At 33.3% G+C, this 72,089-nt stretch overlaps 4 protein-coding genes across 6 annotated transcripts; 1 reads left to right on the top strand and 3 right to left on the bottom strand.

Annotated features, from left to right (window-relative positions):
* Positions 1–5,151: 5,151 nt before the first annotated feature.
* On the bottom strand, positions 5,152–5,788 carry LOC125820069 (peptidyl-prolyl cis-trans isomerase CYP59-like). The gene has a single exon (XM_049499485.1). The coding sequence runs from the start codon at positions 5,710–5,712 to the stop codon at positions 5,326–5,328; it is 387 nt and encodes a 128-aa protein (XP_049355442.1). The 5' UTR covers positions 5,713–5,788; the 3' UTR covers positions 5,152–5,325.
* A 10,739-nt stretch (positions 5,789–16,527) lies between these two features.
* Positions 16,528–24,729, top strand: LOC125820159 (25.3 kDa vesicle transport protein-like). Of its 2 annotated transcripts, none has more exons than XM_049499582.1 (6): positions 16,528–16,638; positions 18,360–18,568; positions 19,795–19,955; positions 20,061–20,207; positions 22,832–22,908; positions 24,449–24,729. In XM_049499582.1, the coding sequence occupies exons 2-6, from the start codon at positions 18,381–18,383 to the stop codon at positions 24,530–24,532; spliced, it is 657 nt and encodes a 218-aa protein (XP_049355539.1). In that variant the 5' UTR covers positions 16,528–16,638; positions 18,360–18,380; the 3' UTR covers positions 24,533–24,729. The 2 variants fall into 2 exon arrangements, with proteins under 2 accessions (XP_049355539.1, XP_049355540.1); XM_049499583.1 differs by lacking the exon at positions 16,528–16,638 and adding an exon at positions 18,265–18,288.
* Positions 24,730–25,532: 803 nt separating this feature from the next.
* Positions 25,533–59,388, bottom strand: LOC125819945 (nuclear pore complex protein NUP107). Its single transcript, XM_049499349.1, is given in 25 exon segments — positions 25,533–25,778; positions 26,320–26,436; positions 26,624–26,784; positions 28,503–28,644; positions 29,353–29,555; positions 29,776–29,932; positions 30,039–30,213; positions 30,737–30,925; positions 31,023–31,121; positions 31,485–31,607; positions 37,332–37,463; positions 38,424–38,512; positions 39,568–39,625; positions 39,708–39,937; positions 42,604–42,702; positions 42,894–43,061; positions 43,129–43,221; positions 43,727–43,789; positions 43,791–43,886; positions 46,934–47,059; positions 47,161–47,192; positions 48,047–48,162; positions 52,039–52,108; positions 53,307–53,638; positions 59,181–59,388. Coding segments are annotated over 25 exon segments (3,219 nt in total). The 5' UTR covers positions 59,261–59,388; the 3' UTR covers positions 25,533–25,709.
* A 3,651-nt stretch (positions 59,389–63,039) lies between these two features.
* On the bottom strand, positions 63,040–67,376 carry LOC125819986 (jasmonate ZIM domain-containing protein 1-like). Of its 2 annotated transcripts, none has more exons than XM_049499397.1 (5): positions 67,154–67,376; positions 66,126–66,243; positions 64,288–64,484; positions 63,443–63,500; positions 63,040–63,346 (listed from the first exon to the last, which is right to left on the bottom strand). In XM_049499397.1, the coding sequence occupies exons 1-5, from the start codon at positions 67,293–67,295 to the stop codon at positions 63,259–63,261; spliced, it is 603 nt and encodes a 200-aa protein (XP_049355354.1). In that variant the 5' UTR covers positions 67,296–67,376; the 3' UTR covers positions 63,040–63,258. The 2 variants fall into 2 exon arrangements, with proteins under 2 accessions (XP_049355354.1, XP_049355355.1); XM_049499398.1 differs by having other exon boundaries at positions 63,259–63,346; positions 66,126–66,237.
* Positions 67,377–72,089: the final 4,713 nt, after the last annotated feature.

Below are 72,089 nucleotides of genomic sequence, written 5' to 3'. Positions count from 1 at the left end.
TTCTAGCATTTGATTAACTCCTTTAACTTAATTTTGTCGTATTATTTAAACTCTTAAACTATTTTGGTCCAGTTTTTCTTATCGTCTATGAGCAATTTTTGGCTAGTTTTGACTGTTATTTTGGTGCAATTTTGGTTTAGTTTTGATCTAATGGCATGAGCAAGGACAACAATTAGCAAGTTTTATGACCAAATAAATAAAGGGAGTATGTATAAAATATCAACTTTACAAGTATGACAACTTCAAAAAACATGTGTAAAATGTCAAGAAGAATTTTATAAATATCAAAACGAGTGATGCAACTACATAGATACAAAAATCATTGCAAAAATGCATTTACTCGTGCAATAACATCATCTTAATTAAAAAAAAAGCAGTGCAATCTTGACAATTAAATTTAGGGTTTAATAAGATCCTCACATAGTTAAGAATGTAAATAATACGAAAAAAATTAAGTTTAGAGAGTAATAAAATCCTCATATAATTTAGATGCATATATAACTGACAATTTCACCATAGTCCGAGTTTTTTCTATGCCTTACCTCTAGAATTACTTTCACTTGTGTAGTAACTCTAAAATTAGCATAGTTAAACCTCCGTATCTAAAATAATATTTGATTTCTTTATATACTATCTTTAAATTATAGTTTTATTAAATATGGAGTAACAACATACAACTAACATAACATACAACTAATTAATAGTAAAATAATTAATAGTTATGAAAAATTGTGAAGATTCACAAGCAAGAGAACATGTTTAATATATTTACTTGATATCGCAAGAAATAAAAATTACCGACAATTGGAACCAAAATGCTATCAAGCCTTTTTAAAAATACGATCCTTTAGTTGATAAAGAATATTCTTTTTTCAATAAATTTTTATCTTGCCTAAAAAAATTAATACAAATGATTGAATTTATATTCAAGAAATTCTTATGATTTAGAGCATGTTTGACATTATTGTTTGGGGGCTAGAAACACTTAATTTGAGAAAAAAACAATCTTGTTGAAAAATCAAGTATTTGACAAATCAGTAAAAATGCTTTTAAATAGAAGCAGAAACATCTTTTAAATGGAAGAAGCTAAAAATTTATGTTTTTTTTAAAAAACAGAAGCAGAAACAAAGAATTATTTTCCACAAGACTAAAATATAATTTTCATAAATACATATTTACCAATATATTTCTTATTAATTAATTAGCATATTTCATAAGTTTGGTTAAATTTCATTTAAGAATTTTTTTTATATAATAAATTTTATAATTTATTTTACGTTTATATATTATATATTATTTTGTAGAATTAGAAAAAGAAAGAAAAAACAATTAAAGATTTCATGCCACACCTTTTGCATACCAAAAGAACTAGTGCAAATAATAATAAGTTAAATGTCTAGTTCGATTTTCCATATATAGAGACATGCAAATCGTTGCATAATGAAATTTGAATTTATTGCTTTAACAATGGTAGGAGGAGAGACAAAATAGCTCTTGTTAAACATAGCATTGTGCCAACAATGCGCGGATGCCTATTATCCTCATGCATTGTAATCTGATAGTAAATCCGAACATATTTCTTTGCGATATGAACATTTAAAACAAAGAATTTCATGACTTTATTGACATGATTGGAAAGAAAAAAAAGTTTTTCTATTTTTAAAAATTGATTTCTAATGAAATTATTAGGCCAAAATGGAATGTCCTCTAATAAATTTCGGAGCTACTCAACTTCTTCACCGGCCTTATTTAAGATAATAAATTCAAATTTCATTGTAGAGCGAGCGATACATGTCTGTTTGGACAATTTCCAAGAGACTGCTCCTCCACCAAGTGTATACACACCCACTTGTGATTTTTACTTCATTTGACCCGGTGATTCAATTTGCATCACTATACCCTTCAATCACGGCAAAATATTTATTATAAGGGAAAATGCATAAGTACCCCCCAGCCTATGCCCGAAATCCCAGAGACACACCTAACCTTTACTAAGGTCCTATTACCCCCAGACTTATTTTATATGTAATATTCTACCCCTTTTTGGCCTACGTGGCACTATCTAGTGGGCCTAGCGCATCTTGACAAAATTTTCAAGGATAGTGCCACGTAGGCCGAAAAGGGGTAGAATATTATAGATAAATTAAGTTCGGAGGGGTAATAGGACCTTAGTAAAGGTTAGGTGTGTCTCTGGGATTTCGGGTATAGGCTAGGGGGGTACTTATGCATTTTCCCTTATTATAATGCAAGACATAGTGTTGTGTATGTTTCAAATATGCCAACACACATTTCATTGTCATCCAGTGAGTTTGATTAGGATTACTAGTGAATCGACTCATTTTGATTTGTATCCTGAATTTTAATTATTATGGGTCCAATTCAGGCCATTAGAGAAGAAGAAAGAATACAAGGTATAAAAAAGAAACAACATTAGTAGTGATCAATTTAAAGTAATTTTCTTATAATTTGCTGATGTCATGATCTAATTATTCTAAGTCACGAAGATACCTAACCCCAACTCGTTTGGCAAACCCTAAAATTATTTCAAACCAAAACATAAAATTTAAGAGATGTGAATAAGTCTAATAGTAACTTTCAAAAGATAAATTAAAGAGTTTTAGAATTAAAACAGTGTGAACAGACCAAAACAGCCCTAAAAATGGTAATACAAGTGAGATTCTAAAACACTTTAGTACAAATATCTCAACAAAATGATAAGAACATGACAGTCTCGATCAACTTCTCATCACTCACTCCCGAACTCGACTAGTACTATTTAGGATCAGGATCTGCACAAAAAAATGCAGCAAATACTATAGTATAAGTAGGGGTGTTCACGGGTCGGTTTTGATCGGTTATTGGTCAAAACCAAAACCAAACCAACTTAATCGATTTTAAAATTATCAAAACCAAACCAAACCAAACCAAATATAATATACATTTATCGGTTTTGTGGTTATCAGTTTCGATTTGGTTTGGTTCGGTTATTAACCATAAAAAAAATAAAAGAAAAAATTCATTCAAAATGTGAAAAAAGTGACAACAATCCATTCAAAACAAAAAAAAAATAGTTAGAATGACTGAAATTATTGAACTTTCGATCACTGAATTTATTAAGATTAAAGCTTTAAAATTCACTATATTGGCTTAGAAGGAAGAGACATTAACATTTTCAGTCTGACAAAGAATTGTCATAGACACTCTTATACATGAAATCAATAAAATAAATATTTTCACCTTGGGCATTTTTGCTTTCAATAAGTAAATTATAATGAAAACATATATAAGATTTTTAAAATTGTTTATAAAAATAATATATTAAGTATGTATATTAATAAAATATATGTATATAATTCATTGATTTGGCTCGGTTTTTTCGAATAAAACCATAACCAAACCAAATACTATCGATTTTCAAAAATCTAAAACCAAATCAAACCAAACCAAACCCAAATAAAATCGGTTTTATTTTATCAGTTTGGTTCGATTTTTTGGTTTGGATCGGTTTTTATCCAAACCATGAACATCCCTAAGTATAAGTATATCAATAAGTATCATTATTTGCCCACAACAAGATTCTAGTGATGCTCATCACCTCATATGTATGCTTAATATACATAAAGCGATATCGACTTAGCCTAACTCTCATCTTCTTTGTTGATCGTTAACAACGATAACATACTCAGTGTTACCCCACAAATGTGGTATGGAGAGGATGATGTGTACCCAGACCTTATCCCTACCTTGTGCAGGCAGAGAGGTTGTTTCCGATACTGTTGTGGATGCATATCAAAATTTACCATTCGTATAGTAGAAGAAAAGCTTGCTAAGTTAAATTCCCCACCCCCAAACCAACCAACAAAATCTCTGTCAAAATTTTGTACTTTGATTCATGTATTACAGGTCGCCAACGCTTCAGGAGCTTGGAAAGCAACTAGTAAGATCATCACCAAGAATTTGTTCAACTAACTAACAAACCTGTTAAGGGTTCAGAAGAGTTTCTCAAGATGAGCTACTTTGTTTTACATGAATATTAAGGTAAATGTTGATTATTATTTTTTACTGTATTAAATAGAAAATGGTCCAAACGTTGAGATAGTGACTTCATGAAAATTTTGAACTGTATACCATAGAGTGGATTGATTTGTTGTACAAGAGTCCTCCCAAAACATGCTCCTTATCTCTACGGGGAGGGATAAGGTTTGCGTACATTCTACCATCCCAAACCCCACTTCTGGGATTTGACTGTTGTATCCGAAAAGAATGGATAGCATGGTGATTCTTTTAGTTGTAGAATATTGAGAAAACATTTACCAAAGTTGTTGAATGTGGGAAGAAATCATCTTGATCTGGAAATTGAGTCTTGGATGCTTTCATAATGCTTCAATGAGCATTTTAGCTTAATGGGAAGTAATGCGAAAATTATTTTCAGAATGACTTTTTCACTATTGTATTTCCTTTCCATACTTGATTCTGATATGCTTTACTTGAACCGAGGGTCTAACGGAAACAATCTATCTACCTTCACAAAATAGGGTAAGGCTGCATACACATCATCCTCCTCAGATCCCACTTTTGTGATACACTAGGTACGTTGTTGTTGTAAATAATGCAGAACGCATGTCATTTGAAAGACAGAAAGTGGTCACAGGTCACAAATTGATAAAAGTCCAGAATAGCATTCTGGGAATTTTATCACTTCCTATTTGATCTTACAGAGTTGTAGTGCCTCTATCCTGACTAACATTAGAGTATTAAGATTTTCATGGTCTTACTGGTTCAGCTGCAGCCGTTAGCTCCCAAATTTTCAGCTTTTTTTCCCCATAATGTATAGAACAACTTTATTGTTCTTACTAGCTATAAAAAGGGGTAAATAAATTGTCTTAAGCATGTGAAATTACTAATGAATGAGCCTAGGACATAATGCTTTGAGGATCTTTCTTTAAACTAAGTGCATGGATTTCTTTTTATGTTACTTTATTCAAGAAGAAGAAGCTGCATTACTAACAAAGCATTTACTTTTGTAGATTCTTGGGGTGCAAAGAAGAAGGCAACCAATTAACGAGATTACATTGGGTATATTATTGTTGTTGAGTATTGGAACTAACTATGCAAGTTATTTTTTAATTAGTTGTTAGTTGAAGCAACAGAAAGCAATAAAAACATTACTAATCTTTGTGGGGTTAAAGGTTTGTTAATGCCAAAGTAAGCATAACTGAATCTGGAAAAAAGAGGCTTAACATATAGTTATAGCTAAAACTGTAACTCAAAATCTTTAAACTAATATCTATCAGCCTTACCATCTCATGCTGCTTGCTGTCTTGTTCAATATTGGTTCCATGACTTTGCGACACTCTGACTGAAACCAACGTGTATCCTTCGATCATCAATTACAGCATTAATCATCTTAAAATATGCTAACTCACAGGCCTCATTGTCCTCAAACTCAATGAAACCATAACAGTGGCTATCCCCAGTCTCGCGATCTCTAATAATTTCAGCAGATGCCACGGTTCCAAAGCGTGAGAAGATTGTATATAGGTCTTCGTCTTCAGTTACTGAATTCAAATTACAAACCCAGAGCACACGGGGTTTTATCTCAGCATAAGGAAGGTTCCGCTCTCCAGAAACAGTATGTTTCCCATCAAGGTTGTCCAGATCTGTATCACGTAACTTAGTAGCATTTAGATTATTCTCTCCAGCGCTAGCCATAGCTCGTTTCAAATCCGAATGCCGAGCCTGATCACCATATAGAAATTTGTATGAATCATCTCCCGTCTGCACAATGGAATCACAACCATCGTAATAATTAATTTTGCACAACTTCGAAAAAATCTTGCACGTTAACAAGTCTATTCCCATGTCTCCCAAACTTGTTCTTATCATCACCGACGAACAGAATGACAACGGATTTTCCGGCAAGCACGAAAGAAGTCGGAGGCGGAAGGCCTATTTTGGGATTTCGGAAGAGGGTTTCGTGAGAGATAGGGGAAGGGCTATTTTAATTTTTAATTTATTTCTAAAAAAAATATCATTTGGTGAAAAGGAAAATCATGGTCCTAAGCCCAAACACCAAATTTAGTATCAGTACAATTTTTGGTGTAATCAACGCCAACCCACTACATCAAAATTTTATATTTTTCTATCTCTTGATTATTATATTATTATTATTATTTCTTATTTCATTTATATTTTCTTATTTCATAAAACAAATTCTTTCTAAAAAATTCACCATATATAATTTATATTATTTCCTTTTATAATCGTTTAATATAAAATTATTTTGTAACATAATTTTTTAAATAATATAAATTGCTAGCAAATATTATACATTATACATAATAATGGATAATACAAATAAAAGTGAAATCATTAATGAAATACAATTAAATAAACATTACATAATTAAAAAAAATATTTGAAATTCTACATAAATATTCAATTTTCAAGATCACTACGGTACTCTCATAAATGTTGTATTAATGCATTACGTAGTTCAAAATGAGCTTCTTTGTTCTTTATTTTTTATATCGAGCTCGAAATTGTTGAAATTGATAATTTTCATCTAATGTCATTTCTACGGTCGGAGTTGGACCTTCCGACGCATCTTGAATTGGTGCATTAAGATCACGTTCATCCTTAATTATCATGTTGTGCATTATAATACATGAAGTTAATATATCATATAGCACTTCTTAAGTATGTCAATTACTATTTTGTTGAATGTTTATTATTTTCGGTTATTTTTAAGTATATTGTATTATTTGTTTAAAAATTTATATGTTTGCATTTTTAATTTTTGTGAAGGTTAATTGTAGTTATATCCAATTATAATTTATAGTAGAATTAACATAAATTTAATTTTTTTTAAAAGGCATATACAAAAAAATTAATTTATAAAAAAGCTAAATTTTATATCTAAAATTAATATTATAAAAATATTACATAAAAAATAATTAAATATACAAGAGATTTAATTAAAACATACAATTTATATAATGTTTAATTAAAAGTTTGTATAACGAAATGTATAAGAAGCTAAGATGGGAGTATATAAAGGTTCCGTGGAGGAGAATGAATTGCAATAACGAGGGAAATCCTAAATGGATATTTGCATTGTACCTGGCTATTCAAAGAAGATTATACACCAGAGATAGATTGGAAAAATGGGGGATCACAAGTAAAGTAATATGTCCACTTTGCAAGGAAGAAAATGAATCGCACCAGCATCTATTCTTCACATGTTGACTCTCAAAAGGGCTATGGCAAAAGCTTCTGCACTGGTTAGCAATAAATAGAGTCAGTAATGAATGGAGTGAAGAACTGACATGGGCTGTAGAGCATGCTTAAAACAAAACCACACAAGCAGAAGTATACAAAATGACTCTTGCAGTAACAATATACTACTTTTGGCAAGAGAGGAACTACAGGATCTTTCAAGACAAGGAGAGGAACATGGAGTTGATCACTAGAACAATCATACAAGACATACATTGTAGAGCTAGTATGATACCTAGATTTATATGTTTTATGCAAAAGCTTAACTTCTATCCTTAGAATAAAACTAGCAGGAAAGTTTTCTTTGAATTAGTTGGGCTCTGAGAGTGGAAGATGTCCACATCCAGAGTATCCAAACTTTGTACATATTGAAAATCTGGTAATAAAACATTACAGTTACCAAAAAAAAAAAGTTTGTATAATGAAATAATATTAAAATATTCAAAAAGTGAATTGGTGTGATGAATAGTGTTACACCAAATTTGGTGTAACAATATTCACACACCAAATTTGGTGTAAGAATTGGTGTGGGTTGGAGCTCAAAACACCAAATTTAGAATTTGGTGTTGGGTTGGAGATGGTCTAATATAATTTGGATTGCAAAATTAAGTACGCGCGGAAAAAGTACTACTCCACTATTGTATATATATAATTGATATACATATGTATTGGAAAAACAAATATATAGTTTGAATACATATATACAATTACAATACATATGTATATCAATTATACATATATACAATTACAATAATTTGGATTGCAAAATTAAGTACGCGCGGAAAAACAAAAATATAATAGTTAATTCGCCAATATAGCTATAGTTTGAATTAAATTACATCTCGCAACTTAATTTTGTTTTAATTACGTCACTTGTCTTCTTTTATACATATACAAATACAAATTATACAATATATATATATATATATATATATATATATATATATATATATATACACAATTACATGACATATATACAAATACAATTAGCCTCTTTCCACTCTCTAACCTTTCTCGCTCGCCTCTCTCCCTATCTCGCTCACCTCTCTCCTTCATTTCTCAATCTCTCTCGTCAGATATACAAATACATATGTATATCAATTATATATATATATATATATATACAATTATCTAATAGATATACATATACAGTTTGCCTCTCTCCAATCTTTGCCCTCTCTCGTTTGCCTCTCTTCTCTCTCTCCCAATCTCGCTCTCCCTCTCATGACTCTCCCAATCTCGCTCACCAGGTATACAAATACATATGTATATAAGTCATATATATACAATTATTATATACATATACAATTCAACATATATACATATATACATATACAATTTGTCTCTCTCCACTCTCTACCCTCTCTTGCTTGCTCTCTCCTCCCTTTCCCAATCTCGCTCGTTACTTCACTCTCCTCGCTATAACATGTAGCTACGAATCGTAATTAGCAAACTATAACTATAGAGTGTACGTAATTAAGTTATTTTTGAGTAATTATATGCGAAAGTTCCCCTTTAATTAAGGGAAAATTACCTATATACACACACCTTTATTTTCCATAATTCCTATTATTCCGTCCCATTTCTAAAAATCTTCAAAATCACATTACTTTAAGTTCAACACAAAACTCCTTTTTTCACAACTTTATTGTATGAGATACATCATTATCAACTACAACAGATACATTATATAAAATTGCATCTAAAACATATTGAGTGGTACCATATTCACAAACATAATCTCTGGTACATTATTATCAACTACAGAATGATACAGTATATAAAAAAGGTATATGAAACATAATATGTGGCTGAAATGAACACAATATTGAAAATATTAACATGTCAATTTATTATATTAGAATTTCATCAGCTAATAGCAAATTGTAATGTTTATCAAGGTAATAGTGAAAAAATCCAAAAATTGAAAATTTCTACTATCAAAATAATGATCTGAAACATAACAATGTTCGCAAAAAAGAGTTTGTCAATCTTCTTCGGAAAGAAAGTACACGTTTTTCGGTTGTAACATTCTTGTCCACAACAGTTTATGTTTGTGCTTATCTTTTCATCTGGATTTTTTCCCCTTCTTTTCCTTGGTCGTCCAGACATCCATTTATACCTAGGTGACAAGATAATTTCTTCCAAACAAATTTCGATATTGACCAATCGTCGTTATCCAGCATTGAAACCATTGGAACTTCATAAGTGTTTGCTAATGCAGCTAGTTTGTAGTAATTCGAGAAGTAGGGATGTATCTCTGTAATATTTTTGCTCTTCAAAGCAGTAATTGTGTGCACACAAGGTATTCGTCATGCAGAAATCTCCCACAATTATAAATTTTATTTTCAAGGCAAATAGTGTATCTTCGCCCACCTTCACACGCTGAATAAATAGATGTATCATTCAAAAAAAAAATTAATATACATGCTAAAGTGGATAATAGATACATTAAAACAATATATTCTCTTGAACACCGATACATTACAAAAAAGAAATTCAATATTGATACATAAACATAAAAAAGAAATTCACATGTATCTGGTACATTATAGTAATAACACATTTACTCAAAGCTATAAAAAAAATCATTAAATATACATCAAACTAGAATTGTATCAAGTTGAAATCAGTAATGTATCATGATTTATGTATGCATATACAAATTCAAAAATCAAAAAAGAAATTCACATGTATCTGATACTTTATATTAACATTACACTAACTCACAATGTGAAAACCTATAACATGTACGTTAAATTTTTAATGTATCAAACTCTAACCATCAATGTATCATAACATATAGATCAGTATACAAATTCATGAATGAAAAAATAATGATTAAAGGACAAGAATATGTGTTGCGTGCCTTTTTTAATCAAATCTTTTAACTCGAAAATTGAAGTTATGTATTTTATATTTTGCCATTACAGCCACTAGAGTAGCTTTATCCTTGTACAACTGCTTCACCTTCACTTCCGTACTATTTGTATCATCTATTCCTTCACTTTTGTATCATTCATATCTAACTTCACTTTCCCAGATTCCTGAATGCCTCAGCAAAATCAAAATATTCATTATGTATTTTATGAAACTTCTTACTATGGATGAAACAGAGAGAACGATGAACAAGAAGAAGAAATTTGAATTTTGAATTTTGAATTTTTTTTTGGTTCCTTTACGCTATATGACTGAATTGTTGACAGTAATTTGGAATGGAATAGCACAATTTATAGAATTTTAATTTGATTTTAAGTCCTCCCCCCCCCCCCCCCCCGCCCCCCTCCTTAATTAGCGCAACAGATGGATATTATGTGATCTTAATTTAATTTTTAGTTCCCCCCCCCCCCCCCTTAATAAGCTCAACAGATGGATACATAATGATATAATGTATCAATAATAATGTATCCAGATCCTGAGTTATGTATCCGCAATGCCTAAAAATATGAGATTTGTGTAATTAAAAAAAGAGTAGGGATAGAAGATAATTTCACTCTTACACTATGGAATTCTTAAAAATTATACTTTAATTAATGCTTTTTTTTTAATTTAATAAATATGAGATAACTATTCTTAGTAAAATAGTCAACTAATATGAAATGGAGGGTGTATCTTTTAAATTAGGGAAAAGGGTCTGAAAAATATTTCAACTTTGGCCGAAATTGTTGTTATGATACCAAACTTTGGAAAGGACCTTTTACCCCCATGTACTATTTAATAGTGTATTTTAAAGGTACATATGTGCCTACGTGGACATCATAAATATTGCATCATTTTAAATAGTAATGTGTCCACGTGGGCACATATATACCTTTAAAATACACTATTAAATAGTGCAGGGGGTAAAAGGTCCTCCATAAAGTTTGATATCGTAACAATAATTTCGACCAAAGTTGAAGTATTTTTCAGACCCTTTTCCCTTTAAATTATGATTTCATTAAATATGGAGTAATAATATGTGGTTAATACAATGTACGACTAACTAAATAGTAAAGTCATAGTAATTATGAAAAATTGTAATGATTCAATTGCAAAAGAATTAAACGTGCATGTATTTATACTTGGTCAATATTACAAGAGATGAAATCAAATTTTACCAAGAATTGGAACCAAAAATGCTATTAAGCCTTTTTAAAAAATATGATCCTTTAGTTAATAAATAATATTCTTTTTGGCAATTGATATACTAATCACAAAATTAATTCATCATGCCTAAGAAATTGTTACAGATGATAGAATTCACATGCAGAAATTCTTATGATTTAGAAGACTTGATTTATTTAAAGATCGAAATGATTTAGAAGACTTTTTACTTGCTTCGACGGTACTCAGTGAAATTTTAAATAAATACTTAAATTTAATCAAATACATACTTTAAACACCTCTAACCTTTGAATAAACTTTTGTGATGATAGTTACATTGTGTTAGACAAAGTAAGTGAATCTCACACATCTTCTTCGTCGCCATGGATCTTCAGTCAGAAGTGTATAAAATATGTATTTTAATCAAATTAAAGTATATACTTAAAATATAGTGAAATAGAAAAGTCTGAGCGACAAATCGAATTAAGGTCTTATTTCACTCGATCTAAAAAAGTACTATTGTCATGATAACCTGTATTTATTTAACAAATTCAAACTCTACTCGTTGTTGTGGGTGATGAAGGTGTCCTCTAATCTCTTCAATAACAACTTATATTCATTTAGCACTCTTTTTTTCTGATATTAGAATTGTATTGTAACAACATGTCTGTTTTGATTTAATTTAATAGACCTTATTTTAAAATATTTTTACGATAACTAATTGAAATAATTTTTTTTTGTTTAAGAAAATTTAAGAGTTATTTTCTCGTATATTTTGTTTCAAATTTTAGTTTCATAATCTATTGACCACAATCCAAAATGTACTTACGTTGCATGTATAATAACAAAAGCTAACATAGAAATCACAAAAATATATCGTATAAATTAAAAGACGCCAATTATTACTTCGTGCTTGCACAATTTATTTTAATTCAGTTTAATATTTATTGAATATATAAATTATATTTTAGTTAGAGTAACCACACGCTTAATTGACTAGTGAGAAAGAATTATCTTTTAAGCAATATAACACTAATTACCTCAGTATTATGTTAATTTTTATTTTACAATTATACGAACCACACAAATATACGTCACATATTTAATGAATAATCAATTTAGTTGAGTAGGGCATAACAACATATGATTTCTTTAATTAAATAATAAGGAATTTTAAGTGTGCACGAAATAAATCATGTCAAGTTCTTTAAGTACTTTGCCGTAAGACTATTATATCATATTAAAATTTAATTAATTAAAATTAGTAATATAATATTAACATTTCAAAGTAAACAAGACTAGAATATAAATTGGGGAGAAAAATTATTGCTCTCACCGAAGTTTTGGTTAATAGTCAAAGTGAAGGTGTAATATTTTGAATAATTTTAATATGTTAGACTTTTAAGACTATAAATTCTAAAATACTTTACACACTACAATAGAAAAATAAAAGATTTTTTCTGTCATATAATCTTCTGCCACCTAATTGGATTCTAGTGTAATTGGTTGATCTATTCTATTATTAAAAGTCAAATGTTCTTCATGTAAAATTTGTATTTTCTAAGACGCCAGAAAGTGGGGGGTTCTCAACTGCCGTAAACAACAAATAATTAAAATTTATGACTCAAGCATATGATAAAAATAGTTTGATGATGGTAATTAAAATATATTCATAACCAATTACAGGTTTGACGACACATTTATACACTTTTTTTCTATACCGGCTCTCTCCAAGAGGGGATATCATAGCCAAAACAAAAGTAGGGAAATCACTCTTGAGAATCAAACAAAGAAAAAAAGTGAAATTGAGGTTAAATTATATTGGTAATGTCTTATCATTTTAAATGAAGTAACAAATAATTAATAATAATATATTTAATGTAATTTTATATAGAAGAATCCATATATTTACATATTCCATCACAATTACTTGCTAATCCGGACATACAAGCACATCCCAGGCCAAAACGATGGTTTTGTACCAACTATCATCAGCTGCTACTTCAGCATCCTGCAAACTCATACTCAAGTAGAGCAGCCAACTTTTTGCATTTCTGCCAGGTAAGGCTTATACATATGACCAATATGTGGCCCCGAATTCCGCATTGTTTTATCTTCTGAGATCCATAAGTTTGTATTGCAGATGCTTTGCTATGTCGCCCTAGATTATGAAGCTGAGCTATCATCCGAAAATAGCAAAATTTTTGTTGAGTCATCTGAAGGTAATTGGGTAACACTTTCCGTAGAGCGCTTCAGAACAGAAGATGTTTTGTTCCAATTTGTTACGCCGCTGGCTTCAAGATTTAACACGTGTCAAACATAGTTAATGACAAAGCTGACAGGACAACGACCAACTATAGAGAGAACAAATTAGGTTTTATGACAAAGCTTGCAGTTGTTACTGTCATGATTACAGAAATTGGGTTTTAGGAGTTAATTTTTTTTCAAATCTTTTAGATTATGCAATTTTTGCCTTAGATGTTTACTTTTCTATATTGAATATGCTAATTTCATCGACATAAATTAATTGTTCTGATTTTTGTTGGATAAATTCTTTGTGTTGCAAATTCTTTTCTGATTTGCCTATCACTCCATCGACAACTTTTTCTCCTCCGAGTTTGTTCCTTTCTACAAGAACTTTAATTTTTTGAGAGGCTTACTACTGTGAGACCTTAACAGAAAATAGGAGTAGCAATTTTTGTATACATTATATAGTGACATATCCTAATTAATGTGTTCAGTAATAGTTTTCTTTGTGATTTACATTTGTAACAATATAGTGACAAGTTTGTACTCTATAGGTAAGATATATAGTTCACTGGATAGTCGTAGTTTTACCAAGTGAAAGTTCATAACACATATTAGGCTGAATCAATAATATTTTGTTCATCCCGGACCTATCCTTACTAGTATAATAACATATGGCTAACAATAACGTACGACTATAAAATAGTATAATCATTAATAATTGTGAAAAATTGTAATAATTCACGAGCAAACGAACTAATGCTGCATGTTCAAAATACTTGGTCATGAGTATTGCAAGTAATGAAATCAATATTTATCGGCAATTGGAACCAAAAATGTTACTAAGCCTTTTTTAAAATATGATTCTTTAGCTAATAAATAATATTCTTTTTTGCAATTTATATAGTATGAAATTCCTATGGTTTAGATGGATTGATTTATTTAAGAAGATCCTTTACTTCTTTTGTTGACTTCAGAGGGTTGCAACTTGCAAGTAGACCCTTAAATTTGATCAAAACACATATTTTAAACGCCCTTTGATCATTAATCAAGCCTAATTGTACTTAATTGGAAAAAATACATGAACCACACGTGGAGCATGAATATGAATAATTTTGATTTTAAAAGGACCAAAATTAGAATAAAATAAAAATAACAAATATTGAGTCTATCCGACATTATGATTTGAGATTGTTTTGCATAGATTATATTGATATTATTTCTCTCTTCGAAACCTATTTAACAGCCAAAAACAAGCAATTAATACTCCCTAAACATGTCTTAATTTTATTGCTTAATGGTTAATACTTTCTGATTACCGAATTCGGAGATTCGAGATTAACACTAAGCAAATGAGCTTAATCATCTTTTTGTATCTGCTCTCTTTTTCGTCCCTGGTCATAAATTTATCAATCTTTTTACCTCTTTGTTCTCTGCACAATCGTTTTTTTTAAGAGTGAAACTAAAGTATCTCAATTTACGTGAACTATCACCAATTATTTATTAAAATTCACCTCAATTATCAATTATTCACCTTTTCTACTTCAAATATATCACTATTATTTTGGTAGAAAAGTGAAAACTTATCGTTGAGACATGTTTTGTTGAAAAATAGTTGACGTAGGAAAATAACATAACTAGATATATTTTGACCACGCACATTTTTTTTTTATATAGAAAAAGACAAATATATGTGGATTTTATCCCAATGTTCCTTTTTCTTTTTATTTATTTTTAGGAATATTTAGCTTAAATTTGTGAATTTCACATGGTTCAGTAAGGGTGACAAAAGTTTCAATCTTTTTGTTAAACATGGAATTGCTTTTTCTCAAAACATGTTGTATGGTCTTGAAAATTTGGTTTTGAAAATTGTAGTTCAATATAAGTTCTAATTCTGATAAAAATAATTATTTTTGTGATTTTATTAATTTATATTGTTAATTTTATGTCTACACATCTAAAAATATCTCCTAAATTTATAAAAACACATTTTTAAAAATTTACCATACTTTTCACACCATGCGAAATGTAGATAGTTTTTAATTTTATTTGAATTCAAAGTTCGTTTGTCTGGCTTTTTAATATCTCTAACAAATCTATTTAAAAAGTTCATCATCCCCACCGGATCCGACTCCTCTCCATTTCCCCCAAGTTCTAGCTTGGATTGGAGACACATGTCATAATTTAAAATTAATGGTTAAAATCTAATTGATTAAAGCAAAGGTCTAACCATAGTTATTTACTTCCATATATTTGCTTCTTAAATATTTTTGCAATACATTATATTTTTCCTAAATATATTAAAATCTTTTCATTACTACCTGCATACATATTTAAAACTTTTATTAAGTATTTTACTTTTTTGACAAAAATTATAATACAGTTAAACGTTTTTGACATTCTAATAGAATATTAAGAGCTACAATGTCTATTGAGCAATATGAACTCCATTTAGGGAGTAAGAAAGAATTTAAAGTTGAGTGACAAAATTTATTTTACTCCTAAAATTAATAAAAAAAAGTCAAGTCACAAATTTTAATTTTTTATTTGGCAAATATTATTTGAGAAATGACAAACGTTTGAAAAAAAGAGAGTAAAAAATCAGCAAAAAAATTACTCAAGTAATTAAGAAAAGAAATTATTTTAAATATATTTAGAAAAAATATAATATAAATCTAAAATTGTTGGATTGCAAAAATATTTAAGAAGCAAACATATAAAAGTAAATAACTATGATTATGAATTTTATTTTAATTCATTAAATTTCAACCATCAATTCAAAACTATGACATGTGGCTTGGTGCGGATGGGAGAGAATCCAAATCCTTATTTTTCTTTTCTTAATATTTTTTTCCGGTCTAAATAATTGTGTAAACTGTTTTTTCACTTTGAAAAGAAAAAACAAAAAAATAAAAAACTTTTTTTTTTTCGTTTTCTCCCAAATCTCTGGAAAAAATCTTGTAATATTAATTAAAAAAAGAAGAAGCGAAGATCATCGATCCAGAAGCAAAGTCAATACGCTTGTGATTGGTAATTTCATCAATCCCCAGATTTAACTTCAATTTCAATTTTTTTTATTTATGTGAATCTTCGTTAGAAATTGAAATTGATATATTTATGTTGATTGAGTGAGAATGTGCTTTCTTGTTTATCCGAATTTTTATCCTTCCACTTGTATTCCAAATTGTTTTTTTAGGTAATGGATGCACTTTGTCAATTTAGTAATATTTGAGGAATTTTGAGTTCATAGTGTTGGGCGGAGCTAGAATTTTGAGTTTATGAGTTCTGAATTTTAAAAAAGAGAAGTTTAATGGGTTTTGGCTCAATAAGTTATACATATTAAGTGAATTTTCTTCATTTTTTTTCTTATGTGTTTTGCTTGGGTTTGATGCACTTGAACCAATTGTCCACGAGATAGTAGTAAGGTCTGCGGAAATAGCCTCTTACTTCCATGAGGTTGTGGTAAGGTCTATGTACACTCTACCCTCACCAGACCCCACTTAGTGGGATTTCACGGGGTATGTTGTTGTTGTTGTTACATATTAAGTGAATTTCTTAATATAAATATAGGGTTTTGACCAAAGCTATTGAGCATGTAGCTTAGCAATTTTGTTAAGGGTGTTTAAAGCTTAGTATATATTTTTAAAAAAGTTGTTTTGACCCTGTATATGCAGTATTATTTTCTGTATGTACAATGTAATTTTTCAACGAAGGTTCTTTGAGTGACCACCCTTGAGTCAATGTAGCTATGCCACTGGCTAACACACCCTTGTCAGGTGTTCTTTCATGATGGTCTTTGATAAGTTTGATGTGGAAACTGTTGTGGGGTGAATCCCTTTTAAGAATCTTTTTAAGTAGCTTAAACATGCCATGAGTCAAGGAGACCTCCTAAATTATTTATTGAATTTGCTTTCTTGAAACTCTTGAATTGAGCATACCTTGTTGTTTTCTATGGTTAAGGGACACAAAGTACAATGTAGGGGCAGGGAAAGCTACTTCATTTGGGGCAGGTGCCAAACATGATCATAAATTAATGGAAATTTGCAGTTAGCATGGCATACTGCATAAGTTAGTATCACTTGCGGGAAGAAGAAATGGGGAGGACATTAGAAACTTGTTAGGCTGCATCAGTGTAAAATCCTAATGAGTGAGTGCTAAATATATCTAAGAGTCCATCATCTGAACAATATAATATTTCAATTTACTCTGCACATTTGAATCGTTATATCAAATTTGATGTCGATCTATTTCTCTACTCCCCTTATGAATATCATTTACTCTTTTTACAGTCTCTACACTTCAGGCGTGTCTTTCTTGCGTTGAATAGTTTCAGAAATTTTAAAAGAACGTCTTCAAAATCACACATCTTTGCAAACTTTGAATGATTTGTTTTAAGTAACATAGAAGTTGCGGGTCTACAATTTATTACTCAGAGAAGACTTGAGCGTAAATTCAGTTATTTCTTCTATTTGTCATATGTTTTGAATTGGTCAATTAGATATTTGAGAGCAGAAGTCATACGATTTCAAGATAATCTAAAAGATTAAAGTGCATTTTAGAAATGGTACTCACTATCTCTCTTTCTTGAACAAGTAAAGGAAAGCCCCGAGTTATTGGAGCCGAAAGCAGGAAAGTCCCATAAAAAGGCCTTGTTGGAATACACTGTCCAAATAACAGAAAGTACGAACATTTGTAATATTTCCCACTTCAGATCTGCAAATTGAACTCTTACCATATTGTGTTTGTTGTAGTTGTATGCTTGTGAAAGCAAGATGGTGAAGTTGACTATGATTGCTCGTGTGACTGATGGTCTTCCTTTAGCGGAGGGGCTGGATGATGGCCGTGATATTCAAGATGCAGATTTCTACAAACAGCAAGCCAAGTCCTTGTTTAAGAACCTTTCTATGGGCCAGATTGAGGCATCAAGGATGTCTGTAGAAACTGGGCCTTATATTTTCCAGTATCCTTTTATTTTGTTTCATTTAACATCTGTTCAATGTTCTTTGTGTGATCAAATCTCTCATATTAATGCTTACCCAAGTTTCTAAAAGTGCGGAGTTATCTTTTTGAACTTTATTTTGTGAGATGGGTACAAGCTAAGTAACAAGATGGTCACTCCAAATAGCTTCTCTGAATTACTCATAGTCAAGATAATGATGTGTAGCAATTTCAATCTCAGAGAATACTGCAGAATTTTGTCACTTTGCTTGTGCACTTGTTAGTGAAACTGCATTTTTTTAATTTTTGGGTGAAAGCAGGTCCATTAGAGAGTCCTGAACAGGTTTCCCCCCCTTCTAAAAATAATTTAATAAAACTATTTGCCAACTATTGCCAGTGTCTTTGCTGCAGTTATAATCAGCACAGCTTGTGGGAGAACTGTAATTTGGTATACACATGAGTGGATTGTATAACATCTGCAGTTAGTGTTGCAAAATTTAGGGACAACTAGGATTTTGTATTAGCATAAGTAATGAGGGTTCCTCGGGTTGCCTTTGATAAATTTACAAACCTGTTAATGTGTTGAGATAGTTCTTGGTAGATAATTTTGCACAAGATATGGTTCTCTACAAATAATATTCAATCAATTTTACCAATAGTCGCATCATGGGCAGATTAAAAATGAACAAAAAACCTGCCTTGATCCTTTTCTTCCAAAGTACCCACAAAATAGGCAAAGGGATGAAGGATGGATCCGGCTAAGTGCTTCCGATGAACCAGGAGGGATCTTTTTTGTTTTCGTATTGGCAGACTTATTTCTCTTATCACGTATCCCTCTTCTTTTTCTCTTTCAACCCAATTTCTTTCTCAATCTAAAATAGTAATTTGAATGACATCTACTCTTGGATACACAGGAACTGATAAATTCGTTTTGGAAAAGCAGAAGCTAATAAATAAGCACACTACAATATGTTCTTATTATTAGTGGTCTGTTTTCTGGCCTTTTTCATGGTATGTGTGTTACCTGTGTGAGGACTATGTATTCATTTTCTTGATTAATAGTAATATCAATCTTGTAGATAGCAGTGTGATTTATTGAACAAAATCTCATGGGTGGTTTGCATTCCAATTTACACTTTTCTTCCAGCACCCTTTCCTTTCTAAAATAGATGTACTTAACTACTGCTTTTTGACACTAAAAGAAGGTGTTCTCTGGGGATTTAGTGTTCTCTTAACTGGTTCACTCAGTTATAACATTGAAGGCCGTGTTTGTTATTTGACAATGTGTGACCGTTCTTATCCCAAGAAACTTGCTTTTCAATACCTAGAAGACCTCAAGAATGAGTTTGAGCGTGTCAATGGGAGTCAAATCGAAACTGCTGCTAGGCCTTATGCTTTTATTAAATTTGGTATGGTCTTGTCATTACTGTGCACTGTTATAATTTCTAATTGATCTTCTGTTGAATACTAATCTTTTTTCTTTCTGCAATTTGTATTTTTCTCGTTTCAAAAAGATACATTCATACAGAAGACAAAGAAACTGTACCAGGACACCAGAACTCAGCGCAATATTACAAAGTTGAATGATGAACTCTACGAAGTTCATCAGATAATGACTCGAAATGTACAAGAAGTTTTAGGTGTTGGTGAAAAGTTGGATCGTAAGTTTCTCATTCCAATGTTTGCCTGACCTCATTACCTTCTTATAGTAGCTGGAAAGTTTCTTGTGCCATTGTTAGCACTACTTTATTGATCTTTTAAATATCTGTGATGTTATTAATCCTCAATGTCCTGTTCTGTCAGTTTGGCCTTGAAAAGCTACCAAATGCTGTCTGACAGCTTCTTTATGCTTTTATTTTCTGTCATTTTTAAGTTTATTGTTATCCTGATAGTTAGTGGTAGTGCTTATTTGTTATGTCCAAGGAGTGTCTTGCAAATATGAAACTTCATAGTATACTTCCTAGTTCAGTTATAAAGAAATTTTGAGCTCCAAGTTTTTCACTAATGGTGCACCAGAAACAAGTTGAAAAGAGTGTGAAAGACATGTCCATTATGGTTTATTCATCCTCCTTAGACTTCATTAACTTTTTTTAACAACTGACTTTGGTGTGAGGTTCCTCTACATTGTGATATAGTGTATATTGGTATATATGCCCTTTGTCAATAACCAAAACAAAACTGACTTTTGTGTAACTTAATTTGATGACTTGTAAATATTGATTCCTCTTTTTTTCTCTTTGTTATGTGCTCCTGGAAAGGAAATCTCTGTACTCATTCATCTTTGATCATAAGGCTACCAAGCTAAAGCCTTCATGTATTTCTTTATTACATATGTTCTTTCTTCTCACGACATGATTAGGCCATACAAAGGACAACTATTATCAGATGAGCTATAATCTTAGAAATCCTTATATTCTCAAAAAAGTAGGTTGTTGCTCTGCTACTCACTTGTGGTGCAAAGAGTGGAGCAAAATCAACTTGTATTAAAATAAAGTTAAGAGTTGTGTCAGCTGTGACATTTTATTGCATCATAGAAATAAAAAACACAGAACTAAGAACAGAAAACAACAAAAGAAAATAATTTATATGACTGATACAAACTAATTCGGGTTAAGGCTTCTTAATTGTTATTACAATAGTTCATGTGTTTGTCAGGAGTCTTTTTATTCTAGTCAGAGACTCGTATGTCTGTTTAGGGGTAAAGTGAGATATAAAGAACCTCCAGTTTTAGAGAACTCTTATTTTTCTTGAAAGACATCATTTATTTATTTAATTTTTATGATTCATATTTATTTATTTTTTTGAGAAATCTGAGGGTTAGTTGGAATGAAATGCATCTGAATAAAGAGGAACTTTACAAAGATTCTTTTAGTTTACCCAACTCATTTTTTTTTTTGATGAAGTAAATGTTCCATTGAAGGCATCAAGAAGATGCAAATTAGTTACAAAAGTAGAAGCAAAAACAGTTGGTCTGATGGCTCAAGTACAATTATGCTAAAACTAAGGAGCCAACAAAATTTGAAAAACTATCCAGGGAATCTACATAGGACAAATTAACCCAACTGTACAGACACATAAGGCATTCCGCTTTGAGAGAATGTAAAGGAGTTGATAGACCTTCAAAACATCTTCTGTTCCTTTCCCTCCAAATACTCCAAAAAATTGCTGCAGGTATCATCTTCCAAGTCTGTTTGATGGTGCTGTCAACTTTCCAGCAACACCAACTCTCATAAGCTTCTTTGATACTATGTGGCATGACCCAACTGAGTCCAAAATGAGAGTAAAACATGTTCCACAATTTTGCTGTAACAGTACAATGCAGAAAAAGGTGCCTATTGCTCTCTGCTGCTTTCTGACATAAGTAGCATCCATTCACAATGATGCGTTTCCTTTTATAGAGGTTGTCTTGAGTTAGGCATGCTTCATATAGTGCAGTCCAGCAAAAACAGACGATCTTGGGCGGTAGCTTGATTTTCCAAATTAATTTCCATGGCCAGTGGTCAGTGACTGCATTAAATGCTCTTGACTGCTTGTAGGCTGCACTCACTGTGTAATTCCCGTCTCCTGTAGTACCCCATTTGAACTGATCTGTTGCCTGAGTGTTGAGAGAGAAACTCTGTAGAGTCTGTAGTAGTTTGATCAGGTCATTAAACTCCCAATCCTGCAAATTCCTTCTAAACATAATGCTCCAGGTTGTTCCATCTCTATTTTGAGAAATTGTTGAGTCTGGATCCCTGGCTAAGTTGAAAAGACTTGGATAATCATCCATCAGAACTGTGTTGCGAAGCCATTTGTCTTTCCAAAATCTGATATGAAGTCCATTCCCCACTGTGAAGTGCTTATGCTGAGAAAATTTCTCCCATAGCTTGCATATGTGTTTCCAGACTCCGACTCCATAAGGTGCTTTTGAAAGACTGGTGCACCAATGACTCTGTATCCCATGCTTTGCACTGACCACATCCTTCCATAAAACATGTTCCTCCTGTGTGTATCTCCATAACCATTTCATAAGTAGACACTTATTATGCCCCAACTCATTTGGAACTGATATTGTTGATTGATTGAATATAAAACCAAAAGCACATGTATGCTTTTCTGTCAGTCATAACTCATAAGACTAGTAGCTTTAATATAGATCAACAATCATACTCTTCTATGATATACATTTGTTATGTAGTTGGTTGAGTTCTCCCTCTTTTTTCATCCTTCTTATGTTCATCAAACATTCTCCCATTGTTTATGTTTGATATTAGAGATTTGATTGTTCAAATATGAAATTGTGCAGAGGTCAGTCAGATGTCCAGTCGCTTGACATCAGAATCCCGCATTTATGCTGATAAAGCAAGAGATTTAAACCGTCAGGTTAGTGTCATGGAAATTTTGAGATGATACGATCATATTCTTAGCCAAAATGTACTTTTATCCTTAAAAAAAGGTGTACTTTCTACTTTGCATTAGTTGGAATGAAAAATGGTGATGTAGGAGGATTTAAAGGAACATGAAACTTGGGATTTGTTCTTTACTTTCTGATGTGCACACAGATGCATATGATGTAGGATGTCACTGTAGAAGATTATAGGGCTCGATATGTCCAAGTTTATTGTGGATGAAAATAAACTAATGTTCAACGGAGTATTTGGAGGCCTGTTGATAGCATGTGCTTTGATTCTTATCACATGCTATTAAGAAACAGAATGGAGAAATGTTTAACCATGATTATCACCAGCAAGGACTTCTGTTTCCTGCCATTGCTCTTTGAATCTTGCACTTAGTTTGGTCCTCAGTTGTGCTTTGACTAGGACATACAACAGAAAATGGCAATGAAACTTTGACCATGTCTAGTTCTAGTTTTAGGTCCCATTTCATTTTCTTAAGATTCAATTTGAATCCTAAACAATTATGACGGTTTTTTTTCTCAACATTTGAATATGTAAAACATGTAAAAGGGCAAGTCAGTGCACAAAGCATCCCGCGTTCAAACAGTGTCCAGGGAAGGGCTGCACCCCATGGGGTGTGATGTAGAGTGTAGACTGTCTACCCTAATGCAAACATTAGTGACCGCTTTCATGGCTTGAACATGTCTTTATTTAATAAATTAATAATATAAAATTCAAATAAAATATTAACGAGTTATACTATATCAATAAATATTTTTAAAAAATCATATGGTGATTGGTGGTGGTGCTTGTGGGTGCTGACTGGGGTGGTAGTTGGTGGTGGTGATTCTGGGTGGTAGCTAGTGAATTGTAATAATGGTGGCTGATAGTATTAGTAATGGTGGTGGTAGTTGTTGGTGGTCATTGATAATTGTGGTGTAGGATAGTGATAGCTAATGGTAGTGGTGGTTGATAGTGGTGATTGTCGGTAGTAATTGGTGATTGTGGTAACAGTGGTTGATGGTGAGATTATAAATGGTGACAAGTGGTGGTGACGGTTGACTATGGTGATTAGTGGTTGTGGTAGTTGATAATGAATAGCATCATAATGATATTAAGACTTCGTTATATATTTTACTCATTTAGATCTATTCAGACATGTAACTAGTGAAAACAAGAATAACACACTTATTGATTGAGATTTGAAGTATTATGACTCGGGTCTAAAAAATAAATGCCCTTAATGACTAAAATTTGAATATTAAATCCTACTATCAACGGCTATGGTGTAGTGGATGGGGCTGCTCCTTCCTTAACTAGAGGTCTCGGGTTTGAGCCCTAGGTATGAAAAAATCCATGGTAGGGGGAAGTGCAAAAATTTGAATATTAAATCCTTGCACTAGCGTAGACAAGCAGTCATGTATCACATGTTGATGGTCTTGCCTCCTGTCTTGATCAATATGCTTCTTTTATTTTCTTATTTGCAATCACTTTAATATATTGGCTCATTTGTTTATTAACTTTAGGCTCTGATTCGGAAATGGGCACCCGTGGCTATTGTCATTGGAGTTGTTATTCTCCTCTTCTGGGCGAAAAATAAGATATGGTGATGCAACTATACCATATGCAGCTTAGAGAAGTGTTGTTACTCTTTGATACTTACTGATTTTGCAACATCAAACTGTTTGGCAACCGATAGACCACTTAACATTTCAAGGTGGCTACCGTGTTGTGCGCGCAATGAAGAGAGTTTTTTGGCAGATGAGACACTCAAGCTATGAGTTTGATAATGTAAGACAGATAAACCATGATGAGCCATGTTGGTAAACATTGACAAAATGATATTAATCTTAATCCTCACAGCATATTTTGCCTTGCTTAACTTCAAAATTCGAAGTGCAACATATATTGTAGTGCTGAGTTGATCAGTTGCAACTTTTGATATATTAAAATACAGCTATAAGATTGCAGTGTTGATGTTTAGTTTTTTATTTCTTCTCCTCCACTTATGCATGTTGATGAAGTTCTGGTGTTTATACACAAGGCTCGATTGTAATTGAGTCGAAGCAAGAAATACTGAATGATGAGCAACATTTTCCAGAAAAATGCCAGAGTGTGTGCAACGAATGATTCAATAATTACCAAAAGCTTACCACAACAGGACTTGTATTTGCAGCAATCATTTCGACATAACACCATTAGGCTTGTCAAAGTTACAAAAATGGTTCCCCTCATGAGTATGGAATTTTCATTCTAAAAGGGATTTACTTGTGCTTTTAAGCTTAACTTTACTAGCTTCTTGAAAAGGAAAGAAATATGAGGAAATAGACATTCTCTTTTATTGAGAAGAATTTGATCCAAATAGATGAAATACTTGAGGAGAGTGAATTCTGACTTAGGTAATTCTTATGAGCAAGAGTTCTCATGAGAAGGAAATAAGTAGAGGACATTTTGGAAAATTTAGTACTTGCATATGAAAGAGTGAATAAAAAATTAAATATTTAGTGATTAATCCATTATATTCGGAAAAAAAAAAACAGAATAAAAGGGAAATAAGTTTTACTTAAATCAAAGCAGAGGAAGTACTGCTTATCTTGCAGATGACTCAGATTATCTAAAAAAGATCTTAATATGCAACTATAAGCTAATAGCTTTTCTGACTTAATAAAGCAAAATTTCCCTTAACTCGAATTTCAATAGACTACAAAAATAAATACACACATCCACTTAAATTTACACAAGCCTGACAAGTAATTAAGCCTCTTCTGGTCTTCCATCTTAAACAAATCAAGAAGTTGGTTCCTCCTCCATCTCCATTTTGTGTATTGTATATTCCCTCTCAAACAACAAAAATTCCTGCATGAAATGTGAGTCTCAACTTTAGTAGCAGTATCTAATTACTGTATAGCAGAAATTAACCGAATAACAAGATAACAATATTAAGCCATGATTTCATTATTGTGGTTCCAGAGAATCCAATCGTCCTCTACAAATGGTTGCACACTCTAATCTACACTAGCAAATCATGGTGTTGTTATCTCAAAACATCCTGCTCATGACAAACAGCGGAGATATCGGCTGTAACAGAAGCTAGATATTACTGTCATTAAGCACTAAGGATGTGACCAAATGAAGTCGGAGCTGTGGGGAGGATGAAGGGAATCAATCACGGTCACACAACTAGGTCAACAGCATCAAAGGTTAGGAATAATAACTACTTGGGCTTGAATAAACATTGGAGAACCGATAGAAAATCTAAGTAGTTATGGAAGAGTTTGTGAGTGATGCATGAGAGCTGATGCAACTTTGGCAAACACAACAGTCATCTTAGTTGATAGGAAAGCTCTATTATCTCTTTTCCACTGCATAAAGGGTAGAAGCCTGAAAGTTAGCTTACCTGCAACTGATTCTGACTGAAGAGATGAAGAAATCCAATTTCAGGATCTGTGACAAGGTTGATCAACTCATCATGGTTATTAGGTGGATTACCAGACTTCACGAGTGAGACAGAAACCTACAAAAGAGCTCAACAGATCAGAACTGGGAGAACAAACAGATACGTCCTTGTAGTTTTTGCTCTATTCAAACGTTCAGAATTGTCAAATAAGATAATGAAAAGTTGTGGTTAGCATTTGATTTAAATGATAGCGCACACAATATTATCAATAGTTAGAAATTATTAGTTCCAATAGAAAGCTCACCTGCATACACCGCAGAATGACTTCAGAGATGCAACACCTACGACAAAGACCATGCACTATGTAGGTTGCAGGGCCTCCAATAGAACCATCACCGTCAGAATACCAAGCATCTAATCGAGATATCTCCATTGTAACTCCAGCTTGAAAGCGAACAAGCTCCCCTTTAACAAGAAACAACATAATTTAACAAGATGAAGGGATAATATATAAAAGAGAAAGGGAAAGGGAAAAAAAAGCAATGAGCTTCATCAGAATTCCCGTTTACAAATCAAGCCAACTAGCGCATTCTCATGCAAATGAGCTGTAGAAGAAGTTAGTACTAGCTTAGTAAAAAGAACTGCCTCCCAGTGATTCTATGGTCCATAAGGTCAAGAACGGATTAAGATCTGCATAATGAGATTGACTTCAAATGGTAAAAGATCTGATGATGTGTTTTGGACTTATGGTGAACTTAGAACTATAGAACAGGGGTAAAAATTACAAAAATCAAACGATCAAAGGTTTTGACAGTAGCAGATACTAATACAACACCATGTCAATCAAGAGATTTGATATCACTTGAGTTTCAACAAACCTCATTGGATTCATTGGTAATAATATACAGGTAAGATTCTTTCCCAAAAGTCGCGGTCATTGTCTTGATCCATATATGCTATGAGGAAAAAACACTAAGAGGATACTAATTAATGATAGTACAGTTCATAAAGCAACTATACATAGGGAATTGAGAAGCATGTTCAACCAAATGAAATACAGACGTTATAACTTTCTTTATGTGCAATATATGAGCACAAACTATATACTGAAAATAAAATAGTACCTAGACACTAGCAGAATAACTATTTGAATCCATTCATTGAGCACAATCTATATACTGAAAATAAAGTAGTACCTAGACACTAGCAGAATAACTATTTGAATCAATTCATAAACTCATTCTCAAGAAGTCGGCAGTACCATACTATGACCTTACTTTCTTTCCACAGAGAGCAAGAGAATCAATATTGACTGATCATACTTGAGCTTAGCAGAGTTTTGCCAACATAATAGTCAGATGGTGTGACAAGATTTAAAGAGGTTGATTCGAATTCAAAATGACACTGGGTTCATTAAAAATGTTTTTCTAGAAAATTATATTTTCCTTTACAAAATCATTCTCCAGTATTTGGTTACCATAAACTGTGGAAATATATCTCTTGAAAAATACTTTTTTACAAGGTAAATATATTTTCCACCAAGTGGGAAACTGATAGAATCACACATGGACAAAAGTCATTTGTTATACAATATCCCAACTCTTAATCCATAACAGCAGTTCTAATCAACACGACATTGTAGTCAACTGGAATTTGCACTCTGGTCTTCCAGGTTTGCACCCACTCCAATGTGGTGGAGTTTGTTGTTCAAGTAAATATGTCAATTTTTTGAGAGGTGCTAAAACAGTGAGTAAATCAAACAAAATGTGGTCTAGGAAGCATTAAGTAAGCAGAGGTGAAATGAGAAAGTAAACACAGATAAAAAAGGATAGAAAAGAAAACACATAAAATTGGAGGAAAGAAAGAACAAAGAAGATGGAACACCAGAAAACTAATTGAAAACTACAAATGAAGATAAGGCTAAAGCAATTTAATATCAAGGCCTAAAATACACAACCCGAAACTAATTGAAACTAACTAGTGGCAAAAAGGGAGAAAAAGATGAAATGAAAAAGAATGACATATAACTAGTGATATTTGAAAGCGCACAGCAATTTGCAGCTTAAGATGAATGTGGTCCTAAAAAAAGCTCCAAGAAGACAATCGTATCAACGGGAGGGCCAAACTGGGAGAAGGTTATTCTTAAAAGTTAAAACAAGTTCATCAACCAGAGAATCTCATACCTTTAAAACCAGCAGCAAGCATTGCAGCAAGAATACCACCATCATGGAACTTATGTGACCCAAGCCCATCGTTTTCTGTTGCTAAGCAGCGCAATACAACCTCGACACAATAGTTGTCTCTGGACGATATAGAGACACTCACCTGCACAAACATTAACACAATGCCAATCACCAACATTATTATGTTTATGTTGAAGGTCAAGTCTTCCTAAAGCATAACCTTTTGCTTGAATCAGGGTTTAATTAACTGTTGATTTAAATATTTTGTTTTAACCGAAAAGCCTAATAGGTTGCTTGGATTGGCTTATTTTGAGTGCTTTTAAGCCATAATAGCTCTTAAGCACTTTTGGAGTGTTTGGGTAAATAAAGTGCTTATAAGCACTTGGTTTAAGCTAAAATGATAAAAATAAGCCAAAAGCCATAACAAGGCTAGAAACCCACTACAAAGGGTATGAGCCTTATAGCTGGATGAGTATGTGTACTATCTATTACTCTTATTTTAGTTAACCTGCCTAAATATCAGTGTATGGACTATCATATTCTATATAAATCATTACACCAATAGGCCATAACCAAGACAGATGTATTCATGTTTAAGTACATTTGCTAGCTAGCATGTCCATTCCGACATCCCCAACACCCCTTTTCTGGCACTGATATCTTGGCAGAGAGATTCCATTTTACCATTTCTAAAGCTCACTAAAACTTGTCTACTTTTGATAGGTACCTTGATTAATGGAAAATTAGACCAACATGGTCCAAGACTCCAATTATAAATAAAAGTTAGACACAAAAAGAAAGAGAGGACACTCATGTATTGGACATGTCCTCACTGGAAAAATTAGCATACCATTATTTGGCGATTTAATACTTCTTCCTCACTGACAGAAGAGTAAAGGGCGCTCATTAACGTTGTACATAAGGTGGCATCGGGAGCCATAAAATCACCAGCTGATGAACAAAGCATCGCAGTTGCATGCAACTCCAGGAAAACAGGTTCATCACTTTCCAATACGTGATCTTCAGTTGGAACTAACCATGGATTTTCTTGCCCTAAGATACACATTCAGCACATTAATTTTGTGGAAGCCCAACAATTCAACTGTAAAAGGCATACACTTGAGAAGAAATTGAGAGCCAATGTGTGGGGTAGACGAAGAAAAAATGAGAGACTTTGCAAGGGATAGGCATATCATTTATGAGAAAGCAATACATCTTCTAAGACTAGATATCTTCTGAACAATTCTTTCTCACAGAGGTTACGTTCACTCACGTTGTAGAAGCGAGAGTGATGTATCAAGAGTTTCTCTAGCTGCTATAACTTCCTTCTGCTTTTCCTCATCGGAGAGTTCAACTGGTGAAATTTCTGCATTCTCTAGCTCAACCTTCAGCCAGTTGCGATAAGTTGCATCACATGAATAGAACTCACTCTGATTCAGAAAAAAATAATATTACGATTAAATTATACAAGATCGAAGAAATAGCAAGCAAATTAAAGGCATCTCGAGATCTTCTGTAAAATTCTCAAAAGCATACCCAGTCCTGGAACTCCTTTAGATTCTCCGAGAACTCATGACTCTCAATGGAAACAAGCTCATCTGATAGTTGTTTCAATGGCTCAGCCAGTAAACTGAGCAAAGTATGAGCACCAATGGGCATTGCTGGAACCCTCCACATTGAAATAAGAGCAAATTCCCTGAACAGCACATTGCTGTGGAAGTAGTTGAAAGTGAATCCCAATTATATGTTAGGGACAAACAGTGAGCAAAAGTACTTAAGCATCCAAAAGATTAACAAACATTGGTGGAAGGGGGACGCAACAGCACACAAACTATTGAGGTGGGGCATGTTGGCAAAGAATGAAAGCTGAAAAGAAGAGTATAATGGAGAATTTAAAATAAGAACTCCTGCTAGTTTACTGATTTTAAAAAAAAGGTACTCCTGATGATACATATGTATACACAAACTCAATACAGTTTAGGATCAGAACACATTCAACCAAACGAGTTGCTTCCTATTTGTAGATGGGAACCTACTGTTGGGGTTTCTCTCCCTTTATTCTTTTTTTTTCTGGGGGGGTTCTACAAAATTACCTTACCCATCAACTGCATGTATGAATCAACATTCATGATTTTATCGTTCATGAGATAACCAAATACAGAGTGGAGGGCATGATCATTTGAGTCACCTCGAGGAATAATAAATTAAGAAAAAAAATAGGGAAGAAAACTGACCTGTGCATCAATGCCCGGAAAAGAAGTTTCATACTGACAGACGTAGAATTATTGATTGTTGAAGGAGGTGTAAAACAAAGCCACTGAATTACCATAGCTTTCTGAAGGCTCTGCAATCGATGCTGCTCTGCAACACCAGTTTTGCTATCATATTTCCCAACTCTAATTTCACGAGACCTTGAAAGAACCCTGTTTAAAATAATTATAATTTAACGCCAAGTCCTTTGAAGGAATTCTATTTTGCATGATTTCAAAGTCACAAAATATGTGTGAAGAATAAAGGAACCTTTCAATGATCTCCTCAAAACTGCCCTTTGAATCATCTTCTGGAGCAAATGGCAAGTATTCAATTGCAGAAAGGAATATTTTGTATCTAACATGAGCACTGTCAACAATGGAAAAGCGACAATGGAATCAGACAGCAACTTAAGCCATTACAAACAGTTTAAATAAAAATCTCTGCAAAAGTTCCCTAGTAATGATCAAGCAGAATGAACTGTTCCTGAGTCATAAAAAAAAAAGAACTTCTCCCACAGTATAAGGGTTTGGAGTTTGGACAACAAAAAATCATTATGGTTTGTTGCTGCCATGAGATTTATTTATAACTTTTTACCCTATTGTTTTTGGACAAGTTCTTATTTATGATGTCCAACAAAAAGTCATTATTGTTTGTTATTGCCATAATGCTTGCTTTTCCAAAAAGAAAAAATTAAAGAGAAAAAAGGTCAGGCATTATATAGGTAAATACCTGCTATTCAGTCTCAACTCCATCATATGCACAAACAGATCAATACAACGATGACGAGCTAACTGAGAAGCATAAATCCCAACCAACTCTTCATGTTGCTTTGTAAATAGAAACATAGCATACCTGCAATTGCAGTTCAGGCTTCAGAAGCAGATAACATAGTGCTAAAAAAAACCACAAACACTGGATATTGGACTATAACATTTGAAAATAACACTGAAAATAGTGCAGTACTACTTTGAGTTCTTACAAAAATGGAGCAGATATACTTGACACAATGAAAAAAAAAATGACAGATGAAGACATCAACTCTTCATGAAACGTGTCACAAAAGGCAAATCCAATCAATCAGGAACCAACATAAACAATATATTGATGAATAACCAATATATGGTATCAAGTCTAGTTTATTTGTTTGAGTTTGGAGTTTAATGATTGCAAACCCACCTCAGTCAGAACTCCATTGGATTTCTTAGTCGATTTGGTATATCATAGCATAAAGATCTTAAATGTTTTATCGTCTTTACCTAGTGTTATGCACATGAAAGGACCTTGGAACAAATAGCTTTGTATCTTATTACGATAAATTTCTCAATAAATTGTTTGTCTACAAATTCTATTTAGACTATTGTCATGAGAAGGAAACGTGAAGATTACATATCAAACAAGAAACTTCTGTTAGGACAGGTTTATATATTTCATCACATGTATATTTTGTAATTGGGTAACTACTTGATAGTCTAATAGAATTGTTATTTTAGGCTGCCACCTAATGTAAGGTGCGTAATATAATCAGCACAAGGAATTTTACCATGGAAAACTTGTTGAGGGAGTAAAAAACCACGATCTACCCTTGTAGGATTTACCTCAAATTTCCACTAAAAACTAGAGCAATCTTAGGTTACAACTCTATAACCAAAAAGATAACTCCTTAGTACCTTACCCTTCCTAGTTGCAACTGCCCCTTTCAAGATTCTACCCAAAACTTGAAAGCCTTTACAACTCAAGAAACAAAAACCTATTACAAATCTTCTATGAAAGTAAATAGGTTACAATTTAAGAACAATCAACTGAGCAACTCAAGAACAAAAGCAGAAGCTTCTTAGGAACAAGTTCTCTTTGTTGTCAGACTGATTCTCACAAAGCACTCCTCACAGTGAATACTATTGCTAAGAGCACATCTTGATCTGTGCGAATAGCGTCCTCTTCAATGGCATCAATGTGGTTTTTATATAGGAGAGGTGATGGTTGAAATCCTATTATCTTCTTGTTCCAAAACCCATTGGAACTTAGTCAAGAAATTCAATCCCAATTGCACTTGCGACCTTCACCTGTGATTTCTCCTAATCCAAAGCTCTCTCCTTTTGTGCAAATATGATAATGCTTCCATGTTGAGTTCTTGTTCCTTGATCCACACGTTTGTGTCATAAACCAAATTCCTCAAGGAATACTTCTTGGACTTGGAATATGCTTCGCGTCAGCTGGTCATCGGCCGTCTCCCGTCTTCACATCTCCAGAAGACGAGTCATAGAATATGTCTATAGAATATAAAATGATAAGCCTCAATACGAGTAGTACAAACTTCTAAATAATCGTTGCTCCATTTATACTTCATCCTCGAGATCACCATGGATTAAAAGCGCTTTTAATGTTCAACTGATAAAAAGGCCAATGGCAAACAACAACCATGGATAGAAAAAGACGGACAGATGCTACTTTATCAACGGGGACAGATATCATTGTAATCAAGCCCAAAAAAATTAGATAACCTTTGGCAACAAGGCAGGACTTAATCGATCAATTTGGGATTATGTTGGGAGACACAAGTCATACAATATGTCTGAACAATCGAAGCTATCTTAGAAGATGTGTGTTATGTTTGTCAAAAAAAAAAAAAGATGTGTGTTATGTGCTTATGCTGAAGGAACTCAATATAATTGGACAAAGAAATGATCCAACTTCCTGCAGCACCTGTATCATCTTCAACCTTCCGTCAAGTGTCACAACAAGGCAATAGGAGCAAGATCTCACTAGAAAAGTAAAGTAATTGGCTTAGAAAAAATAATGCTTGTTGGTAAAACACTAAATTTAGTTGGAAAAGTCAAGCATCCCATATAAGGAAGTTACAGAAGTTCTATGAAGGTCCTTGATACCAGAAAAAAAAAGGGGATGAACAATAAATTGAAATTTCCACCAAAAACTGGGACTAATAGAATCGGGCCAGAGTTCCAATGATCGAAAATGAATGGAAATACGGTGGATAGAGTCAGATTATGTAGATGAGCAACACAGAAAAAGATTCTCACCGAAATATGGTTGTAAATCACCACACATGTTGATTTTCTGCAGACATGTGGGAGCGCATCTAGCATCTGTTTCAGGTGGACTTCGTTTTGTTTTACTCACCAAAGAAATCCTAGTCTAACGGTAGCGTTATTTTATCACAACACTACCAAAATTTGAAGTTGAGACTAATAGCTTTTCTCGTCACCGGAAAATGCACAGTGACTACACTTTCTTCATTCTTGATGTTGTTGATATTACACAGAGAATTTACCACAAGTGCTCTGATACCATAAGAAATAATGGAATGGGGTGGAGAAAACTCTGCTCGATCATTCTCTCAAGCCATTAGGGATTAAATAGCTAAGTCTACATACTCTAACGAAAAAAAGAGAATCAAATACACAATTACAAGGAGTATATCATTTACAAGATACCTAGATTGTCCTAGAATATCTACACGATACTAACCTCGATTCTTTTATGCGTTTTTTTTCTTTGATAACACAATGGATGATTTAACAGTGAACAACCCATCCCTCCTCAACCCCCACTAACCTACATGAATCCTGCATAGAAGGTACTATGATCTGTTTGTAGAGTGCTTCGACCAAATTCTGGCACTCCCCGTCTCCCACTTTTGTATATTCCTTCTAATCCTGAGGTCTTAAAGTAAAAGTACCCACACATCCATATACCTTCCACATATGTTGGGAATTGGAGAATGGTGGTCCTTTCTCAAGAAAACCTCATTATGCCAAGCAGGGGCGGAGCTACGTGGAACCGAGGGGGGTCACCCGACCCCCCTCGTGGAAAAATTACATTGTATATGTAAGGTCAAATTCTGGTTTTATGGGTATATTAATTAAAATGAACCCCCTCAACACTAAAGAGAAGGATAGCGGAATGGTCAAGGGGTTCAAGTTCCGCCTGAAAGGGCTGATTTCGAATCTCATCAGGCGCAATAGTTTTTTTCATCTTTTTTTATGCTATAAAAGGGCTGAGAAGTTTTGGGCCCAGATTCCCAAACAAATGAAAAGGCCTCATTGGTTCAATGTGAAGCTTTATCCTTTTTATTTTTCATTATTTTCTTTTTATGCTATTTCTTTTCTTTTTTTTCAATTTGTCTTTGTTTAAATTTATTAGCCACATTCTTTGTAAATTTTTCTTTTAGATTCTTCTTATTTATATTTTTCATTTTGTTTCTACATAGTTCTCTTTATGTGTACTAAGTTGAAGAAACGATAAATTTTTATTAAATTTTAAATTGAGTTAGAAAAAATATTTATATATAATAAAGTAAATTAAATTTAACCAAACGAAGAAATATTAAAATTGTGAATAGTTTTTTAAACAAAATCTATTTAATTTAAATTTTTTTCTTTAATTTCATTGTATTTTTTTTCAATTTTATTCTAAGGAGATGAAAATTAAACTAATCTTATTTGATTTATTGATCATTTGTTTTTTTACAAATGACTAACCTAGTAAATTGAATTAATTGAACTAAAAAAAAAGATGATGTCATTTATTTATTTTCGAAATATGTCGATTTTTACCCCTTTAAAAAATCTTGGTGATTTTTATAGTAACATAGATTGAAAGGGCACTAATTCAGAATTTTTTTAATAAAAAAAATCAAAATAAAATAAAACATGACAAAACTTAAAGAAAAAAAGAGCACAAGAATTTGAAAAAAAAAACTCGATGGAGCAGGGTAAAAAGTAAGAAGAACCTACACGCGGCATAACAAGACAAGTTAAATTTAGCGAGTTAAGATTAATATTTTTCTTTCCCATCTCACGTATTTATTACTTTATACTTCGAACCCCCTTAGCGAACATCCTAGCTCCGCCACTGATGCCAAGATGCTCACAAGAGATGAGACGGTTTTCCTGCATGATGCAGTTTGGAATCCCAGGGCACCAAGAAAGGTACGTTTCTTCGTATGGCTGGCAACCAGAGGAGCGATTATGACAGCTGAGAATCTGAGGAAAAGGAGGATCACCTATGTTAGTTGGTTATTTAAGTACAGAAACTCGGGAGAGGATATGGCAACTATCCTGTCAGGTTGCTTCAAGGTTATGATGGGCCTTTTGACATTGTTTGGACTACTGTGGTCTGTGGACTATGCCAGGGACGATAAAGATGCGTTGTTTAGTTGGGCTTGTAGAAGACAGAAGAGAAGGTGCAAGACATGGAACATTGCTCCATTAGCCCTTATGTGGTTAGTGAGGAGAGAGAAATAGAAGACCTTATGAAGGAATTAAACATGATTTTGTACATTTGAAGAATAGCCTTTTTTATCCCTAGTTATTTTTGGTGCACCCATGAGATTCTGTTAGTGCGGAACTGTGGATGCATGGGTGTCCATTGTAGAGAACCATTTATTTTTGTAGATTCTCTTTTTTGGTATACTGCTTGTATAAGGGAGCATTTTACCTTTTTCTGATGAAATGATTCCTTACTAGATCAAGACATATGTTGGATTGTCAGTTCTCTGAGGTTCGATAATCTCACTACATAAGGAAGGGAGGCCCTTAACGTATCCTTACCAGACTCATGGTTCAAAAGCTTATTTCATTGCCAACCCCGCCCCCATAAAAGCGATCTGACCACTAAAGTCTTCCCATCCCTTCATGATACTCCTTCACAAGCCACAACCAAACAACACTACGAAAAAAATTCTAGTCGCCCACCCTCTTCCGTTGTGTTAATACTCTTCTGCAACCACTTCCCTCTATAAAAGTGTGCACCTCCACTCCAAATCTACATAACTACTTCCCAGGCAAAACTTTTTCTAAAACTCTGAGGACTTCCACTCCTAGCCTTCCCACTTCCCCAACTCACCAAGTGTAACTTTTTGATATTATGTCAAAAAAGATTAAGAATGATGATAAAAAAGAGCATTGAAGTTGACTCTATTTTGCCTTATCAGTATTAAAGTTGATTCTCTTAGTTCTTGAAAATCCAGATGAATCTCTAATTTTGTTTTTTCTGTGATCTGTTGGAATCAGTTGAAAAATACATTTCAAGGCACTAGGGGAACAAAGATGAAGTATAATTCAAGAGACCTTGTTGTGTATGGTCTATGAAGTCTAACTTGATTGAAAGTGTAAGAATGCTTCTAAGTTCATCGCATACAAATCGGTCGAATAATACTTTTGCAATTAGTACTAACTAAAGTAAGGCAAACTAGGTAGCTACATAATTTAAAAAGACATCTCAGAATCAATTGAATTACAGACATCGTAAACAAAGCAGTATAGAGCATTAATACAAAATGGTTGATAGGCGTTACCACACATTTCCAAGCTTTTAGTTTTCTCTTAAACTCATAATTTGCGTACCACGAATCAAATAAAATAGCTACAGCAAACTTTAACTGATTTTCCACCAAAACTACATAAGATGCTATAAGCAGTGAATTATGGACATGTTCTCCAAAATGTCATTTTAAAGAAACACATGAGATAAGATGAAAAGAACATGAATATTGATTCCCTATATACCTTCTACATTTATCAATACCACCAAAAAAAGAATATGCTACATAGTACTTACATGTGAAGAATGAGGTCACCAACCGTCAGTAATTTCTCTCTAAAATCATCCTTCATTTGATCTTCGAGTAAGTATCGGAGCACAAGCACTAAGTGTGCACCAAGGCGCATCATTTGTGGGTCACCATGAGGTCTAAGCGTAAAAAAATGCAGAGTCAGCATAAATCACATCAAACATAAACTTTGTTTCCAAGAATACAAGTACACATGCATATTGTGATAGTCTATTACTAAACACATGTATAGATAAATCACCCATGTAATTCTAAGTTCTAACTATCAAGGAAACAGATTATTTTGTAAGATCCAGGAGCCAAAAACAACAAAAGCACTTCTGGAAGCCTAACCCCTTGGACAATTGACATCAGGAAATATAACATGCTTAATATAGAGGGGAGGCATAGTATGTGAAGTGTCTGCTAAAAGATTTTATGAGGTGGTCACACAAAATTCAATACAGTGCCAGAATAGGTAGACATCCTGGTTTATATCTCACTACTATTCCCTCCGCCCCATATTAGATGGGCATCTTACTAAAAATATTTGTCTCATATTACTTGATCACTTACTAAATCAAGATAGAATTAATTAATTTTTTCCCATTTTACCCCAACAATTAATATGGCCTTTGAAAGTTTAAACAAATTTTGAAGACCCAAGAATTTTTTTTTTTCACGAGGCAAATTAATATGAACGAAGGGAAAAATAGTAAAGTTGATCAATCTATTAATGATTTCTTAATCACCGTGTAAAATAGAAAGTGTCCATATAATACGGGATAGAGGGAGTACCATTTTAGAAAAGGAACTTTACGTGTTGGACAAGAAAAAGAACGAGACTGAAACGTGAAGAGATGTGTTAGGAAGTAATTAAACAAAAAAAAGTATTTTGTTTCTAGCAACTTCAACTTTTTGATGAGGTGGTCTTACAATTCAATAGTGTTAAAATACTGTCAAGATTCTCAAAGATACTCTCAAGAAGCTTTACAAAGACAATAAGAATCAAAAACAACTGCAGCATAACTAAATCTTGGTGTGTATAAGCAACAGCGAAACTCAGCTCATGTACAATGAAATGTGAAAGGTTCACTTACTTGAAGAAGGTTTCATCATCTTCAGAAGGTGATATCCAAGACCATATGATGTCCAGCAAACTTGGTATGTCTCCTAACATAAGGTTCATCTGTTCAAAACTTTTGGTTAAAGCTGCAGAACAGATCAGTTCAACTAGAATACTTGGGAAATGATACCGTACTTAGCTAATATACACTAATTTCTTCTTCGTGGGGAAGATGTAATACTCCCTCTGTTTCAAAAAGAATGACCTACTTTTCTTTTTAGTATGTTTCAAAAAGAATGACCCTTTTCCTTTTTTGACAACACTTTGATTTCAGCTTTTCATGTTGGCATGTTTAAGGCCACAAGATTAAAGGGCATTTGGGTACATGTGACATAACTTTAATTTTGGACCACAAGATTAGAAAAGTCTTCTTTATTTTCTTAAACTCCGTGCCAAGTCAAACTAGGTCATTCTTTTTGAAATGGAGGGAGTAACTTAGAATGACACCAAGGAAAAAGACAGGATACACTGTACCCAAAGTTATTACCCGCCCAAACTACTATATACACAGAACTGCTAAGGCAAAGAAAATGGAAGGAACTGGGCTTTTCTAAGACTGACACAAGACCAAGTGAGGAAGTCCTAAAATACCAGATTTTGTGGTGCACAGAGATATGGGTTTAGCTGCCACAACAATACATTCAATGCGTACACGTTGTGAATTTGTGACAGGATAACATCAAAGAAATATGCCATCAGAAATTACTTAGATCATAAGACAAGACAGACTAACTTTCACAGGCAGTGTTTCTTTGACATTCAACTCAGTAGACTGTATAACAGCTTAACACCACATAGTATTTACAATTTGTAGCACACTGAAGATAAATCTTTTTAATGTGCTACACTGCCTTTCTCATCAAGTGTACATAGTGAAGACTTGCATTTAACATAACCTACGCTTCTGGAATTAAGTTGTTTGATGCAAATGATCGTGATTCGTGTGTATAGACTCACACAAGTACATTCGCTGGTAAGAGGCATCTTGTCATCAAAAAGGGGGGATACTAAATTTTCCAATTTCCAATAGATCAAAGGGACAAAATAGAGGCTAAAACAGATTAGTCCTCTAAAGAAAAAGTAAAATGGTTAATATACTATATGAAACGACTCTATACCTCAATTTGTCTCTGCTGCTCCTTGCACGATCGAGCAACAACTTCATGCACCGTGTCGCTAGATTACAAAGAATTTTTACAGATTCCAGATAGGAAGTAGCAAAGAAAAATATGGAGCAAAATCTGGACAGCATAGTTACCTTGAGTGGAGTTTCTGAAGAAGAGCAGAAAGGTGCCTAGGTTGCTGATTCACAACTTGAAGTGGCCAACTATCAGGACCAACAGCTGGCTGAGAAGCGCCATCTGCAAAATCTGGACTAATTGCTTCTTCAAAATTCTTGAAGTGGTCACTTCCACCGGGTTGCAGGCGGGCCAATTCCACATCAACCTGAAAATCAAGCCATGATTTTGCCATGGCCCAGCAAGCAGACTGGAACAAGAAAATATTGATTTCAGTATCAAGAGCAACACTAAAATCAAAGAAGCAGCAGAAGGAAAAACAAAAGAGAAGTGGAAACCAAAGCTCCATATGAAAAATGCAAGCAAATGGTTGAAAATAAGTTCATCCTCCAAACAAAAGGATGAACCTAAATGCAGTAAGGCAATTTGTGATGAAAGAACAAAAACAGTTTATGCTGAAATAGTGCTGTCAACACAATCAAACCAGGTTATGAAAATGTGCATTCAGATGCAAAAAAACACAGTTCATATTTTTAATTCAAATCTGAAATAGTGCTGTCAACACAATCAAACCAGGTTAAGAAAATGTGCATTCAGTTGCAAAAAAACACAGTTCATATTTTTAATTCAAATTCAGTGAGTAGTTCTCTTACACTAAATATCTAATTTCTTAGTTCTAAACAAATAGCATATTCATCCGTAATATTTTATCAACAAATGTTTTGTCCATTAGTTACTGTTGTTGCTCCCTAAAGACAGAAATCATGAGCACTGAAACGCAAACCTTAATGCCTTGGTCTTGCACCAAAACGTTGTATAACTATGGTAAAGTACACTCTACTGCACCTAACATGAGGGCTCAAGTACACATCAAGAGTGTTGTTGTATAACTACAGTGAAGTGCACTGTACCGTACCTAACTTGAGGACTCAAGTGCGCATCAAGAGTGCCTTTAACAATAGTTGATAGAGGAGTATAATGCAAAGTTGACCATAGGACTATGGAATGGCAATGTGTATCATGTGGTTGAAGCAACTGTTTAAAGAATTGAAACTCAGAAAGTTGATAAAGATCAAGTTAATTTGTGAAACCAACTAGTCAACTACCATTGCATGTTGCTTCTAACTCAAACGCCTGATAGGATCAAGCACGTTGAGACTGATTATGATCTTTTTTTTTATCAAGTAGAAGATATCATTGATAATATAACAAGGCATTATGGCAGCATACAAGAGGTATACCAAAAAAAGGAGACATACAAAATATGGTTCTCCCCAAAAGACACCCAATCCTCTATACAAGCAAGAACTACATGAGTGCACCAAAAGTAAATAAGGGATCAGAGACTATTTCTCAATTGAGCAAAAGCTCATCTCCACCCTTCAAAAGCTCTACTATTCTCTCTTTCCAAATGACCGACAAAAACCAACAGTAACATTCCAAGTCTTGTGCCTTTTTTCTCCTAGCTCCACTCTTCCAGCTGAACATCAACTCCTTCACGGATTTTGGCATAACCCAAGGAACACCAAACCATCTAATAATATAACACCATAACCTCATGGCTAGTTTGTAATGCACGTCCTCGCCTATCTCCTTACATAGGAAACACCAGCTTATGCAAACAACCTTTCTTTTCCTAAGATTGTCCGTCGTCACTATCACCCCCTAGTCGCCAACCACGTGAAGAAGCACACCTTAATCAGCACCTTAGGTATTCAGACCGAACTAAGGGAAACTATCATCCGCCCTAACCAGAAGCTTCTCATAGAAAGACTCGACAGAGAACACTCTGTTATTTCCCAACTCCCAACTCAAAGCATCGGGTCTGATTATGACCTTATTCATAAGAAGATACATTCTAAACACATTTCCAATAACAATTCATTACCTAGCAGATACATCAACTAAAGCTTGCAGATTTCTTCTAAATCAACTCTATAAGAGTATCAATTGATTACCACTTTATTTATAAAAAGATACATTCTAGACGTATCTATACTAGTTTTGTGGTTCAATTCATTAGCTAGTAGATATGTTCACAACAGCACTCCAAGGATTAAGTACATGTGAAGCAATAATCTTTAATCTACAATTTAGAAGTGTAAGTATGTGCTCAGGTTTCTTAAGGACATATGTAGTCCATTTTACACTTTCGCATCTTTGTTTGTCAAATAATTATTTTATAGATTCCAGAAAACAGCCTAGTGTGCAATTCGTATAGAAATACAGCTTTACATTCACAATTTCTTTGTCACTTTTATTTTTTTTAAATCTACTTCACAGTGAATAAAATTTCGAGGAACAAAACGAACAAGGTTATTTGAGGAGTAAATTCATTTAATAAAAAATTAAAAAGAAAAGTGAGGGCCATCCATCTAGATAACCCGTGATTAGGCCCTCCCTAGGGTTAGGGTCTAGTTTCCGGATGAAACCTCCTCATTTTAAAGTATTAACTGGGACCTGGACAGTGGGCCAGTTTTTTAGGGGGGTCTAGACCCATCCCATTTTCATTTCATGTATATCTAGAGTCTTTTCTTTCTCTTTTTTTTTTTTTTTTTGCTCATTTGTATATCTAGAGTCATTATATGTATTTAGGTTCATTGTATAGAACATTCAAATGAACAGGCAATAATTAGGAGTCCTAATAATTAGAGAATTGTATTAAAGAAATTGAATAATCTGATGACATATTGGAGTCCCTCCTGTCCCAATCTCAATGTTCCCTTCTAGAAGTAAAGTTTTAAGTTATGACAGTAATGATCAGAATCTGTACAATATCTATAAGACTAGTGAAGTTTCTAGAAGAGATCTAATCAACATTCAGCAAAATTTTCAATCCCACGGCTACCAAACCTGTAGTATCATGGATATTAAAACACAAAAAACACCGCATTTAGGAATGCAGGAAACTTATACCTCCCAATCCATACATGTTGGAAGAATGCGTTTCAGATTACTGCACTGGGCTGCATATACTGCTGCTTCATACTTCCCACCATCTTGGTCAGCAATTCTCTTCAATATAGAGAAAACAAGTTCCATCAGTTCAACTGAAACCAACCCCGTCAACACAATCATAGATGGAGAACTATCCAGAATAAATCCAACATATCTTGCATATAATATGAATAAACAATTATTTTTGGACGAAACAAAAGCTAGAAATGGTATAGGAAAATCTCATCACTTGAATTACTATTTCCTACCTCGGAAGCACAATAGCAAGCCCATTTCCAGAGACGCCATTGATGACCAATTCCACTTTCCAGCTCAATGGCCTGTAAGGTTCTGTTCTTGCCATTTCTCACTAGGGCTTCCATGGAAGGAAACTGATCAAACCCTCCGAATGGAGATAGTGTTGCAGCTCTCCATGACTGTCAAGTTAATGCTTTTATCAGATAAAGGATATAGTGTCATACTTACCCAAAAAGATTGGCATACCTGTCCAGCTGACCGGCAGAGGCTGCATGCTTCTTCCAGTCTCCCGGCCCTTGACAGAGTCCAGACATCCTCCAGAAGAGATTCATCTTGTTTCTAAAGGTACAAGTAACATACACCATCAGTTGATGAGATATCTAGGCATCATGAAATCCACCAATATAGACTATAAACTCCCTCTAACAGTGGCTACAAAGATCTTGGTTTTTCCATTTCTTGTCTACTATCCCCCCCCCCCCCCCCTTCTTCATATGATTAATTAATAAAGCAAGCAGGGAAACATGAGATGCATAATAAATGATACATAAATTGAAAAGGACTACCATGAATGTAGATAGGCATAAAGAGGGTGGAAGAAGACATGAGATTCCCAGGAGAAAGCTGAAGCATGGTGGCTTATGCCATATCTAAGCCTACGCCTACAGTTCAAAGGATGATACAAGGTCTTCTAATAATTCTACATCTAGAGATAGTTTTTTCTATCAAAAAGAAAAATCCAACAAATTCTGACAATCCACAAAAATCATCAATCATCCAGAAAGAGATCAGATACGGAAACACATATGCAGATAATGAGGTCAATCTATTTGCAAGAGAATACCTTGTCATCAGGTAACTGCTGAGCATGTTCACGCGTAGGTGCATCAAAGTCCAAGTGTTTTAATTGTCTTTGGATTTGAAACACCTTTCTTCAGGAACCGTTGAGTGTGATGCCAAATTCCGGAGCTGGGGAGATAGGTGCCAACGTGAGAGCCTCGCACCTGCAAATGTAATTAAGTACAGCAAAATCAGAAATAAACACCACTACAAGATTTCATGAAAAAGAGAAATATGTCTACTATAGCAAATAGAAACGGCACTGAAGATATGAGCAGTCTTTCCCCATTCATTTTTGGTATTTATGCTAGAGAATTAAAGGGGAGCCTTGGAATTCGAGCCGTGGAAGCTGCCACTAATGCTTGCATCAGGGTAGATTGTCTACATCACACCCCTTGGGGTGTGGCCTTTCCCCCGACCCTGTTAACACGGGATGCTTTGTGCACTGGGTTGCCTTTTGTGCTAGATAATTAAACAAACAAATAAACCATCAAAGTCATCTCTCTTACACACTACGATTTTCGTGCAAACAAGTGAGGGAAGAAAAGGAGAAAAAGATGACATCCCTTAGTTCCAGAAGAGAATGCAGCAAGAGAAAAAATAAGAACTTGAAACTTATGCTGCAATTAGAAATACCCCAACAGATAAATCTAAGTAGAAAATCTGATGTAACATCAAAGATCTTATCCCAATTTAAAAAATCTAGGAACAAAGGCCTTTTTTTATCCATCCGACTGTCAGATTTTTTTCTTTTTTTTTTTACTTTTTTATTTCATGGATCCCTCAGACTGTCTTACCATACCTTTCTGAAATGCTTTCATGCTCCATTCATCCAAAAAAAACTGATTTCATGACCCAATAATCAAATCCAAAATGGGAATGCCATAAGAACAAAAGTATAATCAGTGTGTACAAACAGAGCAAAATAATGAGTATCAGAAAGAGAACAAACAGAGCATATACCAATGCAGCCACAAAAGTATAATCAGTGTGTACAAACTGAGCAAAATAATGAGTATCAGAAAGAGAACAAACAGAGAAAATAGTACAGTAATCATTGAAGACAGTACCAATCATCTTCCTTAGACAAAGTAACTTAGTATATATTTTGTTTACTCTTCACATTCCTTGATCACAGTGATAAACCTTAGGCTTGAGCTTTTTAAATTGTTTCCTTTGTGAAGTTCACTACGAAGTAAATCCCCATTTCTCACCATAATTCAACAATAATGCAGGTTAACAACCAAGCCACCTTGGATTGACTCAATTAAAGCTTTACTTAAAAAGAATTTCACCAGATCAGGGACAAAGTTGAGCCAAGTACAAGCCAAGGACCGAGACAAAGAAGCATAATTCTGTAGATTTTATTCGGTTTTCTGCGAATTTAGTGAAGGTCTTTACTACTAAACTATTGTCAAATAAATTTGAGCTGAAACAATCACTCTAGAAACTCTCTCTTCCCTCAAGAACAGTTTTCAATACTTTAATACATCCTAGACATTCCATTAATTTGAGATTAAGAAGTAGATGATTGATTGATTTATTACATCCCAAACAAAGCTCAAACAGAATATCTGTAAGAAAAAAAATTACACAAAGTTTATAAACTTATTTTTTTGAAAAAAATCACACAAAATTCATAAACTATGTAAGATGAAACTTATGTTAGCCTGTTTAGTCCCACATCGATCAAGTCTATGAGCCATTATCTCCCTAAATGATCTTCGACTATATGATCTCAAATAATCCTTGCCTGATGAGCTATAATTTTTGGGGTTGCATTAAGTACAGGTCTATATTTTTTATTTTATTTTATTTTTTGATAACCGAGAAATCCATCTGTGATCCGCCCTTTGGGCCCGCCCCTCTACCCTTCTCCACTTAAATACCGGGCTTCGCTTTGCATGGTGTGGGGCTTGAACCTGCGACCTAAGCCACAAATCCTCCACCTTTTGCCACTTGAGCTAGGCCTTGGGGGCAGTACAGTCTATATTCTTAATATGGTATTACTGATGTTTCGTTACCCAATGTTGGGCCCCATATTATATTACTCCATGCTCCAGATATTTTTCAGGGAGTGTAGTCAAGTCCGTTTTTTAGGTCAAGTTCGGTTCAAGGTACATTTCTTCACAAAGTCAGTTAGAGTGCTTGCACATTTACATATAAAGATCAAAACCTATAACCAATACGGTTTCTAAGGATCTGCCTAAGTCTGTACTTCTCTAATATACATATAGCTTGTACTTATGTACATTGCATGTAAAGCTTGCAGTGACACATTTTTCGAAAAAGTGGAATATGTTCCAAATTATTCAGCAAAAATGCCTTAAAATTCTGAAGAAACACTGAAAATATTGGTACTATTTTCTGAAACTTTACACCCTAACTATAAAAACCAACCAGGAAATATGATTAACGAAAATGGCAATCATTGGTTTAATGAGAAACTGAGATTGTTTTGTTATAAGGTGTTGAATGATACCATTTGTTCCAGGGGACGTCCAATAAAATTGTGATACTATCTCTTTTTTCTGTTTTGATAAGGTACTGTGATACCATTTCATCACAGTAGTAGTCATCAAAGTTCACCTCAATCATCCACATTCAACTATCCAGGGAGCAGGATAGTTGGAGCCTATAGAAAGTTGACAAAGCCATCAAGAAGATCTGGATCTTGATACCTACTTGTACTTTTTGGTGTATTTGGTTAGAGAGGAATAGGAGATGTTGAGAGTCAACTGCTTTAGGCATTTTGAAGGCTAGATGTACTGCAAAATGCAAATTTGTTTAGTCAGTCCAACTTGTATCCTGCTGTTAATGCAGAACAACTTCAGGACTTTATTAACTCAGTAACTCACTAGTTCTCGCTTAGATAGTTAGTATAGTTAGCCAGAGATCTTTTGTAAGCTCAAATGCCATATCTTGTAATTCTTGCATCTTCTTGATGCTGTTATTCATACCACTTTATCAAAAAACTATTCAAGGAGCAGGTATGAGATGCACAAAAACAATGTCATAAATATTTCTAATTAAGTAATTAACTCAGACATGTAAGACTGCAAAAGGGAATGGAAACATCCCGGTTAAATTATGAGTTTGACTGATTTGAAGGAATAGAAACGGACGGATAGGGAAGACCACCAAAAATGAGAGAACTGCAGAAAAAATGTGCTAAAACCAAGTTAAAATTTGTCATTTACTAACTCATTACCTTTCTATCCAAATCAAGGGCTTTGGAAGCTAATCCTTCAAGCCACTGCACAATGCGGAGGCACAGTTGTGCAGTATGATTCTTCACTACAAACTGGCAAGCTTCTAAGTGTGAAGTAGTTGGTAACTGTATAGAACATCATATGATACAGAAATGTTAAACATAAAAGAAAAAATCACACTAAAACAGCAATATTACTGGCTTGTTAACAACTAAAGATACATCACCATGATTAGGTCTTCGGGAAGTTCTTCATTTCCTACAAGAGGATGAAATGTTCAATTTAAATAACAAGTTACCATATAAAACAAGAGAGCTAACATCAAACCGTGAATTTGAGCAGGAAACTATTTTCTGCTATGAAAACTTCTGCAGTAAAATGACTGAAACACAACAAAAACATATCCAATTTATAATGACATTAGTGAATTATTTCCCACAAGAAGATCGAAGATTTACTACACAGTTAAAGTGACTCATGTCCACAAATCCTTTTTCAAGTGCCAAATGCAGACTACATATTTGGCAATCACTTAGGAGAAAGAACATGAAACGCTTTTTGACAACATACAAGGGAAATGGCAAGATCTACATTTTTCAACCTTTTCTGCATCTAACATGAATTCTAATATTACATAAAAAGGTTATCTCCAAGTGTCAACTGCGTGCACATAGTTTCATATTTATAGTTAGATGGAAGAAAAATATTCACTCCATCCTACCTATGAGAAATGACTTTTTGTCATCAAAATTATTAAGTTTCAAGTTGACCATGATGTCCACTAATTCAAATTTCCAAATTGAATCTTGGACACTTTAAAACTACATTGAGAATACCATCTACAATAATGATTAGATTTTCACGATATTTATTAGTATGACAATTTTAAAAAGAAAATAATCAAACTTAATTAAACATCAAGAGTTCATTTGAGTCGTATGAATTAAGATGAATGGAGTAACAACTAAGCTTTTCCCAAAGACATAAAAAAAATTAGAATGGTAACATGTCCAATACATGCACAATTCTCTCACTACCAAAAGTAAGATGTGGCAAAACTTGTCTAGTGATAACTCAAGAACATAAGTATTAAAAGGCTGACGACTTATTACCTTTTCCATAAAGATGCCACAAGAGAGACCATGAAGCTGCCTCGTCAAGCAAAATCCGAGCCTTCTGTCTCATCAATTTGTCCTCCATAACTCTGTGCATTTCATTAGAACCGTACCTACAGGAAAAAATTATAAAATATTGCAGTCTCACATGAAAACACAACAGATATATCCTCTATTTGGGACTAGATTACAATGTTCACAGTAACATTGGAGGATGTACCATCAATTTCACAAATTTGGCATGTTAGTTTCTTTTGTTTTACTATTTTAGTCACTACAACCAATTTTTTTATTGAAAATGGTATTTGTTTCTATTTCTGTAGAACAGTAACATATGTACTGAAACCCGTATTTACATAAGGAACTCTAAATACCGACCTATCCCTATAATGAGTCTAAGACATCAATGATAATGATAGAGACAGTATCATTAGAGTAAATTTGATCACACCAAAAACAGAGAGTCAATGCAATTCAGCTTAACTTGTTGCATACTACTCTCCCTATTCTCAAAAACTCTAGGTCCTTATCTTTATTATAAAAATAACTTTCTCTAGAGAACGGAGAGAATGAACCATTATTTTACTAAAGGAGGAAAATCCTCTTCACAACAGCAGTTGCAGGTGATACTGTATAGTGAGTTAGACAATTGTGTGGGAAAGGAGGAAAGGAAAACTTGAAAGGGACTTACTGTCAATTGAGGTCTTTGTATGATATTTACTACGGAGAGAAGTTTCTCTGCTGCTAGTCGGAGAACATATTTCCATTACCCTTGCTTGCCAACAAGGGCAGATTGATACACTGAGATGCAAAGGATTTACTGGAACCAAATAAAACAAAGGAAGACTAATTGCTAATTCAGAAACAGTTTGGGGACCTCCAACTCAATTGGCCAGAGACACATTCAGGAACAAGCAAATCAGGAGTATCTACAGTCTGGGTTTTAACGAAATGTCCTTTTTTTCTCCTTTTTTTAGACTACAGGAGAAGTGCAAGAGTTGAAAAATCATCTTGAAAGAGTAACAATGTGACTCCAAACCACAGCAGATTTAAATGATTGCAAAAAGGATGCATCAAGAGAAGAAAAACAAGAAGGTTGACAAAGAGCCCTTTGGACCAAAATGGAAAAACTAGTCTAAGATTTTGGGGACTCTCTTAGGCCTCATTTGTTTTCATTAAGATTTAAGACGTCTGGATTTGAATGCATATCTGAATGATTAAGATAGTCTCTAGATCTAAACACTGAATGATTAAGATTGTATGTTTCCAATCCAACATCTAAATGTCCATAATTTATTTATTTGTAAACATAATAAATATACAATTCAAATTTTAAATTTTTTTTATAAAAACATAAATTTAATAAAATAAAATTATTATTTGATTAAAAAAATGAAACATTCATGGTCGCTAATGATGGGGATAGTTTATAGCAGCGGTAATGGTTGATGTTAATGGCTAGTAATTGTGGCGGTGATAGTTGTGATTGTGGAGACGGTTGGTGTTGTAATGACTGTGTGATGGTGGCAATTGATAGTGGTGATGATGGTTGTGATGGAGAAGCTATGTTAGTAGCTGGCAATGTTGATGGTGATGGCGGAAGAATGTGTGGTGGTTGACAATGCATTAGTGCTAATTGTGATGGTGGAGGTGGTTAGTAGTTGAGATTGGTTGTAGTGATGGTAGTGGTTGATAGCGGCGGTAGCGGTGACAATGAATATAATTATAATGATGGAGATGGTAGGTGTGGTAGAGACTGACAGTAATAACGTGGTTGGCAGGAGTGGGGGTTGTGATGGTAGAGGTGGTTGGCGACATGGTTGACAATGGTGGTGGTAGTGGTTGTCATGACATAGGTAGTTAGTGGTGGTGGCTAGTGATTGTACATTGTAGATAGATAGTGGTGAAAAATTATCCACACAAAAATAATTCTTAATGATATTAAGACTTGTTCAAACTCTTAATGGTCAAGACTTATACAGACAAAATAAGTGCTTAAATCTTAATGTAAATAAATGCACTTAATGGCCTAAGGTCTGAACATTAGATTCAGACGTCAATTGAGTGCAAACAAATGAGGCCTTATTCTGATCTTCTGGGAGGAATGTCAACCTAATTTTGAGATCTGAGTTTTTTTTTTTTGATAAAGAACAAATTCAGTATAGGTGATAATTTTGAAATCTGAGTTTGTGAATCTGGATAAAGTCGGAGAGAAGTTTATCCAGTTTTTCCAAGTTAAAGAAGATTCAAAATATTTCTGCAACAAGATTTGAGATTGTCAATCACTTCAAAGAACCCAAGCATGTAATTATTGATACTTGAGTATTTTTGGATAAATTTTTGGATAAAAAACACACTTATGTGTAGGGGTGGAAAATCGTCAAAACGCACCAAACCGATAAACCAAATCAAACCCATTATTGGTTTGGTTTGACTTGGCTTGGTGTTTTAAGCAAAAACCCGACCATAACTGGTTTGGTTTGGTTCTATTTTTACTTTAAAAAATCAAACCGAACCAAACCGAACCAAACCAAACCAACATTATATTATTTTTTTTGACATAGGTAATTGTCTCTATTTCTGTAACACAGTACAACCCTTGTACTGAAACCATATTTACAAAAGAACTCAAAATCTACTATCTTACCCTTATAATGAGTCTAAGACATCAATGATAGAGACAGTATCATTAGAGTATATCTGGTTACACCAAAAACATAAAGTCAAAATACAATTCATTTTGACTTGTTCTATAGTATTCTCCATATTCTCAAAGACACTAAGGTTCCTCTCCTTCCATATTGTCAAACCGACATTATATTTATACAAATTTCATAAACATTTTATACTTTGAAATATTTATAATATGTAATTTTTAAGTATTTGTTGAACTTTTTCATAATTCATATTCTTAGCATATTATTTCAAGTTTGAACTTAAAAGTTTGATGGTACAAGAAACAAGTTTGATGGTACAAGAAGGATTTATAGAATTATAGTCCATAAACATCTAGTAACTCAAATAAAGCCCAAATAAAACCTTGTTCATTTTCAGTATCTCTTATTAATAATACTTGTCTTATGGGTTTTCATTATCTTTATTGTTGGTAACACTATATTTTAGTATAACGACGTGACTTATTTCACATTTTTTTTATTTTCTTTAAAGCGCCATATAATTATTGTATGTTACTAGGACAACAGAAATATTTGGAAGCATTAGGTACATATTTTGTGTTGCAGAGACACTATTGGGGGAAATCTATGGAAAAAAAAACCAACTGAACGAGATCAAAAGACCGACTCTTGTTGGTTTGATTTGGTTTATAGATTTAAAAAACCAACATAGTTGGTTTAGTTTAGTAAATGAAAAACTAAACCAAACCGACCTATGTACACCCCTACTTGTGGGATTCTATTAGTCTGATCTTGCAGAAGGAACGTCAAGCCAATTTCAACATCTTAGTTTGTTAATCTGAAATAACTTCAGAGAAGTTTATCCAGTTTTCACCAAAGTTAAGGAGGATTAAAAATTATTTCTGGGGCAAGAATTTGAGATTATCAATCACTTCAAAGAACCCAAGCATGTAATTGATGATACTTGAGTATTTTTGGATCAAAAAAAGGTGCACTGGAAGTAACTACAAAACTAACAAACAAAGCCATAAGCAAAAGCATATTCTACCATACATTTCAGATGAATTGAATGTCCACCTGTCCTTGTAGCCTTATTCCAACAAAAATCCAGAGCAGCACTTTACGATCTCTCAACAATTCATCTCTTTCCTTTTCTTTCTTTTTCTTCTTTTTTCATTTATTAACTCGTCTATTTCTTATTCCTATAGAATCAAAGGTAACTTCTGGAAACTCGTATTTTAACCAGTCAACAATATACAAAACAAATTGTCAGCCCTCACTAAAAGATATAAAGAGTCAAATAGAGATATTCAATGTGGGATAGAATGCACTACAAAAGAGCAACATACGTACCTAATTGACTCTGAGACTTCACGGCAACAATTCTCAAAATGTAATATCAAATCAGGGATAGAAATTAACCCTACAGCAAATTGAAACAGAAACAATTACATCAAATTCTATAACATAGTTCTTCATTCATGGCATACTAAGAAAATTTTCTCCTTAAAGACAGATAAATTAATCTACGGTGCATAGTGTCCATATATCTACAGTTCAAGTCTTTCCAAAGCCCAATTCAGGCCGTATATAAGATCTAGCAATCCTAACATGTCCTATCTGTAAACAAGTGTGTGAACCAAACTATTTGAAGTTTGATTTTTGAAAACACCAAACTTTCTTTATTCCACATGCATGATCCATGCCAAATAAAGAAGAGTATGTCTTAACAGAAATAATTCCAGGAATTTTTTTCTGGCTCTCTCTCAGTTTCGTATTGAATCCATCAACATAAGGATTTAAGAGCTTGAAATGTCAACTTTAACATCAGATCTGTGTAAGTTACAAGAAAACATGTAGACATCTTGGATATGAGATTTCATCAGAAAAGAAACCATAAGCGCACAGTAAGAAAATCACTAAATTAGTACATTAGTCTATGAATCTAAATAATGAGCATGCAGAAAATCCTAAAGGAAGCTAAAGGAACACAAGTTAATTACACAAATCAATATACAGAGCTTACAAATATATATCATGCCTCTTTACTTCTCAAACTGCACTTAGATATTCAAGACGAGAAATTCCTTTTTAGTCCTAAAAGAATCAATAAATCAATCAATCCACTACACTTCAATCCCAAACAATCCTAATAGACTAATAATTTAAAAAAATTAGAATCACAAGAAACTTTTTTGCAAATATTAAAAGAAGAAAAACTCTATCAATATGGAAAGTCCATTATTTTCTATTTGTTCATGGGGAAAAGGTCTATTATTATTATATTTCAATTGTGAATCTGTCAGATGTCTAAACACAATATTCAAGTTGATATGACAATATGATTCAGCTCTTCACAAGATTATTTAAAATATATTCCAGGTTCTCTACTCTCAAAACATCATAATTCAAGGCATCACTGCAGTTCCTTTTACTCATTTGATTTTTATTTTTTTTTGTGTGTGTGGGTGGGTGGGTTGGGGGGGAGGGTAATTTCAAAATGTAAGCTACATAATAAGCAACAACCCAAGCATTTTCTTTCTGTTGATTAAAGAATTGTGACCTTGCGCTCCACCGTAAATAAGTCTATAACTAGTTTAAAACAATCATATAATAAGCACCTTGAAGAGCTGAATCCAGTAGGGAGGCAAATAAAGTAAATGTTGAGTCTCCACTGTCTTGTGATGCATCATGCTCCTCCTTGCAAGTTCTAAGGGAAAGGCTTCCACCTCGACGAATCAAATCAGTATCTGTATCTGATATCCCATGGCTATCAAGAGAGGGTCTCCTCCTAGAAGCAGTTTGTATTCCAGAAGGTGATAGATCAGCATCGATACTTTCAACTTCTTGTTTGATATTCTCCATAAAAAGTGCACCATTCAATCTGTTTTCACTGATCCTAGCAGCGGATCTTTCCCGATGAGGAGATAGGCTTGAGCCTGAACTCCTTTTCCTGCTCATGGTACCGATGCTTTAGTGCCAGTATGAACTTTTTAAAAAGGAAAAAAAAACATACACACATTAAGAATATATGTCTAGCTCATTAAAACCAGCATATAGTTGTTACAAACATATAAGCAAGAGACCTTTTTTTTTTTTTTTTTTTTTTTGATAAAATAAGCAAGAGACCTTCAACCACCACAGTCTAAATACTTTCAGCAAAATAACCGCTCCAGGTCCACTATACACAAATCCACATTCTCTTATAAACCAATAGGAGTATCCAATTGTATTAGTTCAGTTATCTTTCTCCAATGTTTTGTTAGGAAGTTCAGTGTTTTTCTTTATAACCATGGCATACGGGCGGCGGGCCAGCTTGCGCGCACCTCAACTAATTCCACAGAGTACTTGTTACCTCCCACCAGCACAGCCCAAAGGCAACAACAACAACAACAACATACCCAATGTAGCCTGACATAGTGTGGATTGGGGAGGGTAGAAAGTACGCGGACTTCACCTCTACATCAGAGGTAAGGTAGAGAGGTTGTTTCCAAAAGACCCCCGGTTCAAGGCAAAAACAGTCTAGGAAAAGACATAATGGAAGTACAATAGATAATAAATAGTTTTTTTTTTGAATCCATACTTTGTTTATTCCATTTCTTCATCAAAGTACAAAGGAGGGGGGTGAGACCTTACCTCCGAGAGAACACCAAAAATACATAAATTTCTTAAGTAGAATCCTAGAAGGATGTCAAAAAAACACACACCTAAAGTACCACTTCTTAAAAAAGATATGACTTAAAAGTCTAAAAAACTTCTTTCTATAAAAATTGCATTTATCTTCCTGATACTGCCTAACTAAGCAGAACCCTCACCTAATATGGTACCCTCAAGTCTAAAACAACAGATAGTAACAGAACAGTACTACAACAAAATAATACTACAATCAAACTACATGAAATCATAGATAGTCACAAAAATCGAAGAACAAGAAACTACAAGAGTAGTCTATGACTACTACTAGTAAGGGCAACAAGAAAGGACTCCTAGCGACTAGTATGGACGCACTCCTACCTACTAATCCTCTACCCTAATTCGTGTCCTCCACACCTTCTTATCTAAGGCCATGTCGGTAAGCCGCAACTATCATGTCCTATCTAATCATCTCTCCCCAGTACTTCTATGGTCTACGTCTGTCTCTCTTGAATCCATCCATAATCAACCTTTCACACCTCCGCATTGGGGCATTTGAGCATCTCCTCATCACAAGCACGAACCATCTCAACTTCGTTTCCCGCATCTTGTCTTCTGCCAAAGTCACTCCAAACTTCTCTCGGATATCTTAATTTTAAATTCTATCAATCCTAGTATACTTGCACATCTATCGCATTATCCTCATCTCCGCCACTTTCATCGTCTAACTGTGAGAATTCTTGACTGGCCAACACTCAACACCATACAACATAGCTAGTCTAACTACCACTCTATAGAACTTGTCTTTAAGTCTAGGTGGCACCTTTTAATCACACAAGACTTTGGATGCAAGCTTCCATTTCATCTGCTCTGCACCAATACGGTGAGTGACATCCTCGTCAATCTTTCTATTTCTTTGGAAAATCGAACTAAGATACTTGAAGCTACCTCTCTTTTGGATGACCTGCATGTCAAGCCTCACCTCCACATCAGTTTCATGTGTCATCTCATCGAACTTGCACTCCAAGAATTCAGTCTTGGTCCTGCTCAATGCCTCAACCTGAACCATTTAGACTTCAAGGTTTGTCTCTAACCTCTAAATGTTAACTCTGTTGCGAATCTCGTCAATCAAAACTATATCATCCGCAAATAACATACAGGCATAGCACCTCACCTTGAATATGTCACGCCAATACATCCATCACTAAGGCAAATAAAAATGGGCTAAGGGTTGAACCTTGGTGCAACCCCATTAACACAGAAAAATGCTCTTAATGTCTTGACTCCATCATACATGTCCTTAATCAACCTAGTGTACGCTACAGGTACACCTTTATCCTTCAAGCACATTCATAGAACCTCTCCAAAGACTTTGTCATAAGCCTTTGGTCGATGAACACTATGTGTAAGTCCTTCCTCTCCCTATACTGCTCCATCGACCTTCTTACAAGATGAATAACTTTGGTAGTCGAACATTCTGGCATAAATCCGAATTGGTTCTCGAAGATAGTCACAATCTTCCTCACTCTCATCTCTGCCACCTTCTCTCAAACCTTCATAGTGTGGCTTAGCAATTTGATATCCCTATAGTTGTTGCAATTCTGAATGTCACCCTTATTCTTGTACAACGAAATCATAGTACTCCATCTCCATGCTTCAGGCATCTTCATCATCTTGAAAACAACATTAAACAACTCAGTTAGCCACTCCATACCTACCTCGCATGTACTCTTCCAAAGTTCCGCCAGAATCTCGCCTGGGCCAGTCGCTCTACCTCTATGCATCTTCTGATCTGTGGCGAATCTAAGATTTTATGGCTATGGGTGCTCATTATTTTTAATGCAAAATTGTATCAACCAAAGATCGTAATTGCAAGCTAATTTTCCTATAAAAGTAAAATAGGAGCGCTAGTTTTTCAATTTAATGCACTATTCTTTGGATTGGTTAAAAAAAATACAAGCAATATACTTTTACAACTACAAATAGAATGTTAGAAAAACAAAGTAAAAGAGTAAAAAATGAGAAAATTATTCAGCTAAAGAAAAGTGTTTTGATGGAGGATCGATCTCACCTGTCTTCCTAAAATGTGACTTAAAAAAGCTTTAATTTCACAGCCTCTAAACTAGAGCACCTATTAGGCTTTATTGTTACATGGGTCTTTGCCATTCTTTATATAGTAATTTTGGTATTTTCCTACTTAAATATATATAGTTTGAGCCAAGATCAATGGGTGCTCGAGCACCCATAACACACTACATGGGTCCGCCCCTGCTTCTGAATAACACCCTTAACCTCCTCAACCTTCATATGCCTACAATACCCATAATAGCAACGCCTTTAGATGTGCTCCAAATCCCCCAACACAATGTTTTTGTCCCAATCTTCATTCAAGAGTTTATGGAAGTATGGTTGTCATCTCCTACTAGTAAGTACCTCCTCCACTAGTACTCCATCATCCACATTCTTGATGCACTTCACTTGATCAAGGTCACGGGCCTTCCTATCTCTAGATTTGACTAGCCTGTATAACTTTTCATCCCTACTTTTGTCCTTTAATTTTGCGCACAAGCACTCGAGGGCTGCTATTTTTGTCGCCGCAATCACTAACTTCACCTACTTCCTAGCCATTTTATCCTTGTCCTTACTCATCGGTCCTCACCAACTTCGCGTAAGCCACCTTCCTCATCTACACCTCCCTTGTACTTCTACATTCCCCCACCAGTCCCCTCTATGCCTACCAGATCGGCCTCTCGAGACACCCAACACCTTTCTAGTTGTCTTCCTAATGTAACTGGCAATTTTATCCCATATATTGTCCACATCCCTACTACTCCCCCAACTTCTCTCCTATCTCCTGGGAACTGGCCATAGTCAAGCTGCCTCATTTGATTCTCGGATGGTCATCCATGACCCTCTTCTTCCTCTCTTTCTTGAGCTCTAAATCCATCACCAAGAGCTTATGTTGGGTCGAAAGATTCTCACTTACGATAACCTTATAGTCTTTACAAAGACCTTTATTGCCCTTCCTAAGGAGCAAAAAGTTTATCTAAATCTTGGCCACCGAAAAATGAAAGGTAACAAAGTGATCCTCCTTTGAGAAACTCGAATTGGCTACCAACAACCCAAAGGCTCTTACGAAATCCAAAAGTGTAACTCCATGCACATCATCATAACCCCTCAGGGATGGCCCAATATGCCCATTAAAATCTCCTCTGACAAAAAGCTTGGTATACCTCTCACCACCTCATCTAAAACCTCCTAAAAGCTCTTCTTATCCTCTTTGTTCGAGCCCGATTGCAATGCATATGCATTGATAATGTTTAAAGTAAACCCTTCAATGGCTAACTTAATCGCCATCATCCTATTGTTGCCTTCCTAACCTCCACTACTTTCTCCCTAAGCTCTTTATCTACTAATATTCCTATTTTATTCATATTCCTCACACCTCTGTCCTAATTCCACAAGGTCTTGTTATCTCCCACCAGCATATATCGGATAACTCTATCCCCAAGCATTGGACAGATAAGAAGAATTCACTTAGCATTTTTGTTTCGCAAAGATTTGAATCTGGTTCTCAACTCACTTTATTGATCACTTGCTCAAACCCTTGGGTGTGGGTTTAACATTCATTATAAAACTATCAACTATAAGAATTCTCAAAACAATAGTCAAGTAGTTCTTAGGTTTTAGCATGTTCACAACATTGAAGGTGCACACCCTCTACCAATCCTTTGCCAATTTTCTCTTCCTCACTAGCATGCTCAATTGGTACATCCAAATGTCTCTATGCTAAAGATTTCTTTCACTTAGGTGTGCACTGCATCTTCTGTCAAAGGTCTAGTAAGGTTAATAGACCCAAAAGACTGATAGTTAATTTAGTGTCCCCTTACTTCATCTAATAAAAAGATAGCCATTTGATGTCCAAAAATTGGTTCAAAGTTATGGAGAGGCAGACAGACTTGAAAGCTTTAGAAAGAACTAGGAAAGGTGAACAAATACAGAACTAAGACCTGAAGCCATACCAGAAACAAGTGTCAACCTAAGGCATTATATATATGACTATGCACCCATCGTCCCATTGTTGCCAATTGGAGCATCCGTATAATTGAATGTTTTCTTTAAAATACATATATTTTTACTAATTCCACATTCATTATCACACAAGAATAGTAGGTGCAATGGTACTTCATATTAACTGAGTAAAAATTCTAAATCTAGCTCTAGCAAGAACTATGCCTTTCTAGCCCTCCCCACTCTCTTTTTCCACAAGACTAACTGTGAGTTCTCCAAGAAAGATCTTCTCTCTTTTTTTCTTTTTGCTACCGAGTTCGCGTATGGTAGGACTAGGGGGTCACTCCTCATCAAAAGGTTCTTCGATTTCAGGACTCAAAATTTGAGACCTCTAATCAAAGATGAAGAGATTCCAACAGTCCCATCACACCTCTCAGTGTTATGAGCCGAAAATCAAATACCACAATGAATGAATAGCATCGGGCTTCATAATACGAACACATCAAGCTCCTCCATTAGTTCAGAACTTCCTACTTCACGCATACAATGCACGAATAGCTATGCAGAAGCTAAGCCTACATCAATTGACAGTAATCAATCAATCAATCCCAAAATAGTTTAGGTCAGGTAAACCAATCATCACATTCCAATACTAAATAAGTTAAGGGTTTTCTAAAACTAAAGGTTTGCTGAACCTCCCTCACACTTGTGAGCCTCTAACCTAGCAAAAATGGAAGCAGGTGTAAGTGTGACAACTTAACTTGGATTTCAACTAGTTTGTGTCAATTACAATCTATATAAATGCAATAAAACATCGAAATAGGGAAAGTGAAAATTGCTGAAACAGATACCCGTATCGACGAAATCGCTCTCTTGTGCTAAGATTTTCTGGGTCGAAATAGCTAGGAGACGTGCCCTCGTCAATCTCCATCTTCAGAATATCAAAGATTTGACGGCACCGGAAGGCGAAAGGTAAAGCACCGGAGGTTTAAGAGCGGGAAGGGTTTTATCAAACTGTGTGGGACTGTGGGAAGACTGAAGAATAGGTTGTTCAATATATTAAAATATTATTTTATTTGTCTACTTTAAATTTAAAAAATTAATACAAATTAAATAATTTTTAAAATTTTGTTCTTAATGTTAAGCAATTATTTTTCGAATTAATTAAAGTATTAGTAGTTAAATTAGATTTTTAAAATACTATTAATAAGAATATTTGTTAGGAGATTGGGATGTTGTTATGAATGTGTGGGTATATTAGAAAAGATATGATTAGAAAAAGGATATTTGAGACAAGGGGGGAGTGGTTTCGATGAAGTACAAGATGCGGAAAGTGAGGTTGAGATGGTTCAGACATGTGATAAGGAGATACACAAGTACTTTAGTAGGGAGGTGTGAGAGACTGAGTTTGGATGGTTTCATGAGAAGGAGAGATAGATCGAAGAAGTATTGGAAAAGGTGATAAGACATACATGACACAGTTTCAACTTATAGAAGATATGACCTTAGATAAGAGGTTGTGGAGGACTTGAATTAGGGTAAAAGGTTAGTAGATATGAGTGTATGCCTTGTTGTTCGTCCATATTAGTAGTTGTAATATCACTATTGTAGTTTCTTACCTTCAATTTTTGTTACTATTTGTTATTTCTTGTACTTTAACTATCGTATTATTTTCTTGTAGTATTGTTTTATTACTATGTGTTGTTATTTTGTACTATATGTTGTTTCTTGTACTTTCATTATTATTTGTTGCTTTTTTTCTTGAGTCGAGTATCTATTACAAACAATCCTTTTATCGCTGAAATAAGGGTAAGATTTGCATACATTTTATTCTCACCAATATATTTGAATTACTTTTTCCTAAGATAAAATGGAAATATTTTTATAATAGTGATAGTTTAAATTACATAATTTGATCCGACGAACTAAAATTGATGGGGTAGATCACATTTCTTATTCACATACTAAACTTAAAACCCAATAATTCGCACTTGAATGGCCTCCTTAAGCCCAAATGTAGACTTTGGTCAACCCCCTTAAGTTTTAAAACTTCCAAAATTCAAATACTTTCTCAAACCACATTCAACCACCAATGAAAGCATATCATACGTCTTCGCAAGTCATAAATATCATTTCAAACCTATGGGGAGGGTCAAACATGAAAAAAAAGAAAAGGAAAATGCATAAGTACCTCTCAAACTATGCCCGAAATTTTAGAGAGACACTTATACTATACTAAGGTCCTATTACCCTCGAACTTATTTTATAAATAATTTTCTACCCCTTTTCGGTCTACATGGCACTATCTTCTGGGCATAGCGCGTGTTGACAATTTTTTCAAAATATCTGGTTGATAGTGCCACGTAAGCAGAAAAGGGGTAGAAAATTATTTATAAAATAAGTTCAGGAGGGTAATAGGACCTTAGTATAGTATAAGTGTGTCTCTGGGATTTTGGACATAGGTTGGGGATAGTTATGCATTTTCCCAAAAAAGAAGTGAAAAGTCCTGAGGATTGTTATAATAATGCAACAAAGAAATCATCATATTGATCCATAGTCCACACGAATAAAAAGTTGCCTTTGAGCCAGCAACTCGACAAGAATATATTAATCTCCCTTAAAGCTCAAGGAATTTAGGCAAAATAGATCTTAAAATTGGCATATCAAGTGATCCCATGGATAGTTTAACCACGATGACTTGATGAAGTCCATCCTGCTTAGCGAAATCTTGTTATTTATCCAACGTAAATTTTCACATATGAATTACATGAACAACTTCAATAGGTGTTAAACTAGTTTGAGAAATATTAGAATTTTGTGTTTAATTCAATCTATCAACATAAGTAGGATTTGTGTTGGCGTTTGTAGCATTATTTGTAGAGTTTTGGAGAGGCCCTCCCACAACCAAAGTCCTTGGAGGGATGTTGGCTGCCATGGCTGTTCTAAATCACCATCGCCAGAAGAGGAGATGGGCTAGGATTACCCAAAAGTATCAACCTATTGTATCCATGTCACTTTTTCGTAAATGTTATAAAATAAAGATACTGTACTAAAATTAAGAAGAAAGATAGATGAGAAATTATGAACTGCAGTATGTTTCTTTTCACTTACTCTTGCCTACTCTCTTTGTTACAAGAATAGGATATATATATACATGTATATACTTGGGCACCAAAGTATATTATATTTGCTATGTATATATTTGTGCACCAAGTATATTGTATGGATGACTAGTCTACAACACATCTACGTTATGTGTATATCTATCTTACACACAATGTATATTGTGTGTACATGTATAGTACAACACAAAACATATTATGTGATTATATTACAACACAAAATATGTTTATGTGGACATTCATTTTACAATACTCCCCTTGGATGTCCATGTAAAGAAATTTTTTAGTGAAAGAAAAAGTATAGTAATACACTTTGTTTGCTGCCTCAATAAAAATCTTGTCAGGAAAATTCAAAGGGATAAAACATTGGTTAAGGAAAAAAAGAGTGTAGTACGTATTTATTTTTTTAAGGGAAAATGCATAAGTACCCCCTCAGCCTATGCCCGAAATCCCAGAGACACACCTAACCTTTACTAAGGTCTTATTACCCCCCTGAACTTAATTTATCTATAATATTCTACCCCTTTTTGGCCTACGTGGCACTATCTTGTGGGCCCAGCGCATGTTGACAATTTTTTCAAGGATAGTGCCACGTAATCCGAAAAGGGGTAGAATATTATAGATAAATTAAGTTCAGGGGGGGTAATAGGACCTTAGTAAAGGTTAGGTGTGTCTCTGGGATTTCGAGTATAGGCTGGGGGGTACTTATGCATTTTCCATCACTTAATATCCCAAAAATGATGCATTTTGATCTTGTATCTCAACATCTCAAAGATTGAAGTTGGCAATGTCTTGGTGAACATATTTGCTAAATTATCACTGGAATGATTTTGTTCAAAATCTATTTCACCTTTATTTTGAAGATCATGAGTAAAAAGAATTTTGGTGAAATATATATATTTTTTTCTCCTTTTTATGTATTCTCCTCTTAGTTGAGATATATATGTAACATTGTCTTCATATAATGTTATTGCAATATATTTTTTCAAAAGAAGGTCACATATTTTCTAGATGTGTCGAGTTATTGATCTCAACCAGATACATTTACTTGACAATCACTCGGTTCGTGACCTCGTCAGCATAGACAAATTGCTCATTCGACTTGTTAGTAGCAACAATCAAGCTCTAACGAACACTTTCAATAAAATTAATTGTCTTGTGAAATGATTTATTAGATCAAACTTCATAGTTATTTGGGAAAATGCATAAGTACCCCTCCAGCCTATGCCCAAAATCCCTGAGACACACCTAACCTTTACTAATGTCCTATTCCCCCCCCCCCCGAACTTATTTTATATATAATTTTCTACCCCTTTTGGGCCTACGTGGCACTATCTTGTGGGCCCAGCGCGTGTTGACAATTTTTTCAAGGATAGTGCCACGTAGGCCGAAAAGGGGTAGAAAATTATATATAAAATAAGTTCGAGGGGTAATAGGACCTTAGTAAAGGTTAGGTGTGTCTCAGGGATTTTGGTCATAGGCTGGGGGGTACTTATGCATTTTCCCTAGTTATTTCCTACAATTTCATAATCAATAAACCTTGACACAATTGATCAGAATAAATAGTGAATCTATTCTTATATGTTGTCCATTTTGGATGTAGAGTGACAATAGCATGCAACATTGAGAATTACAACTGCAATAATGAGAATTGTTCAAGTTTTCTATACTAATAACATATACCTTTTTTGTATCATCAAATAAAATTGACTTACAACAATACATAAATAATTTGTTATATCAAGTTGTCCTAGTTACTAACTATTAACTTTTCCGACAATATCTCCGATCGAAAAGTTAATTATAACTAGAAATTGAGATCAAAATGATCTTCACGAGTCCTTGAAGATGATTGCAAAGGATTATGCATTTGGTATGGCGCTCTAGCCGTGTCCCTAGAAGACACCATAAATAAAAGAGAAAAATGTGAGATGTGGAAATATTTGAAGTTTGAGCATATGTATTAGTGATGCATAAATAATATTTCTTACCTATCTTTCCTCTTCTCAAGAAACCTATAAAGTGAAGATCTCCTTGCAATAGGTAAATCTGAAGAGCACAAATAAGAAAGAGACGAATTTAGTATTTAAACGAGTGCATGTATACATATTTTGAAAATCTTGCACCCATTGCTTATACGCTTGTTCCATTTATGTGACCATGTAGTCTATGAGTGATTGTATTTTCTATTGTCCATTTTAAGTATCATTTAAGATTTATCACATCCATTAAGAAAACATTAAATTAACAATATTTTTTTAATACAAATAAAGGATATTTAAGTAATTAAACTCTTCCTTTATGAGTTTGTTTACAATGTTAGTCCCAAATTGACCGAAGCTAACAAAGCCATAATTTTCATTAAAGAAGTTCGAAATATGAAAAAGTAAATATCAGAAGAAATCAAGGAGATTCAACATCTAATACTATATACTAAAAGAAATTGATTTTAACTTTGTATATACAATACTCCCTCTTTCCAATTTATATGACTCACTTTCCTTTATAGTCCATCCTCAAAAAAGACATATTTCTATGTTAACTAACAATTTAATTTTAGAATGCCCATTTTACCCTTAGTAAAACTATTTATAGTCACACAAACATTTATAATTCATTTTAGACCACAAATTTCAGAAGTTTTTCTTTCTTTTTTAACTTTGTGTCAAGTCAAACTAACTCATATAAAATGAGATGGAGGGAGTATAATTTTTCGTCAAAGAGCCTATCTAGCTCTGCCCCTGTAAATCGGGATAAAAAAGAAAAATTGCAATAGATTGACAACCAACATCAAACTTGTCAATTCGTGATGAATCGTCAGTAATAAAATACTTACCAAAGTTGTTGGCTCCATTAGTTTGACTGGTGGTGGTGGTCTGAAAAATGGCACAAGGGTTGTTAGAGATTCCTTTGCTAGCTAATAACATCACTGCTCTGGCTTTCTCTGCTGGAAAATCATCAAAAACCACCACTTTACCCCCATAAAATATAGACAATTGGGCTAGCTTTTGCTCCTTATTTGGTATTTCTTTGCTGCACAAGAAAAAAAAAAAAAAAAGTTTTTTTCTGTGTTTCGATTTATGTAATACTAGTTTCTATTGGTGAAGTTGAAAAATAATAAAGAAGAAAAAAATTTCAATATGAATTTCATTCAAGTTTCTAAAACAAATTAAGCTTTGCATGAATCAATAAATGGAACATTACAAGCAGGTTGTATATCAACTTTAGTAACCCAAAAATCAAAAAGAAAAAAATATAAGTTTTAGCATAAGCTCTAATAGTTTATTTCTATCCTCTCTATATATAGGTATTTTTCAAGATATTCAAAATGTAATTTGGTGATCCTAAATATAATTTATTGTATCTTAAATACAATAAATTGACAATGTTGTGTTACTTGAACAAATTTTGAACTAGTTATCAAGTCCAAAGCTCTACGCACATAGAATACCTTTAATGAACAAAACAATATTTTCTTTTATAGTGAATATGTTAACTAGAGACACAAACTCTTTTTTTAAGTGAAGGGTTCAACACACCTAAGCTATTTTTTTTTAGTTTAATACCTAAATTATTGGATGTGTGAGTTTCATATTTAAACTATCACTCATTAGTTAGAGAAACACACATCTCTCTCTTTTGTTACATAACACTCCACATGGACAAAACATTTCATTTTGACAAAAATAAAATAAATTATTAATATTAGTTAAAAATTATAAATTAGAATATCATTATCCCTCCAAAATAGAAATTATACTTTTTTAAAAATAAAATTTAAAATATTTTTCTTATCTCACTCTACCACCTCCTCCCATTGTGCCCCCCCCCCCCACCCACCCACCTACCCAACCCCCAACCCCATTTTTTTTTCATTTTAAAAATTTCTTTTATAAAAGTTTGTTTAAAAAAATCTTACTCCCTCCCCCTCCCCTTCCCCCCAAAAAAACAAAAAAACAGAACTGTTCCCATCTTTTATTCATGTGGCAAGATTTAAAAAAAATAAAAATAATAGAGAGTGTATTACACATCGATAACAATAGAGTTAGGAAGATTTCAATTTCAGAATAGAATATTGAAGTGCATAAGCAAATCTAAAACAAAAATCAGAAAACTAGAATTAAAGATATGTGAATTTCGAGAAATTTTCAAGGATTTGATTTTCTAAAGCCTTGACAAGATCCAAGAAATAACATATAGATATGATTTTAAAAAATTATATTGAGGTGTGTTTTTCAAACTAATGAGTAATAATTTAGGTAAAAAATTCACACTCTTAACAATTTAGATATGAAACTCAAAAAAAAAAAAGAATAATTTAAATATGTTTTTACCGCTTCACTTTTTTTTCTTCCTTCCTTACAACTTTTTTCACAACGCAACCTCAATAACAATATATTATTCATCCACCACATGTGGAAGAAACACCCCTATATACTATAATTTATAGTTATGTGATTATTTCTTCTAAATAAAATGACAGTGGTTGTGGTTGGTGGATAATTTAGTGAGTAAGTAGATGATTTTTAGATTTTTTATTCGGTGTTCGATATTCGTATTAAAAATATTATTATAAGATTGAGATCTTAATTTTAAATATTTATATTTATTCTAAAATTTTGTGTCAAAAATTATGTCACATAAATTGAATAAAAGAACATAATAAATTCAAACCTGCTGCTGGCTTTATTTATTGCACTTTTAGGAACATGATCTATTAATTTCTGGTCTTGCTCTGTTGTCTTAGTTGATGATTCTTCCAAGTTGGTCAACAAATCCTTGGTTGCTGAGGCTAATAAATAAATTTGCACAGAGGCAAATAAATAAGACAACAAAGAAAAAAATAATATATATATTTATATATATATATGAACATAATAAATTTAAATTAATTGATGAACCCTATATTTATTGTTATAAAAAAGGTTCAAAAATATCGAAAGAATAATCTCACAAAATTCACTATAGTGGATGTTGGTAAATGGGAAGGAAGAATCCTCAAAACCTTTTTATCCCAAAATAAAATAAAAAACTGATTAGCCAAATGTAGAAGATTTATGTTTTTCTTTTAAGAAAAAGTATAATTATAATTGTAATAGTATCCTAAGAAAAAAGGTAAGAAAATCAAGATAAACATTTAACTGTTATAATTATTATACTAACATTTATTTTCCAGGGAGAAAATCATAAAAGAAGTAAGAAAAAATACTAAGAAAATAAAAACAAACACGTAACAATAGTTGAGATCGCTTTAAAATTGGACATAATCTTTGATAGTCTAGTATATATGCATATAAAATGTATTGAGGTTATAAAAAAGATTTTTTTGAGGAAAAATTCAATTCATACTTGAATTTCACTAGCTCACTAAAAACTAGGCCTTCATCATTATCAAGTCAGCTCATAACAAATTATTAGACCAAGGCTGGCATAATCAAATTGGTTGAGGAAAATGAACCTCCAACGATCAAGTTGACCATCCTACCCACTAATGGACTATTTACAGTTTTATCTTTTCCGATTAAAAAAAGACGCTCTGAATTAGTTCGGTTCGATAAAACTAGATCTCCAATACACAATATGCACACTTGCAGGTGTTGATACTTGAGAAACATCATCAATTTTCTTCAAAGATAAAGGCATAAATGAAGTAGAAATAATGAAGCAAAATCAAAATACAAATATGGAAAAGTGAAAATTACCTTTGGCTTCTCCATTGTTACTAATTGTAAGATTTAGATCTTTGAGGTCTGCTTTTCCATTGAAATATTGAGTCAACAAATTACAAGTCTTCATCAAATGGGATTTCTCACTATCTAATGAAGAAAGTTGCCTATTTGACATGTTGGATCTATTCTCTTATTTAGCTTGAAGAAAAATGATGACTACTCTTCATGAGTAGGGGAATAAATATATCTTGAGTGGTAGGGTAGAATCAGTTTTACTATCTCTACAAGGTAGTATAAAATTACGTACATTTCATTCTTTTTAAATTTTATCGGTGAGATTACATTGAGTATGTTGATAGTGATATTGTTGGTGTTGGTGTTGTTGTTGAATGGTAAGGTTAGGTATACTCCTTCTGTCCCGGCCCACCTTGTGTAACAATGATGAGCATCAAATTATCTAATTTTTATAAGAATTCAGAGTTCAATATATTTTTAAAAAAATAAAAATTTACATAAAAATACTATAAATCACAATAATTAAAAGGCAAATAAAAATAAACGTTTTTAAAAATTCTTTAAACTATATCTAAATAATAAAAATGTATCACAAAAATTAAAGTGTGATACTATATTGCTCGTGATTTTGATGTACCGTCAATAGCTGTCTTTATCTCTTTATATATTGACCACATTTCAATTATTTAGCACGTTTATTTTATTTTCTTGATATACATGTGAATATCATAAAGACTTGTGGTCCAAATTGGGCCCACCAAAATAGTAGACATGCATCAGTAACACATTGTTTCAAATTCGAGCTTTGAAAATTATATTAAATATTTTGCAAATATTAAAATGAGGAGATAATGACTTTTTTCTATATTTATGTTTGTTATATTTTAATCTGATGTATAATTTAAGAAAATAAAAAAGAATTTTGAATTTTGTGATCTTAAATTGAAGACAGACAGATCTTATGATCTTAAATATGAGTAACACATGTTTCAAATTCGATCTTTGAAAATTCTACTAAATATTTCACTATTAGAATAAAAAGGTAATGACTTGTTCGTTCAATATATTTATTATATTTTAATCTAATGTGAAATTTAAGAAAGTAAAAAAAGATTTTTGAATTTTGTGATCTTAAATTAAAGATAGACAGATCTTCAGATCTTAAATATGAGTAACACATGTTTCAAATTCAAGCTTTGAAAATTCTACGAAATATTTCACTATTAAAAAAAAGATAATGAATTTTTTCTTCGTTCAATTTATTTATTAAATTTTAATCTGATTTTAGATTTTTGAAAGTAATGTTTTTTTTTTTAAAAAAAATTTTGTGATCTTAAATTAAAGATAATCAGATCTTATGACCTTAAATATGAGTAACACATATTTCAAATTCGAGTTTTGAAAATTCTACTAAATATTTCGCTATTAAAAAAAGAGATAATGACTTTTTTCTTCGTTCAATTTATTTGTAATATTTTAATCTGATGTGAAATTTAAGAAAGTAGTTTTTTTTTTAATTTGTGATCTTAAATTAAAGATAGACAGATCTTATGGCCTTAAATATATATCAGTAGAAAGTTAAAATTAAAAAAAATTGTTAGAAAAAAACATTTTTTAAACGTATTAAAAAATAACATGGTTAAAATATTGATAGTGTAATAAATTATTTGTTAAATATAAAAATATGTCATTTTTTTAAAAACTGACTAAAACAAAAAATGTGTGTAACGACTTGTTAAGTCGTTTCGAACACTAGACCTATTTCTCTCATAAAAGAACCTTACCGTAAATATTAATGAGAATCTTGAACTATTCGTATAACTATGGTTATTTAGTTGACGGATATTTATTAAGTAATTAATTTAGTTGATGATTAATAGGTCAAGTTCATAATTTATTTAATATCTTATACCACTTAGCTTGGCTCATATTTATCAAAATAAGTTAGTAGAATTTATCACTTTTTTGTACATAATTATTTTATTTAGAGAAGAAAAGAAGAAGGCGTCGAACAAAAAAGAATACGAGTGCATAAGGTAATAAGAATTCAATATATGCATTTTTTTAAGGTGAAGGTCATATGTTGTAGGTTATGGTTTATTCTTTGTGATAGAGAGACTCTTAATAGTGATTGATAGTCATCGAGTAATGCTATGAAATTTTCTATGTACTTAATTGTTGTGGTTGGATAATTCATGAATTGTGTCAATTGGTCTGTAATCTCAAGACCACGAAATTCATAATCTTGAACTTGTTCTATTAAAATGATGCCTTGAATAAAGAAGACTTAATGGACTATCGTTAAGGAAGTGGAAATAGATGATAATGAACGATGAATTAACTATATTGTTGGATCGGGTACCACGAGTCGACACGATATATTTGGATCGGATGCCACGAGCCGATACGATGTATTTGGATTGGGTGCCACGAGCCGACATGATATTATTTGATCGGCTGTCACGTTTCGGCACTATATTATGGATCGGGTGTCACGTTCCGGCACGGTAACATTAAAGAAAAACATAACAAAATAACTTAATATACTCAATCTCAAAGAACCCATTTCCCAAAAGAGCGTGATGTGGAAGCCTGAGTCCTCATGTGTGTTCTTGATATTGTTGACTGATTACGTACTTCCTTCAGTGTTGTTGCCACTTGTTCCTGTTGTTTGTTTTTTGTCACATGCTAAGTGTTATAGTTAATTTCATGTTATTATTTTATGCATATTGGTTTCTATTTTGAGTCGGCCGATGATATCTACTTAGTACATGTTGCCCGGTACTGACCCCTACTTGTATTTTCTTCGTTTCTCTTGTGGAGTGCAATAGTGTATCAACAGCTTCGACTCGCTTCAGCCCCAGCCAGTCTCTAGCACATCAAGTTTCAAGGTGAGCTATTCATTTTAGCTCGTGTTTGATTCTCTCGATCATGGTATGATTTACTTAGTTTACGGACACAAACTATTTTATTTATTTATTCTGGTATCTTGATACTCTTAGACTTGATATTTTGAGATTAGATGTCCTTGATGTGATGACACTTTCAGGTTTTGAAAATAATATGTGATAGACTCTTAGTTGATTTGATTTCTTAATTCCTTTAATAAGATTTGAGTTTTCGCATTATTATCGTATTTCATGAGTTGAATAGCTATTATAAATTGGGGTTGCATTCATTGGCTCACCCACCTAGAATGTTATGTGTGGATGCCACTCATGATTCATTTTGAATCGTTACAATACGTCATATAAATTAGGACATGGACAATCACGATTTAGCCCAAAATTAGTATCCTTACCTGCTTTAACTGCCTTCATTGACATTTCACCCTAATTAACAAGACATTTGATAACGAAGATGTTAAATTCAGATCTAATAATTGAAGGTTTTAGGATTTTAGAAACAAAGTAATAATTTCTTAGTTTATGATTATAAATTTTATTTTTTGATGTTTAGAAACTAATTGAGAGCGATATTCATTCTCAACCATATAAATTTAAATATTATCCGGTGAATTAAAATAATAAATTAAAATCTTCATTATTAGGGTTTTTAAATATTCAAATACTCAAAAATGAATTTTGTAAGTTATTGATAAACAAAATCATCTTTAAATTGATTTACACTTCTTTTTTTATAGCAAAAATCCATCAAACGTAATAATTTAAAGTAATAGAGGAGGACGTAAACCTTAACTTTCAAAGTCATATATATATATATACTAGATGGGGGAGGCCCGTGGCAAGCACGGACCCAATAGTCAAAATATTATGCTTGTAAAAATATTAATACTAATGAATCAAGAGTGATACCTTTTGCAGAAGATGGTTAATATCATATATTATATACTATTAGAAATATTTAGAATATGTACAACAGACATCAGTATGATGCCAACTTGAATGATCTGCAAATACTAACTAATGTAATACAACCAAAATAATGACCCTTACTTAGAAGAGTGATATAGCAGATGTTTCAGTTTTGATATATAAGATTAGCTTGTCATTGTTTATCATATGTAGAGGATACAAATTGTGCAACAAGCTAAGAAATGTCTACTTTATAGTTTATACTTGGATCCATATGTGACTATTTAACACGTATTTGCTCTTTAGTTCCTTTTTTCTCTTCATCTTCTTTTGGGTAGCCCCATTTTGTATTCACAATTTTTTCTGGTGCTTCTCTCTCTTCTTCACTCTTTGCATGTATCATCTCTCTTCTTGTGTGCTTGAAGATTTTGGGGCGTGACACTTTCAAATGAAGTTGAGACGGTCCGCAACCCTATTGTCATTTCCTCTTAAACTATATATCTTGAATTTCACTTATTTAAAGGAAAAGTTGAACAAGAAATTTTTAAAGCAAAACCTATCCTACATGCATAATGACATAAAATGTGAAAACTTCTTCATAAAATATTATGTGTATCAAAAATACAGATAATAACTCATTAAGGAAATGAATATTACCTAAATCATTTCCAAACATCATTAGTCTCCTATTGTATGATCATCCTCTCAATTCAACAATTGTAATTATGAATATGATAAACTATGGTGTTTTGGTATCGTGTGCCAATCTGCTAATAAATCAGAAGTTGCAATTCAAACAATACAAAAATAACGGAAGAAATTTAGATGATACTAAAAGAATAACTTCTATCTAAGAATAACTACTAAATACTAATACAACATCATCCAAAATAGAACACTATGGTTCCCTACAAATCTTAAAAGCTTGAAAAGGGTGTGAAATTGTACTTGAAGGCTTGAAAATTAGAGAATCTGAAATCAATCATTTTCCAAAGCAGGTCTGTTTCTAGAAGTTGACTATTTTTCTCGGTCACTTGCCTCACTCAGCAACACAATTGTTTAAGAGAGTGAGGATCCAAAAGTTCTAATTGGCAAGTGTATGAAACGTTTTTGAATTAGAGAGGAGTCAAATAGTACTT

Source organism: Solanum verrucosum, unplaced genomic scaffold (genome assembly GCF_900185275.1).
Source record: "Solanum verrucosum unplaced genomic scaffold, falcon-dt-bn FXZP01000229.1, whole genome shotgun sequence".
Classification (NCBI taxonomy): Eukaryota; Viridiplantae; Streptophyta; class Magnoliopsida; order Solanales; family Solanaceae; genus Solanum; species Solanum verrucosum.
Note: the sequence above shows the minus strand (reverse complement) of the source record. Positions and strands in the feature narration are given on the sequence as shown.

Bases quoted from the DNA above. Each gene is read 5' to 3' on its own strand.
- LOC125820069 (XM_049499485.1), bottom strand. From the start codon at position 5,712: ATGGCTAGCGCTGGAGAGAATAATCTAAATGCTACTAAGTTACGTGAT.
- LOC125820159 (XM_049499582.1), top strand. From the start codon at position 18,381: ATGGTGAAGTTGACTATGATTGCTCGTGTGACTGATGGTCTTCCTTTA. The intron at 18,569-19,794 runs GTATCCTTTTAT...TGGTTCACTCAG, and splicing joins ACTGGGCCTTATATTTTCCA to TTATAACATTGAAGGCCGTG. The intron at 22,909-24,448 runs GTTAGTGTCATG...TATTAACTTTAG, and splicing joins CAAGAGATTTAAACCGTCAG to GCTCTGATTCGGAAATGGGC.
- LOC125819986 (XM_049499397.1), bottom strand. From the start codon at position 67,295: ATGTCAAATAGGCAACTTTCTTCATTAGATAGTGAGAAATCCCATTTG. The intron at 64,485-66,125 runs GTTTGAATTTAT...TTTCTTGTGCAG, and splicing joins ATAAATAAAGCCAGCAGCAG to CAAAGAAATACCAAATAAGG. The intron at 63,501-64,287 runs GTAAGTATTTTA...TGTGCTCTTCAG, and splicing joins TAATGGAGCCAACAACTTTG to ATTTACCTATTGCAAGGAGA.